This window comes from Notamacropus eugenii, chromosome 3, assembly GCF_028372415.1.
Source record: "Notamacropus eugenii isolate mMacEug1 chromosome 3, mMacEug1.pri_v2, whole genome shotgun sequence".
In the NCBI taxonomy this organism is placed as follows: domain Eukaryota; kingdom Metazoa; phylum Chordata; class Mammalia; order Diprotodontia; family Macropodidae; genus Notamacropus; species Notamacropus eugenii.
Window position 1 is genome coordinate 245,963,902 of NC_092874.1, and position 72,089 is coordinate 246,035,990.

The following is a 72,089-nucleotide window of genomic DNA, read 5'->3' on the forward strand; positions in this document are numbered from 1 at the left end:
ACCTCTTTGCCCTTCTTTTCCTCTTCTAATCCAGGCCTTTCCTTTCTTATTCTTACCAATAAGCAGAGAGGTGCTATACAAATGTACCAGCTGCACACCTAATAAATCAGGTGCCAATTATATTTTTAATATAGGAAATCATCTTCAAGGCACCAGGGGATATTTGGAGAGCCCTGGGTAGGGTAAGCAGTTTGTAATAATAGTCGTCATGTGCACAGTGCTTTAAAGTTTACACCCCCACATATACAGATATAGACAGATAGATAGACAGACAGACAGACAGACAGATAGGAAGGTCCAAGCTTTTTAAAAGTAGAAGAATTAGGGTCTGATGATTGCCTGAGAAGAGTCAGGGAGACCCGGGTTGGAATCCTGCCTCTGCCACTCTCCCTGTGGGGGGTCCTGGGCAAGTCACTTCCCCGCTCTCAGACTCACTGTACTTGCTCTTAGGAGGCCTGAGCGAGAGGAGGCACGTGCGCGTCTACAGTCAGGCTCTGTACGTGGCACCTCGATGGAGACCACACACTTCTAAGGGGTCCCCGGGAACGCAATAAATGACAATAGATTATAAACGAGCTAGCATTACACATACATCGCACACATGTATGTTACACACATGTAACACACAGTACATCATATTATATGTACGTCACACATATATGTAATAACAATAAATCCTCATAAGGGCCCTGTGAGGTTGGGTTGGTGCTAATATCCCTGTTTTCCGTGTGAGTTAAAATGGCTCGGAGTTAGGTGACTTATCCAGGGTCACACAGCAGGACGTGTGTCTGAAGCAGAATTCAAACCCGGATCTCCTGGCCTCCTTTTTCAGGGCATAATCACAGTCTCATTAAAAAAGACGTGGACCTTCATACAAACAACACCCACACCCATAATTAAATTAAATTACCACCCGGGTGGATGGGGAGCGTTAGCACACAGTTGGGTTCTCTCCGCAAATACTCTGCCCTCCGCGGGGGAAGCGGAACTCTTTTTTCCCTGGCAAAAGCCCGGTCATCCCGTGCAGTAACACCAGCTCCGACCAATCGCTGCCGGGCGCTTGTTGCAGAGCGTCACCCTCATCCGCGATTCCTCCGCCTCACTCGCGTTGCTGCTCGGCCTCGTTGCGCAAGCGCAGCTTGAAATCCCAGTAATCCTCCTAGTAGCTGCGCGTGATGAAGTTGGAGAGAAGAGAAAGACGGCCTGAGCGTTTGCGCGTGCGTGCTCATTCCACCCTTTAAAGTTCCCCGTTGCCGTCGTTTCTGGCCCTGGCGGCGAAACAGTTCCGGGTCAGAGGATAGACTTCCGGAAGGCGGGAGGCTTGGAACGCGGCTCGCGGATCCACCTACCCCCCAACCTACCGATAGCCTTGCGGGGTGTGCGCCAATTATGGAAAATGGGTGAGTGCGAATGTTGGGGAAGGGGAGGGATGGGATCTCCCCCTCCTGGGTCGGTGATTCCTCGGTGGGGGAGGGGCTGGTGTAGAGTCTGGGCACCCTGGGACCAAAGGCTCATAGAGACAGCGCTAGTCCTGCGCGCTCTTTTACAGAGAGGGAAACTGAGGCTCGGAGAATTTCTGACCTATGAACGGTTACTATTCAGCCCGCCATGGAAACCGCCTCCTTTGTGTCCGGGCCCAGCGTTTCCTCTCCCCAGCACCGTCGGGCGGGCCTAAATTAAACCCTTGTTTAAATGAATCAGACACTTACCAGGCACTTGCTTTACGAATGAAACCGGCGTAGCCAACGCTGGAAGGAAGGCAGAACACTGAAAAGCACTTCGAACCTTCCCTCAGATAAAGGCCCTATTTCAGATATACGGAGAACTGGGTGACGTTTCTAAGAAAAAGAGTCATCCTCCGATTGGTAAATGATCAAAGGATAGGAAGAGGCCGTTCGGGGATGAAGAAAACAAAGCTGTATTATCATTATACGTAAAGAAGTGATCTCAATTATCACTGATTAGAGAAATGCAAACGAAAACCACGTGGAGATAGCTCACTCCTGTCAGATTTGCTAAAGTGATTGTAGAAGGGGATGGGAAAAAATTAGGATTTTAATAACACACTTTTGGTGGAACTGCTAACTGTGGATCCAGCCCTTTGGGAAAGCAGTTTGGAATTATGCCCAAAGAGGTAGAAAACTGTGGGTACCTTATGACCCAGCAATACCATAGGTCCATGTTTCAAGGTGATTGGGGGAAAGGAGAAGGACCTACATGGGCGCAGATATTTATAGCTGCTCTCTTTATAGTAGCAGAGAACTGAAAATTGAGGGGATGCCCGTCAGTTGGGGAATGACCAAACCGTACCAGGGTGACCAAAAACTAATGTGAAAAAAAAATTCAGAAAGAAGAAAAAACTACAGTGCTGTAAGAAATGATAAGATGGTTGATTTTAGAAAAAAAATAGGGAAAGACATGAGAAAATCAAGAGTGAATGGAGTGGAATCAAGAGAAAGTTGGATACAGTAACAGAAAAGTAACTAACCCGCTCACGTCAACCACAAAGGACTGCTGCTATCCACTTCCAGGGAAAGAACTGATGAATAGGTGCAGTATGCAGAGTATTTATATAACTCTGTCAAATGGTGGTCTTCTCTAGTCCCTTCCTGAAAGAGTAAGCAGTTTGATAAAGGTTATTTACACATGTGCAGTCATGCAAAACATATTACCATACTAGTCATATTATGAAAGAAAACACAGATTCTCCCCCCCCGAAAAAAAACCAACAACCCATAAATAAAATAATTGAAATAAAATAAGAAAGCTAAAAATAGTATGCTTTGATTTTTATTCAGACCCCATCAGGTTCTTTCCCCAGATGTAGATAGCATTTTTCATCTTGAGTCTTTTGGAGTTGTCTTGGATCATGCTAAATTGTTCGTGGTTGATCATCACAGAATGTTGCTGTTACTATGCACAAGGTTCAGCGCATCTTAAATTGTGACCCCATATGGCTTCACAACCCACAGCTTTTAAGAAGTGCTGAAGGGTTCACGAGTGGAAAAAGTTTAAGAAGCCTTGGACTTTAGAGAAGGCTTTTTGATGGGAGTTTTGCTGGAGATGGGTAAGATTTCAGTGGTTCAACAACTGGTATTCCTAAGGCATAGTTGGGATTGTCATTTTTTACTCAGTGAATGAATCAATAAGTTATTAAGCACTTACACATATGGAAGGTTTCAGTTGTAAGTTGATTGGAAAAGTCCCATGCTCTTGAGGGTGCAGCTTTAACGTCCTTTCTACTGCTAAAGTCACATAAGTTTCTGGTGTTGAACAATTTGACAATACCAGTGGTAGTTGTGGCTTGTAGTACCTGCAGAAACAGTTTCCCAGCAACACCTCTCTGGTCAAGGAGAAAAAACAAATGAATTTCACCTTATTTCTTTAATCTTCCATCCTTTTGGAGCTGCTACTTATATCTCCCAGTTGAGATGAGGTGAGTCTTTTCCTCTCACCTCCTATGTGCTAAGCTCCATAGGGAAAAAGACATGGTACGGTGGTATCTAGATGGCGTCATAGAGGCCTAGTTCCAAGCCCGATGGGGTGAAGAAAGACTTATTAGAGCCTAGGATCTCAGAAACAGTCCATGGTTCCTGTGGAGGTGAGATGGAGATAATGAAGTAATTTGGGAGAAGGAAGATGACTGGTGCTATGTGGATAAATCAGGAAAGGCCTTTTCTAGGACTTATTGCTGGAGGTGAAACTTGAAGGTGATTCGGGATTCCAAGACAACAGGAGAGTGTCAGACACAAGTGCTAAGTGCTGAATTTTCTGTGCAGCAGGAATTCCTATGACTTGAGAGGGAGATCCATGAATATTGAGGTTGTCAAAGAAGGTTCCATGGACAGATGAGTTTGAAGTTGGGCTTTTTAGATTCTGGAGGGGGAAAGCTTTCAAGGGAACCATGATGAGTTCCTTTTGAATATTGGGAAATGAGTCCACATTCCTTGGCCAGTGAAAAAGATTACTCCAAGCAGTTTGGAACTATACCCAAAGGGCTACAAAAATGTGCATACCCTTTGACCTAGCAATATCGCTTCTGGGACTCTATCCCAAAGAGATCATAGAAATGGAAAAGGGCCCCACATGTACAAAAATATTTATAGCAGCTCTCTTTGTGATGGCCAAAAACTGGAAATCAAGGGGATGCCCATCAATCAGGGAATGGCTGAACAAGTTGTGGTATATGTAATGGAATATTATTGTGCCAAAAGAAATGATGAACAGGAAGACTTCAGAGAGGCCTGGAAAGACTTATATGATCTGATGCTGAGTGAGGGGAGCAGAACCAGGAGAACTTTGTACACAGCAACAACCACAGTGTGTGAGGAATTTTTCTGGTAGACTTAGTACTTCATTGCAATGCAAGGACTTAAAAAATTAACAATGGACTCTTGAGGCAAAATGCCTTTCACATCCAGAGAAAGAACTATGGAATTGGATCACAGAATGAAGCAGACCATTTTCTCTTGTGTTATGTTTTGTTTTGTTTTTTATGGTTTCTCCCATTCATTTTAATTCTTCTATGCAGCATGACTAAGGTGAAAATGTATTTAATAGGAATGGATGTGTAGAACCTATATAAAATTGTATTCTGTCTCAGGGAGGGAGTGGGGGGGGAAGAAAGGGGAGGAAAGGGAAAAAAAATCTAAGATATATGTAAGTGATTGTAGAACACTGAAAACAAACAAAATAATTTAATAAAAAAAAGAAAAAAAAAGATTACTCCAGTCCAAATACTCCCCTGAAACAAAGTTTGATGAGCACTTTATTGTCTTGATATTCACATTCTCTTATTTGTACTGTTTCAGAAATGACTTTGGGGAGTTGCCTTCTCCTGTTGTCCGAGATGTGGAGGTGACACGGACAGCTCGAAGACAAAGTGCACACAAAAGAGTGTCTAGTATCCTTTCAACTTTAGATGTTGTTACACAAGTCATAATTTGTATTTTTACTAATTTACTATAATTAACTGTTTTCTCTAAGGTCCCCATTTATTTCCTAATCTCCAGTTCTAGTGATCTTATTTTCACCCTCTTAGTTCTCATCTTTGGTTGCTCTGAAGGTCTTAGTACTGTTGACCATCTCCTTCTTCTTTGTATTCTCTCCTTGTTTTCCTACCTCCTGTCTCCTTTTGGCTGTTCATCTTCTTCCTGCCTCTGTAACATGAGGCTTCCCAAAGGTTCTACCATCTTTCTTTGCAATCTTCAGTCTTAAGACTTCAACTAAAACCTTTGTGTAGCATAGTGTTCATCAGTTTTTTTTAACATCTTGATAACTATTTAATATAATGTTTCCTTTGTAATCCTTTTATATACATTATATAATGTAAAAAATGTAATCCTCTGTATTTTTATTATTCATTATATAATGAAAGGGACCATAGACTTCACTAGAGTACCAAAGGGATCTATGACACAAAATTTAAGACCCCCTGATGTAAGGGATTCTCACATCTGTATTTTTAACCGTGACTTTTCTCCTTTGTTCAAGACTCATATCTCTAAGGTCCTTCAGGAGAACTCTTAACTGATGTCCCACCAAGACCTCAAACTCAATTTGTCCAAAATTAACTTACTGCCCGAATTTGATCTAGAAGCTATGGATTTAGGCTCTGATATTTCTGGGAGTTTTCACTGTAGAGTTTCTTTTAGGAGGGGACTGGTGGATTCTTTCTGTTTTCACTTTGCTCTCTGGTTCTAAGAGATCTGGGCAATTTTCATTTACGATTTCTTAAAATATAGAGTATCCAAGCTTTTTTTTTTTTTTTTTTTTTTTTGATGGGAGGATATAGATTATGATTTTCAGGTAGTCCTGACTCTTGTATTATCTTTTTGACTTATTTTCCAGTTAGTTGTTTCTGATATTTTAGTCCTGTTTTTTTCAGTCGTTTGATTATATTTTAATATTTTTTAATCTCATTGAGTAATTTCCTTCTGTTTGGTCCCTTCTTATTTCTAGGGCATTCAGTTCTTGGGTAAGGTATTAACTTTTTTTGGCATTCTTTCTTCTGTAGCTTTTCCATTTTATCTCTCTTGTTTTATTTCTTAAAAGCACTCATTTAGTCCTTGTGACCTGAATGTTTTATCCTCTAATATTGTACTTGAGTGTGTGAAATTATTCTCTTCTGCTAGGTTAACCCCTTTGATTTCTCTTGGTCCAAGAGTATTCATTGTGTTCAGCATTTTCTTCTGTTCACTCTGTCTCCAGCTTCAGTTTCTCAGTTGGAGGCATGTGTTGGGTCAGACTCAATTCTATTGATCTAGATGGTATGAGCAAGTGTGCTTGGTCCTGAGTGAGGTGTCTGAGAGGAGACTCTCCCTTTCTGACCTTGGCTCCCTTTCTGGTTCATGCCCAGGCTTCTTCAGTGTTTGTTGCAGCTACCTATGTGCTGAGGCAAGCCTGTGTTTCCTGGATGTTGCTCCAGACCTGTCTTCTCTGGAGTTAACTTAGATTGGGCATTGCTCGGGATCTTTTTCTGCCCTGTACTCTAGGACCAGCCCAGTTTCTTATCTTAGCCAGTATACATTTTCAGACCTGTTCTTCCTCCTGACTTTCAGTGCCCCTATTCAGTCCGTTGCCCATGTCGGAAACTTTGAGGTCCTCCTTGACTGTTGTTTCTTCCTTCCCTCTCATGTGTAAATCCTACCAGTTCTGTTTCTGCACATCTCTTCCCACCCCCTTCTACTGCTGCCATCTCAGTGCAGTCCCTGATTTTCTCCTGGCTAGTGCACTACTACTCTTCATGTCTTCCTGGTTGCTTTGTATCACTGCCAGAATCATCTTCATATCTGGAGCCAGTCCTGTTATGTGACTACTCAAAACATTTTAGTGGGTTTCTATTACCTGTTGAATAAAGCTTATATTTCTTTGTGTGACTTTGTAAGCTCGTTACAGTGCTGAACCACTTTATTTTCCCACTCTTACCTATTATTAGTCTCTAATCACTTAACCATCTTGGGCCTCATTTTCCATATTTGTAAAAAATGAGGGGATTGAATTAAATGGCCTCTGAGCTTCCTTCCAGCTCTGAATCTATGATCTGTGCTTCACCTAAACTGAACTACTCCCTGCCTCCTGACCTCAAGGTACACTTTTAAGCTTCCCTACCTGTGTGCACCCCTGAAATGTCCTTTCTTTCCCACTGCATCTGTTGAAGTGCCATCTTTCCAAATGCCAGTTAAATGTCATCTCCTTCATGAGGCCTTTCCTAATTGACTTGCTGTCAATAATAATGGCCTTCGTTCTGAGACATTCAGTTGTAGAATGTCGTTGTTACATTCTGTTGTATGGTATGGTTATTTGCACTTGTGTCCTTTACCCCTGTTGGACTGTAAACTCAGTAAGTATGCAGACCAGCTCTTATTTTCCTTTGGCTCTCTCAGGGTCTAGGAGACTACTCTGTACATGATAGGTGCTTTAAATTTTTGTTCTTGTTTATTTCTTGACATAGAAGAATCACTTGTTCTTTTCTTTAAAAAAATATATTTTTATATAGTGTAAACATACTTAACTATGACTTGCATGACTTTTTCCATCCAAATGAATGGCTTTTCTTAACTCACCTACCTATCAGTCTTGACTCCCCATGATGATACTTTGGCTAATATCACACCAAGAAGCCAAATAATTCCTCGAACTCCTAGCTCAATTCGCCAAAGCTGTAAGACTTTTGCTTTTTAAAAATAATTTTCTAATTATATAGGTGCTAAGTAAGAACACACTGGCTCTTGCATCATTTTTTACTTTTTTTATTCTATAATCAAGCTTCTCTATTTAATAGGCCTCTTCCTGGTGGATTAATTAATATAGGAAACCCTTTAGCTCTTAGGCATATAAATCTGCTTGGTCCTGTTGTGATTAAGTTTAGCGAAAGGGTAAACTGAGGCAGATCTCTGTAAGATAACAGAGGGTATATACTACCTGTCAATAATTAGGTCAGTGACTTTTCTTCTGTTTATGTCAAACTGAGCAAAAGAACAGTTTCCCTTTTATGTGTTTTGGGGAGTATAGGCACAGAACAGGGTAAATGACATCCATCATAGGATTGAGGGCAACATAATTGTGTTACAAAGTTGGGGCTCAGGGAACAATGTGATTGATTGGAAGCTTGATAATGGGGGCTATCAACAACTCCCTGCTTCTTCTGTCATGAGACTGAGAAGTGCTCATTGTCTGAGTACAGGTGTGAGATAGTGACCTAGACTTTAGGACAGCAAACCAGACATCCTTGAAGGATAGCATAGTGGAGTAAAGATATCAGGAATTGAGATTCCTTTTCTGTTCACACACATTCCCAAAGTTAGGAAAATACTTTGAAGACAGGATAGAGCAGTGATTAGTAGGAGAGCTGGATTTCTAAAATTAGCCCAGTATAGGCCAGCTGAATTCTGGATTAAGTTCATAGACAAAGAACCATGACATAAGCAGTTGCAGAAAGAAAAAACCAATTATAAGATCAATAAGAAAATGATAGAGGATCAATCCTAATTTCCCCAGTCCTCAAATAGTTGGAAAAAAAAATCAAACTTTATATTCTAACCACAAAAAAATGTAAAGAACAGAAACCTTAAATTTTCTTTTCACATTTCTTTTCAGTTACATCACTGAATAGAAGTTTATTAAGGCAGCCAGATGTTTCTTCCATTCTTGCTTCAGGAATAAAGTCTCCTCGGATTGCTCATTCGTCAGTCCTCGGAAATCTGTCCATGGTATGTAGAAGGCTAAGGTTGGTTAATATTGACATCTTCACCTATGAGAGTAATGTCATTTCTGTGTAACTCGGTGGTGTGTGTATTAGAACACCTCATTTGTCCAGAATCAGGCGTTGAATACTTTGGAAAACTCAGAAATCACAGATAAAAAGTTGGGTCAAGGCCTCAGTAGTCTGACACTAAGTCAAATAATCATTATAACCTATTATTTTGTTGACCAGAAGAAAAAAAATTGATGGTGGCATTAAAATCTGACCTCTCCCCTGCAGAGCATGGAAGCCAAGAGTAGAACTGGAATATCATTGAAAAGGAATGAGAAGAGGAAAGGGGGGACACCAGAGAGAGAACCTAAGTTAGGAAGGAGCTAGACTTGAGAAACTGTTATACTACTGTACATACAGACAAAAGGGAGAGCACGGTGCTTTGTCCACTCACCTTGGTACAAAATAGAACAAGCCCATGCTGTATTTCTTAAACTTCTAAATTTCACAGAATAAAAGAAAAACTTTTGAGGCTTTTACTTTTTTTATTTGTATATAGTCTTCAACATTAACTTTTATAAGATTTTGAGTTCTAAATTTTCCCCCTTCCCCAAGATGACATGCACTCTGATATAGGCCATACATGATCGTATTAAACATATTTTTACATTAGTCATGTTGTAAAGAAGAATCAGAACTGAAGGAAAAAGCATGAGAAAGAAAACAGCAAAAAAAGAGAAAATAGTCTGCTTCTGTCTGCATTCAGACTCCATGGTTCTTTCTCTGGATGTGGACAGCATCTTCCATCAGGAGTCTTTTGGAATTGTCTTGGGTCGTTGTGTTGCTCAGAAGAGTTAAGTCTAACATGGCTGATCATCACACCATGTTGCTGTTACTGTGTACAGCGTTCTCCTGGTTCTCCTCACTTCACTCAGCATCAGATCATACATGTCTTTCCAGGTTTTTTGAAGTCCGTCTACTCACTATTTCTTACAGCACAATAATATTCCTTTACATTTATATACCACAACTTGTTCAGCCATTCCCCAGTTGATGAACATCCCCTCAATTTCCAATTTGTGGCCACCACGGAAAGAACTGCTGTAAATACTTTTGCCTTTTTGATGTTCTCTTTGGGATGTAGACCTAGTAGTGGTATTGCTGGATCAGAGGGTGTGCACAGTTTTATCATTTGTTTTGTCGTGTTAGCCAGTCTGGTAGGTGTGATGTGTACGTGAGTCGGTTTTGTTTTTTACTGCTTTGGAAGAAGTGTAAGAATATTGAGCAGAAAAAGGCCTCGTAGGCACCTGAAAGTTTGCAGAGAATTGTAAACAAATTAAATACCCGTAGATTGGGAAACAACTAAACAAATTAAGGAGCATTAATGTAATGTCATATTGCTGTATTGTAAGAAATGACAAACAAAACTTCAGTGAACTGATACAAAGGGAAGTAAGCAGAGTCAGAAAAACGTACTTTACTATAGCAGTGTAAATGAAAATATCCACCACAAAACAACTGGAAATGGGCGTTGCAAAATTACAAAGAACAGCTCAATCCTAATTAAGAGATGTAGGAAGATATCTCCCCTTTCTCTTGAGAAAGGGGCATGGTCCATTGGGGTGAAACATTGAATATATTGTCAGATTTTTTGGATATATTCATTGGTTTTGCTGGGTTTTTTTCTTTTACCTCTTTTTTTTCTTAAAAAAATTATATGGGGTTGTTTTTGGTTGAGGAAGGAAAGGAATACTGGGAGAAATCTAGGCAATGAAAAAAACGAGATCAACAAAATTTTATTTTAAAGAAAAGAGAAAGACAAAACAAGAAAGTTTTGACATATAGTTCAATATGTCACATCCCAACCAGTAAAGGACAGTTGCTAAGATTTTTTAATAGTTCTAAGTCCAATACAGTTATTGAACATGTTTATCCTAGATAAATTAGAGAACCTAGACTATGTTGTATGCAAATGATTCTCAAAGGAAGAGATCAGAGGATGCCTCTGTTTCTGGTCCTTTATTTGTGGGAAAGACAAAGACTTTTTTTGAACAAATTCAACTGGCAGAGGCTTTTGTATTTCCTAAAGGATGGTTTTGATGTTTTTTAAGCTTATGAAAAATAAAGTTAACTATAAAACTACAGAACAAATTTATGGTGTGTTTCTTTTTTTAAACCTAATATCTGAGCATATTCCAGAAGCCACATAGTGACAAGAGGCCTGGGTGCAAATCCTTCCTCCGATACTGAACTGCGTGGCCTTGGCCAGTCACTTACTTGCCCTTTCTGAGCCTCTATTCCGAGTCAGTAAAATGGAGATAATAATACTTGGAATAACTTGCTTGCAGGGCTCTTTTGTAGATCAAAGGAAATACTGTATACAAAGTGATTTGCAAACCTAAAATACCATATAAATGTCAGCCATTGTTGTTTTTTTCTGTCTTCTGAATCTTATAGAATTTGTGAAATTGTTCCATTTTGGCAAGATCTGTCAGTTACACTCTAAGAAGTGTGAGACAGCTGCTCTTTTGTTTTGCTCTCTTGATTGAGTGTGAAAAATTCATTCATGACATATACTAGGTACTTATTCTTATGATCATTCATAAATGGGCAAAACATTTTTCTTATTGGTTACATTATGCTTTTGAACTTTGAAAAATTATATTATGTATGATATATTATGTTTAGAAGTGTATTCTTAAAATAGAAAAATGATTGTTACCAGACCACTGTAGAGCCTAACATTCGTTAGTAGACCAGTAGTTGTCCAGTTTGTTTCATAGCTTGCCGTATAGACTCAACTCCTTGTAGCCAAACATTGATGAGCCTCTTCAGACATGGCTAAACTGGTCCTTAGCAGACTGGAGTATGTGGGAATATCTTTATCATTTTCATGCCTCATATAACGTGAAATAACAATGTTGCTTCATTGATTTAAAATAGATTTATGGCACTGTTCAGATGATAAAATGTTATTCTAAAATTTCAGAGATTCTGATGTAGCTAATCACTGTTTAATATTTTGAATCTTATTGTAATGTTGAATATGGAGTTTTTAATATTGCTTGTGCCTGTTCTATTAAAACTAAGGCATTAAGGAAAATTTGGAAGAAAAGTACTCCCTTACTTGGCTGAATATCAAATAGTGATTTTTTAAAAAAATTATTTTCAATTCACAGAACAAAACAAGCATTTTCATAATGCAATACATTAAAAAAGTGATTGCACATGAAACTGCCATTCTGCATGTACAACTTGTTGTTCTCTCAAAATATACAACAAAGTTATCATGTAATTTTTTTTCCTTTTTTTCTTTCCTTCTCTCCCTAGAGATGGCTACCATTAGATACAAATATGTATATGGATATAAAATTATTCTATACGCACTTCTATTTATCAGTTCTTTCTCTGGATGTAAATGGCATCTTTTTTTATACCATTGAGCTCATTCCTTATAGCACAGTAGTATTCCATTACAACTTTTTCAGACATTTCCCAATTGATGGGGATGCCTGCAATTTCTAGTTCTTTGTGACCACAAAGAAATGTGCTATAAACATCCCATTCACATTCAAAGGTATAATTCCTATTTGTGAATATTCCTCCATCTTATTTTTACTCATTTTTTGCCTCAGCCTCTTTTTGCCCTGTCCCTATTACCTTCTACTCTCACTCTCCCAATCGCCACTTCGCACACCCCCAAGAGTCCCTCCATCCTTTTTACTCCCCCATCTCAATCCACACACCCCTTTAAAAGTCCCTCCCCAACCCTTTCCCCTAGTTTCCTCACCTCTCTACATGTTGAGCAGACTTCTGTACCCTTCCAATTATACACATTTCCTCCTCAACCCAGATGAGAATAAGGTTCTAATATTACCAGCCTTCCACCTTCACCTGCTTCCTCTCTTAGTTCTTCCTTTCATGCCCCATTTTTATAATACAGTTGCTCCCTTTTCCCTTGTCCTATCCAGTTTTGTGTTTTAGAATCACCCCATCATGCATAACTCAGCCCCAACCTTTCTTTCAAACTACCTTAGGTAATGGTGGCAATTTTAAGAATACTGATAACATTTATTTTATATGTCTATAAGTAAAGAGCTTGACTTTAATGAGTGCCTTATAATTAGTCTTTAATGTTTTTCTTATATTTCTTCTGGATCTTTTATATTGAATTTTCCATTAAATTCTGGTCTTTTTGTTACAAATACCTGAAAGTCTTTCAGTTCATCAAGTGTCCATTTTTTTCATTCAGAATTATACTCAACTTTTCTGGGTAAGCTATTCTTGGACACAATCCCATGTCTTTTGCACTTTGAAATATGATGTGTCAAGACCTGCAATCTTTTAGAGTAGGAGCTGGTAGATCTTTTGAAATCCTGAGTGTATTTATGCAGTATTTAAATTGAGTTTTTTTGTTGTTGTAGTTGCTTGCAATATTTTCTCCTTAACCTGGGAATTTTGAAACTTGGCTATGACATTCCTGTAAGTTTTCCTTTTTGGATCTCTGTCAGATGGTGAACTGTAGATTTTATTCTATTTCTGCTTTCCCTTGTTCTATAACTTCAGGGTAGTTTTCCTTAGTGTCTTATAATAATATATTTAGATTCTTTTTTGATCATAATTTTCGGGTAGTCCAACGGTTCTTATATTATCTCTTCTCTGTTTTCCAGATCAGTTGTTTTTCTAATGTAATGTATCAGATTCTCTTCAATTTTTTTCTAGTTTTATTATTTTTTGCTATCTTTTGAGGCCCACCCCCCCCCCCAAAAAAATTCATTCCACATTGAATGTCCTTCCACTTCTTGGAGTCTTTCATTATTTCAGCCATTATAATTCTATAGCTGTACATGCACAGGTCATTTGAATTTTCAACCAGATTCATTATCAAATATTTTATAGTTTTAAAGTAATTTTTATTAGTTATTTTTATCTCTTTTGTCAGAAAATGAGAATGCAGTAGATTTTTCTGAATTAATCTCCAATCAGGCATTTTTTTTGGTTGTCAAAGATACAGTCTTCATTTTCAATATTAATTCCTCTAATATTTTCCCCCTGTCTTTTCATTTCTAATTTGTGTTTCCCATTGTATGTCAAATGAAAGTTTTGAAAATAAGAAATAAAATCCCAAAGTTCATTGTGAGTAATTTGTAGGTCTCAGTTTGTAATTCTCTAGTCACTCAACTAAATTGTTTTCTCATTTTTTTTAAAGGTATCTAATCTAGATGAGAGTAACTGGACAACAGCATTCTCCCCACAGCGCTCAGCACTCTTCACGAACATAGATCCCTCTAATGTGGCAGAAGATGTCACTTTTAGTGCTGTTATGTTACGTGAGGATGATCCTGGAGAAGCTGGTAAAATGGCTTTGACTTTGATTTGTGGTGTTGATTTGGTTTTTTTAGAGTAACTAACGAAGCGCCCATTTCACGTTCCCCAAATTTTAGTCCTTCAACAAACTGTATTGTCATGGAGCTTAAGGGAGGTGTGTGAGTATGATAAACAAAGCTTCATGGTAAGGTTTCATTAATCAGTGATGAGGGTTTTGATCCTGGAACTTATTCCTGCTGTCTGCCTTGATGGATGATGGCTATACAAGCTTCATGTTGTGATGGATCTGTGATCCCATCCTGATGGCTATTGCTTCTAAAAATGAAGACTGTAAACCATCCACAGCTGCCAGTCATGTGCAGCTACTATTGTATTCCCTTAAATTCTCCAAAAGGAGCTCACTCAACATGCTGGAAGGTTGCTGCAGATCTTCTGATGTTGTGTGGAGCCCATGGAGCACAAAGTCTGACCATCAGATCTTTCTCCTTGCTGCATGTCCAGCACATCCTGAGCAGTTATTTGTAGTATTTTCTACCTGCTTATCTGTAGCATGTTCCTCTTGATTGTTTTTGGATGTCCATGCAGTTTATGTGTGTGATACGTGTACTCATGGACTACATGTCCAGGTCTGGCCAACAGATCTTGTGCATCCATTTTGTTTACCTTCCATGACTACTTAGGCCCCATAACTTCTGAGAGGTCCAACTCTTATTTAGGAAGTTCTGCAGTGTCTTAAGAGTTTGAAGCAACCAGCACAGTGTCATCCACAGACAGGACCACCTAGAAGGCCACAGCACTTAGAACAAGTCTGTCTTCTGTTGGAGCTCTGCCCTGGGTTTTCTCTTCTGTAGAGGAAGAGGATGAAACACTCTGAACGTCATATCCTTGTAAGACGTTAAGCAGCAATAGAGAGAAAAACAAGGAAATAGAAAGTGAGAGACTCACTGAATTAAGGTCAGCCTAGGGGCATTAAGTGAAGGAGGGAGGACAGGAAGCAGAGAACATGGAGATGGGTCTTTGAAGGTTTTTACTGTCAGTGTCATTGGGGTCCCCACTTTTGGACTCCTACTATTGCAATCCCAAGCATACTGTATGAGGAAATAAAAAACCACTAAAGTAAACTAAAAAGAGAAACGTCAAGAATTATGCTTTATACAAGCTTAATGCAGGCAGCACGTTTCTATTTCTTTTGGAATATCTATTCATATATTCCTTAGCAGATTTTTGTTTTGATGTAAATAGAAGATGTCATTTGTATTCATTTTTTTAGAAAATTGGTATCCCCACTAGAATAGTAGAAGATATAAGCAAGCAGTTTTCAAGGGAATTGCGAATTACTAACAATCATAGGAAATCATTATTCCTGTCATAACCCACTTAATAACCAAAACAAATGCAAATCAGAACAACTCTGAGGTTTGCTCATAGCTAGCAGATTTCAAAGACAGTAATGCAGGAGGTGTGGTAGAAAGACACATCAGTGCATTATTGATAGAGCCATGAATTGCTCCAATCAGTAGAAAGGAATTTGGAATTATGTGGAGAGGGATTTAGACATCCATACCCCCTGATTTTAAGGTTTCATTGCTGAGAGTATATAGCCCAAGGGTCAGTGACAAAAAAGCCCTCATGTACATTAAGATATTTATAACAGTATTTTGTATTAGCGAAGAAGTGGAAATAAAGTAGATGCCCATTGATTAGGCTGCAGGGGTGGGGAATAGTTAAACACATTGCAATACATGGATGTAATGTAATATTATTGTGCTGTAAGAAATTAATATAGCAAAGCATGGAAATGCTCTTGTATGAACCAACACGAAGTGAAGCTAAGCAGAACCAGGAAAACAGTATTGATAATGACTGCAAAGACAATGTAAATGAAAAGGACAACAAGAAAACAATAAAAATGAATACGTCAAAATTATGAGTCTGTTTAGACCAAAAGAGACACAAAAGACACCTTCCCCCATTTCTTTTTAGAGGTGGCAGATGATGGATGTAGAACACTGCATATAATGTCATATTTTTCCTGTACTTTGACTAATTTTGCTGAACTTTTTTTTTATTCTTCCCTTTCATTTTTTATTATAAAAGATGGCTCTCTGGGAGAGGGATAGAAAAGGAAAATTCTTAGAAACTTTTGTTCGTTCACGTCCAATTCTTTGTAACCCCATTTGGGGTTTTCTTGGCAACATTACTAGAATGATTTACCATTGCCTTCTCCAGTTGGTTTTACAGAAGAAGAAACTGAGGCAAAGTAAAATGACTTACCCAAGGTCAGTGTGTGAGGCCACATTTATCTCAGGAAGATAAGTCTTCCTGTCTCCAGGCCCAGTACTCTATCTAGTGTGTCACCTAGTTGCCCATTTTTAGAAACTAACTTCTATTAATTTTGAAAGTTACTCAGTGTCCCAGTTTATATTCAGTCATGTTATAAATATTTTCTTTGCATGATAGGTTTTCCTAGTAGTGACTTGTCCTTTTTTAGTTTATATTCTGTGTTATAAATTAATTTAGAATCCCAGACCTTAGAGCAAGAAGAGATTTTGGAGATCATTTAGGCCTCATTTTATGGCTGAAGAAGTTGAAATCACAACAGAACCAGGGCTAGAATGTCTTCCTTCTGAGTCCATACTAGTCATTTGTGGTCTGTATCGTGCTGCCTCTCTGCCATCCTGCTGATCTAAATTAACTGAAATTTTCCTTGGGAGGAAGTAAACTTACCTTTGCTATTTATGTTTTAATGAATTTTGGTTTTCCTCTTCACATACTTATTAACAACAATCTTAATTAGGTCTCATTTTATCATGAACTGGTGACAGATATGTAAATACTCTCTGGGTTTTCATATTGTCCATTTTCCCTGAAAACAGCCTAATTTAGCTATTCTATCTATTCACATGATATTGCACTATGCCTGTGTATTCTAAAAAGGCATAGAGTTTTCTCAAATATTTTAAGTATTTCTGATTTGAAAAGGTTGAAATAGAGCATAATTCAGATTTTTGAAATTTAGCTCCAGGTTTTCTTGATGGTCAGTGTCAGAAAGAGAAGAAAACTATCAGGTTATTGAATGTTATGCTAGGATAGATAATTAACGTTAAAATAAAGCTTTCTTGTTATTAAATTACCTGGATACATGCTATTTTCTTCCTTTTCTTTTTGATATATTTTAGCAACAATGAGTATGTATTCTGACTTCCTGCACACTTTTCTGAAGCATGCGTCAACCACAGTTTTTGAACTTGTAGAAGAGTATGAGAATATTTGTGATAGCCAGGTAAGTTGTTTTACCCCTATATTGCCTAAGCCTGGTGCTTTTGTGATTAAAACATTTGAGAAATATTTCACTTCATCCTGGAAGTCCCTTATGAAGAAAATCATGCAATCACCTTTTCATTAGATAAGGAAGGGAAATCTCCCTCTCTCCCCAGTCATCTGTGGATAAGTCATTTAAAGAGTTAGAGGGGCAGCTAGGTGGTACAGTCAGTAGAGCACCAGTGCAGGTGTCAGGAGGACCTGAGTTCAAATGTCACCTCAGACACTTGACACTCACTAGCTATATGACCTTGGGCAAGTCCCTTAACCCCAATTGCCTCATCCTGGGTCATCTCTAGTCATCCTGATGAATATCTGGTCACTGGATTCAGATGGTTCTGGAGGAGAAGTGAAGCTGGTGACATGCACAGCCCTCCCTCTTTCAAAATAAAGTCAAGTGCAAGTCATGTCATTATTTCTCTGATGGCATGGTCTTTGGCAATGAAGGACGAACATATAAAGAGTTAGACGTGAAATTTAGGAAAGCCTTAAAAATTGAAGTAAGGTTACTTATTGGATATTGACTTCTAAATAGAGACTAATTTATGATTTATGAATTATAATTGCCTGTTAGTTTTTTTAAAGCAAATTTTTAAAGTAGCTACTTTGAAGATTGACTTAGAGTGATATCTGAAATAGCTAACACTTTGACCTTACAACCTTTTTTGCAGGTAAGTATGAATGGAACAGATAAAATTTTTATCAATTTGCAAAATTAAGAATGTTACCAAAGGAAAATTTGCAGAAGGAAAATTGACCTTCACCAATTCAGTAAAACACATTCATTAAGCTCTTCTGTGTGAGAGGCATTGTTTCCCCTGTAAAAGTTTCAAAAATTAATAAAACATAGTCTTTGTCCTTAAGGACTTTACACTTTATACTGACATGACTATTTCTGTTAGAAAAAAAGCACTGATTGGGTAGGATGACACTGTTTTTCATAATGTATTAAAAGAAGGAGTTTTGATTGGTGAAAGTGGTTGTTTTGGATGAGAGAATTTTTCAGAGCTAACTTTTGAGAATGTGTAGAGAGAGGCAGTGTGGTAGGATGGATAGAAGGTCAGCCTCAGGGTCAAGGTGGGTTTAGGACCTGCTGCCAGCACACACTAGCCATGTGACAATCAGCAAATCGTTTAGCCCAAATCCCACTTCCAATGCTTTGTTCTTGTGCAGTGTTAGGCCAGTCACTTAATCTCTTCTGCCTTTCAGTTTCCTAATCTTTTAAATTAAAAGATTAAACTGTATGGCTTGTGAGTTCCCTTCCAGCTCTAGGTTTTTGATCATTTGACTTCCCAGTGCCTCAGGGATCTTTGTAAAATTAAGCTGAAGAACAATTTCTTTCTGCACTTGGTTGAAGGGAGTTTCCTCAACTGATGAAGTCACAGGTCTAAAAAACCTCCTTCCCCCCCCCCCCCAAAAAAAAAGGGGATAGGAAGGGGTAGTATTCATCTTTTTTTGTTTTAAATGAATCATAAAACCTCCATTTATTAAATTTGGTTTATATTCTTAAATATGTCCAGTCTGTACTCTTTGTAGGAAAGGCCACTATTGCCGCATTTTCCCCTACCCCAGATCTTTTGAAATATACAATTCTGTTCTACTTCTCTTAATTATTAAGTAACTAAAATCATATTTCTTCTTTTAAAAACATGATTAGAAATGATCTAAATTTTCTATTTCCTCTCAGTTGCTCAATAATGTACATTCTTACAGTGATAGTTGCCTATCCTAAGAGAACCTTAAAAAGATCTTATGAGTGTGTATTGATATTAGATAAAATATGACATTTATTAAGCACTTACTGTGTGCCAAGTATCATGCTAAGATATTAGATTTCAAATTAAATTAGCTTTCAGGCCTCGTTTAGGTAGGATCTTTATGGAAGTGGGGCCAAGACATCAGAGAAGCAAGAAAAATCCATTACCTTCCCCCTGCCCCCAAAGAAAAACAACCCAACACTCCTCCCAACAGATCTAGAGAACACACTATGCCAAATTCTGATGGAGAAATCTAAGACAGATTTTAAAGGAGTTATTTGTCTGGCTCAAGTAGACACAGGAAGATAGATCTATAAAAACAGAACAGCGTTTGACCATGAGTACTCCATGTGCAGCACCCCAGTGCTCAGGGAGAGGCAGTGCACCAGTGCAAGAGGAGGTCTCAGATCCTTATCAGGGCACTGAAGGTTCAAGGCTATAATGAAAGGATGCCAAATGGCAGTTTCTTCACAGTTGCAGGTCCGAGATCCATGGTAGACTTAGGAAAGGGATCTGTATTCAGTAATAGGAGTGGTTATAGGCCCTGGATTGTGTACTAAGGGAGGAGTAAGTTTAGAAACAAGTAGCAGTATAACTCAGACCCCAAGAACAAGGAGGATCTCAATTCCAACTTGTAGCCCAGCGTAAAGCCCTCAGAGGAATAACTCTGGTAGGAATCCCAGACCAAAGGGGAGCCTGCAGTTCTTTCACTCTGAATCAGCAGATCTTGCTGTGTAGTTGATAGTAGATGAGTTTAGCAGCTGTCATTCACATCTCAACCCAGGTCAGGAATTTAGAGAACTAAAGCTAGGGAAGGCCATCAATCAGAACTTGCCCTGGATCAGGCTGCTTTGGGGCTACGGAAAGATTACAGATCCCCAGTCAAAGGCATCCCTGAGATGCTGGAATAACTCAACACTCAATACCTCTAAAAAGCAGCAGCAGAAGCAGCTCAGACCTTCCCTTCAGACACGTGCAGAGCCTGACTGGACATCAAATTTGAAGTCAGGAAGTTGGTTGGAAGACTGAACAAACAAAAAAAGAATCCCACTGTGGTAATGACAGGGGCACTCAAGACTCAAATGCAGAAGAGAAACTCCAAAAGATCCATCAGCAGAATCTCAAAGAAATGCAAAACTTGGGCACAAATTCAACTAGAATTCCTAACTGCAGATGAAGCAAGAGTTTTGTTGTTGTTACTTTAATAATTAATGAAATGAGGTCACTTGAGGAAAAAGGGAAGAAAAGAAGTGAAAACAACAGAAGACCGAATTGGAGATGTAATTAACCGCTCAGCCCAAGAGGTACAAACCTGGCCAAAGCAGTAAGCTCCAATAATTATAATGGACCAAAATAAAGACTTCATGCAACAGAAAGAAATATTAAAACAAAGTCAAAAGACTGAAAAAAAAATCAAAGCAAATATAAGGTATCTCATAGCAAAAACAACTTAACTTGGAAAACATGGCAAAGAGAAAAATTTAAGAATCAGGGACTACCTAGATACCATGATCAAAAAGCCTTCACATCATATTTCAAAAAAAAATCCTAAAAGAAAACTTCCCGAATCTCTTAGAACCAGAGAGCAAAGTAGAAATAGAAAGAATGCCCTGTCAACTTCTGAAAGAAACCCCAAAATGAAAATTTCCAGGAATGTTAGAGCCAAAGTCTAGAAAGAAAAAGTACTGTAAGCATCCAGAAAGAAGGAATTCAGGTATTGAGGAGTCATAGTTAGAATCACACATGATTTAGAAGCCGGCACGTTAAAGGAATAGAGAGCTTGAAATATAATATTTCAGAAGGCAAAGGACATGGACTTATAGCCAAGAATAACTTAACAGCACAACTAAGCATAATTATACAAGGGGAAAAAAAATAGACCATTAATGAAATAGAGGACTTGAAAAGACTAGAGCTTTGTAGGAACTAAATTGTTCAAACAGAAGAGTTAAGAGAAACTTAAAAGGTAAGCACAAAGGAGCAATCATAAGGGACAAGAAAAAAACTGCGTTCAGATAAGGAGAGGTGATACATGTGTCCTCTCTAACGTCATCAGGAGTTACAGGGAGTCTAATTTAGACAAAAAGCCTGGAAATGTCGTTGTTAGATATTGATCCTCTTTTAACAAAAGTAGGGAAAGAAAGAGAAAGAAGAATATACTGATGGAAGAGAAAAGAAAGGCTAAGGAAAATTATCTCACATAATCAGGATGTGAAAGTTGACATCTCTGCAAAAAGAGGGTGGGGGGAGCAGCTGATCCTTGAACGTCAGTCTCATCTGACTGGTTAAAGGAGGGAAACAGAGTAATTGGAATCTGAGATGGTACTCATCTGTTGGGGAGTGGCTGAACAGACTGTAGTGTACAGATATCTGGTGTGCAGTAAGAAATGAAGAAGGAGGTGGTTTCTGAGAAATCTGGGGAGACTTGTATGAATAGCTGTAGAGTGAGTAGAACCAGGGGAACAGTGTATACAATGACAACAGTATCATAAAGAGAAACATGAAAGACTAGGAACTCTGATCAGAGTAATGATCAGCCATGATTCCAAGGGACTGAGAATGAAACATGCTACTTGTCTTCTCATTGAGAGGTGACACAGGTGCAGAATGAGACATACACTTAGGTGCACACACGCATATGTGTAAAATATATATTAGATGTATGCATGCATACACCCGCATGCATTTGTCTTTTGGACGTAGACCATGCAGGAAGTTGTTTGCTTGGCTATACATTTGTAACAAGAGTTTTATTTTTCTTTCGTTCTTAGTTGGGATAGAGGTACATTTTTACTCATTAAAAACAATATGCAGTTTTTTAAAATAAAAAATATATAGGACTTTGGTGTATGTTGAACATATATTGTAGTTGTGCATCAGGAAAGCAAGTGTATATCCCAGATCAATACTTAAGTGTCAGCCCAGTTTTAATTTATTTAAAGTATATTTAAATACAGCACAGATTAAGCTTGAGGTAAATGTTTGTGAAACCTATGCTTTGTGTAATTAGAACAATTAGTAATCTAATAATATGTGTGGGCTCATGAATTAATAGAAAATTCTTAGAGGTCATGATGGCAGAAGGTGGTGTAATCTGGTATGCAACTTACTTCTTCTCTCAGGTAAATATATTAGGTAAAATAGTGAGCAGAGCTACACCTGGACTCCAGAAGTTTTCAAAAACAGCCAGTGTACTGTGGCTTCTTCAGCAGGAGATGGTGACGTGGAGACTGCTGTCCTCTCTTTACAGGTAAAGCTCTGGAAATCATAGGCGAGATCAGCATAAATGACATTTAGGGTTACATTCACATGCCACAGTTACACCATTACTTGCCTGTTGTAGCTTGTGAATCTTGAAAGATTTGCATACGCAAGTGTATGCACATACACATAAGTGTATTTTTTAATCTGAAAGCATACATTCGAGTATTATTTCTCGACTTCTGAATTTCTTTTGCTCGTGGCACAATACTTGCCATGAAAAATCACAGTACATTAAATGTTTAAGTTGGCAACAAAGAAGGGTTCCTGATCTGTTGAGACTCCAGATATATTACTTAGGCCTTATGGTCCCTCTATGTGTTCCCCTGCCAAGCAAAAGCTCAGGACTATGGAAGGCTCAGCTGTGGCTATGAGTTTTTTGTAGCACATGAGTAAGCACTCCCTTTTAGAACATTATAGGGTAGAATAATATCTAATCAAGTCATCTTGTTAGTAGTTAAAACATTCTCATTTATATCCTTAATCAAATGTCAGTTGTCTTGCTCTTAGGTACCAGTGTGTATTAGGTCAGATCAGATATTCACTCTTTAACTCTCTGATGTATTTAACATATATGTGTATATTGTTTGAACTTCTGTTTTCTAAATAAGCATAACAGAGTTTCCATGCCATGTGTTATAATAATTAGGTGAGTAATTATGAATTATAAACTTTTTTCTTTTTGTACTTTTTGTGTAGGGACAGAATACAATCTGTACTAGAAGAAGAAAATGCATTTGAAATTGCTGTAAGTCTTAAGTGAAAGTGTTATGATTGGTGTTAACTGAGTAATGAATGGTGGTAATTTTTTTGATGAAGATTTCCTCAGAATGAGGGAAAGTGTTTCTCAGTGATAATGGCATTTAAAATGCTTTTTTCCATATGGTTGAAAGAGCCATCACTGGCTCCGGAGTTCAAGAACATGGGTTCCAATCCTACCTCTGATCATAACAACTTATGTGGCTTTGGGCTCATCATTTATCCACCTTGGGCTTTAGTTCTCTCATTTGTAAAATGAGGGAATTGGACTCTGAGGTCCTGTCTGGCTCTATGATCTTAAAAAATTCAGTAAACTTAAGTCAGTTAAGAAAATTTGGTCTTTTGTTCTGTCTTAAAATGTCCTTTATTGTAAAGGATAACATTTGGGAAGGGGAATGACAAAAGATCTTTAATATAAGGTATTTGTTTTTCATTTTTCTTATATGTAATAGAGCTGCATCCAGTTCTGTTAGATTTTTTTCCTTCAAACAAAAATTAAAAGTCTGAGGAAAATTAAATTTTAAAAATATGAATATAATTCAAGGAAAATTCAGCATGTCCCTGATAACTTGCATTGGTTTAATTATCATCTCCATAGATGAGACTCATTTATGTTTTTCATATCTATTAATATCTTTTCTAGTCTGTGTCTTTCTATTCGTACCTCTGAGAGAAGCCTAGGTTCTCTTCCTGAGCTCTAGTTGGACATTTCAAATTGGGTTGTCCCATCAGAATCTCATTTAGCATGTCCAAAACAGTACATCTGTCTTCCCAAACTCATTCAGTTTCTGAACTGTTTTTGTCAAAAGCTTTATCATTTTTCTCATGATTTACTTTCACAACTGTGTTTTGTTTTCGGCTCCTTCTCCCTTATCCCGTGTATTTTATCAGTTGTGAAATCTTACTGTTTCTACCTCCGCATCTCCCACTTATCCTCTTTCTGCTCACATAACCATTATCCTAGTTCAGGTCACAGTCACCCCTCTCCTGGACTATTGCAATAGCTTCCTATTTGTTTCCTTCTCAAGTCTCTCCATTTCTTAATAAAACTGCTAAAATAATTTTCCAGAAGAGCAGGTCTGACCATATCACTCCTCTATGTGGTGACTCCCTATGGCTTTTAGAGTCAAATGAACTCCCCCATGTGGCTTTTAAAGCCCTTCACTGCTTGGGCCCAACCTATCTAAACATCATTGCTCCTTCCATTCTCTGCGTTTCAGCCAGATTGGCTACACAGTGTTTTTCTTCAAACACAATATTCCATCTCTTATCTTCATTTTTTTGTACTGGCAGACCTCTGTGCTTGTAATGTATTCCCTCCTTACTGCTGCTTGTGACCTTCTACATGAAGCATCTCCTGATCCCTGTCCTGTTCCTCCAGCTGCTAGTACCCCCTTTCCCATTACCTTGTATTTTAGATATTTTGTATATACGTATTTGGCATAGGTTATTTCCTTTGTAAGCTCCTTGAGGTCAGGATCTTCTTTTTTACTTTTTTATATCCAGTGCCTAGCAGCACATAGTAAGCATTTAATAAATCCTTATTGAATAGGTACAAATGGATTTAATAGTGAAATGTATTCCTAACATTTTTATAAGAAAGAAACTTTTATAAGAAGGAATTTTTCCAAGAGAGAAATACAAACAAGGATTTGTCATTTTATAAAATGTCTAGGTCCCCCTATAGAGTAACTTATTGAAGTTACTTCCTCCCTACTGTCAGATTTTCTTATACTGTTTTGTTGTAATAATATTATAATGGCAGAGTTTTTTATTATAATGGAAATGTTTGTTCTTAAACAGTCTCTAAATGCCAGTGAAAAAACAGTTGTGGATACACTATTTCAACGAGATTCACTTATTCGACAAAGTCAGGTAGGAGATGGGACTTTAATTTTTTTTAAATATAGGAAAAAATTATTTTAAAAATTATGTGCACGTATCTTATAGAAATATAAATAACATGCCTAAGATTAAAGTTCTTACACTGTATTTTTCCTCTGGACAAATTTACTTGATTCTGTTGAAGTTAAGAAAAATAACATGGCTTGCTCCTTGTTTGTAATTTGATCTCCCAAGTTTCTTAATGTAGTAGGGATGAAAAGTATTGTCTTTTCCAGAAGTCCCTGTAGAAGTGAACTTTGAGAAGCTGGCCTATTACAGCATTTACTGCTGAAGAGGATTTGCCTTTCTACTGCCGCAGTACTCATTAACCCAAGGACAAATCCTTGGAAAAAATCACCCATGGTCATTTGTCATGCCTAGATAAATTAGAAGGAAATTAAAATGATTTTATCTAGTTTTTTGTTAGAAAGCCTACTTCAGAGAAGTATAGATCTTAAAATTGTGGTTAATAGAATTATTTACTTTTCCAGCTCGTGGTAGATTGGTTAGAGAGTATTGCCAAGGATGACATTGGAGATTTCTCGGATAACATTGAATTTTATGCAAAATCAGTTTATTGGTAAGTCACTGAACATTCAACTAAACACTTTTACTAAGTACTTACTGTGGATGTACTAGTAGGCAGAGTGATGAAGGAAATAAAAAATTTTGTTAGAGCCTTCATGGAGCATTACAATCCAGTAGGGTGATAGCTATTGATGTTCAGTCATTTCATTCATGTCTGACCCTTCATGACCCCTTTTTGAGATTTCTCTCGTCAGAGATTCTAGAGTGATTTGCCATTTCCTTGTCCAGCTCATTTTACAGAGGAGGAACTAAGGCAAACTAGGTCAGATGACTTACCCAGGGTCACACAGCTTAAGGCCAGATTTGAACTTAGGAAGTTGAGTCTTCTTGATTCTAGTGCTGGTTATTCTATCCACTGTGCCATTTAGCTGCCCCATGGTGAGAGCATATAGACATAAATATTTATAATTCCAAATCATAAGGAAACCATAAGAATCTAAGGAAGGTGCTGGGTGAGATGGAAGGGGCTTATAGTTATTGATTGAATTATTGGTTAGGACGATTAAGAAAACAAGAGCATTTGATTTGACTTTTAAAGAATGTGGAGAATTGTCAGTCTTAGGGCTAGGGAAAATGGTAAGCATTGGTATAGAGGCAGGAAATCTCAAGAAGTGTACAGGAGATGGCAAACAGTCCTGTTTAATTGGAGTTTAGAGGACATGGTGGTGATAAAAATGGAAAAGTAGGGTCGACTTCTGATCTGGAGGGCCACAAATGCCTGGCTAAGGAGTTTGAATTTTATTTGATAGAGGGGAGCAAATGCAATAGTGTTTTGAGTCGGTGGATGGCATGACATGAATGTAGAAGATACCTTCAACTCTTCAGAGGTCCGTAATTTCTTTAGTGTGGGTGCTGCTTCCACCACTGTGACTCACTACTACTCCATATCTTAGTATGTGGTATGTGTTCATCTCCTGTGGAGGAGTCAGCCTACTCAACCAGTTACCACCCTCAGGAGCTCACAGCAGGGAGGTAGCATGTTCCAGGCAAGTCAAACCACCCCCACCACCTTGACTACCATCTCCCCTCAGATTCCAATAGTTATAGTCTAGGATTCCAAACTGAAGAGCCTTAGGAATGTGCTCCCAGTCTAGTGCCCTTGGCTGGCATCCTAGAGAGCAGCCCTTGTGGAGGGGTAGCCTGGCAGCTGCCCCTACAGTCACAGCTACTGAAGCCCCAGAGAGGGACACTTTTGGCACCAAAGTCCTTGGCATTGTCAAATGGATCAAAATCAGAAATTGATGTGATTCTGTCAGTGGAAAAGAAATTAAAGAAGAGGCATCCCAGTGTGCTTTGCTGCTGCACTCTAAGGACCATAGGTCCTTTCTATCTGACTTGCAGTTGAAATGTGTTGTCTGCCCTGTTAGAACTGTGAGCTACTTGAGAGCAGAGGCTGTCTGACTTCTCTGTTTGTATCCCCAGAGCTTAGCATAGTGCTTTGTACGTAGGGAAATGCTTAAGGAATGTTGTATTCATTTATTCATCCTTCGAGACAAGCTGTAAAATTATGTGAAAACTCTTCATAGGATGTCTGATTAAAAAAAAAATAATGCATCAGGATCGTCAGCCTGCAGCTCCACAGGAAAACTATAGCAAGTTAGCTTAAGGCAGTCATTAAAATCAGGGTTAGCCCAGCTGAGCTTAGACGAGCTCCCAGCACTTTTGCTGCAGAGTAATTGGTTTTTCATCAAGAACAGTGCTTGAAAGACCTCCTGCTGAGAAGTTAGGGTCTGCTCTAGTGGATGGAGCACCCAGGCGGAAGAAACCAGAAATCCCTGAATCATTGAAGGAGGGTGCAGAGCTGCTTTGCTTAGCAAATTACTTTCATATGTGGTCCCTTTTTTCCAGAGGGGAATAAAATTCAAAATAAAACTAATTCTCTTTAAAAAGAGAGTAAAAGAGAAGGAAAGAGACATTCTGGCCAACATTTTTTGATGAGCCTCTTCAGATTTAGCCGGCTTGTCCTCCAGAGCAAATCTGTCATCGGGCCCATGCTTGAAGCCTTACTAGCTTTTATAGGACGTGCCAGAGCTTACAGTCTGCTCATATGATCTTTCAAGGACCCTGTGTCTTGGTGAGGCATTAGAATAATGCTGTTGTGGAAAAAGGAAGATACTTAGCATTATTGTTACTAAGAACTGAGTAATTTCTAATTTAAGATGTTATTTAGCATGGTCATTGCCCAGGAGTCTAGAAACATGATATTTGTTATACACTTTTGAAAAGACTGTTAATGTACCATAAATATCTGAAAATCTTAAGCTCTCTGTTGGACTCCATGAAAGTCCAGTTAATAAAAACTACTAGTTTTTTCTGGCTATTTTTTACCCTTATAAACTTTGTAACTGAAATATCCTTAGAATGAAGGCCACTTTTTTAAATTAAGTTTTTTTTTTCAATTAAACATTTTCTCCTTTTTTGGGTTAGCAGGGTTGGGGTGAATTTGCAACAAATATGCTTCGTCAAGCAAGACAAATTCCTACGTTGCTTGTGTCCCAAAATGTCTCCTTGTGCCTACTTAGTCCATCACCTTTCTGTCAAGAGGTGGGGGTCGGTCATCATCCTACTATTTTTAATATAATAGGAATAACCATTTTGCTGGGAACAGCAAATACAATATGCTATCAAATGTTCTTCCTTTGCTCTTCTTTTTTAATATAAATTTATTTTTAGTTTTCAGCATTCACTTCTATAAGATTTTGAGTTCTGAATTTTCTCTCCCTGTTCTCTCTCTCTCTTCAAGACAGTGTGCAATCTGATATAGGCTATTCACGTACAGTCATATTAAACACATTTCCACATTAGTCATGTTGTAAAGACTTAGAACCAAAGAGGAAAACTACAAGAAAGTAGAAACAGAGAGAGAGAGAGAGAGAAAACAGTATGCTTTGATCTGCATTCAGACTCCATAGTTCTTTCTCTGGAAATGGACAGCTGCTCTTCTTTCTCAACAGGCTGTATTTTACCCTTCCGGTAAACACATTCCCAGTGCCTTGTCACTTTTGACAACTTCTGCTCACATTGCTATGGCTTACCACTTGCCAGTAACCATAAGCCAAGGAGCACTGTTGGACAAAAGATGGCATGATTTTAAAAAAAAGTTTGAAGCTCAGATTGCCTTGGATTTTTATAGAACTCAGAGGTTTGTTTAGTAGTGGCTATTTTTTTTTTAAGAGTTCATTCACCAAAAATTAAAGTTTGCAGCTTGGCTGTCATGTCTGATCTATTCCAAATTAGACTATTACTTCTATAAATCTGCATTCTTTACATGACTTATAAATGAGGTTAGACTAGACCACATTTAATGAGCATTTCTTTAATAAATACTTGCCTGTGCACTTTGATTTTAGTGAAATGGTCAAATTTCTTACTACCAGAAAGCAGCTTTATTGGCTGGAGATACTTTGTGTCAAGGGAACCAGCTTGTAGTCTGAGTTGTTCTGCCTCAGATTGTATTGGGCTTTTAGGCTCTCTGTTTTCAAAATGAGAAAAATAATTCCATTGGAAAACAAAAATCAATAAAATTCTCTTTAGAATGTTAATGTTCGGCTATTGTATTACTTCCTGTATTCTGGGTTAATTGAATCTATCAGGATTTTACTGTTGAAGGTGCTATGTGAGTTGAGACATAAGTACTCTTTAATAACGAACTATAATGAAAAAGAAGAGGAGTTCTAATGTGCTTTGCAGTGTTAGAGAAAAGGTTCTAATAAATGTAAAATATCCCTAGAAGTATGAGGGAAACATCTATTTTAATTATAATTCCAGCCTAAGGAACACATGGCATTTATTTGCCTATGCAGGGAAAAAACCTACCATGTAAATGTCAGTTTGGTAGTAGCATTAACTTTATAGTAGTAGATATCAGCTGCTGCGACAGATAAGAGCAGCATTGCTCTTCTGGAGTTTAGCCTCAGTATTGGAGGAGAAGTTGTTTTCTTACACAGCATAACTCTTTGCAAAAAAAAGTTTTGACAAATGTTCTTATTGGCCACATCACATCCTTAGTACTAAACACTTGGGTGAATCTGTCATTCTCTTGATGCAGCCCACATCACAACCCATCTTCCCTTTGTACCCAGTCTGATTCTTCCTCATGAAGGGTGTGCTCTTTGCAGTGAAGGTCTTCCTCCAGGATACATGGATACCAGTGAAGTACTAGCCTGTCCATTGTTCTCCTCGCTTTTACTGCATCTTCTGGATTAGATCTCTGTGCCACATCGGAGATGTGCAGTGCCCTATTGATGCCAACCATACATTTTTCTGGTTGTTTATGGTCACCTATATCAGGCTTTTGTTAGGGCCTACCATGTGTCTTTCCTTTTCCCCTGGAGTTATTTATAATTTTAATTTTGTCCAATTGCTTCACCCATGCCTTTCCCTCCACCATTCTTTCTTCTACAGAATTCTTGAACTATGAATCATAATGACATCAGTTTTGCTATTGTTCCTGGATGTATTATGTCATCTCTTCTCCTGTGGAACCCTGCTAACCATACCTGTAACTTTCCCACCACAGTACCCCTTTCCGATCACCACTTATCTTTGTGAATTATCTCTCTAGAAAGTAAACTTCTTGAGCGTTGAAATTGTGTATTTGTGTCCTCAGAACTTAACACAATGTGAGGCACATATTAAGTACTTAATAAATATTTTTTTCATTCATTCATTCCAAGATTAAAATGTTCCCTGATTCACAGTCCTTCAGTGTCACTGGCAGAATTTTGGTGTTAACAAGATGATTGTTTTCGGGAGTAGCTTGGAATCAGCACTGCACATTTTTCCAAATTGTATTCTTCCTGTTGAATTTTGCCCTGGCTCATTGTAGGGAATCTCTTTTCCAAACAGACTGTGCACTGAGCATCCTCTACAACAGAGGTATCAAATATATGACACAGAATACTCCTGAGTGCAGCATAAACCAGATTAAAATTTAATGGAGAAAATTTAACAAAATTAATTAAAATATGGTAAAACATAGGTAACATTACATTTAAAAACTACTGAGTCAGTATGTGTCTTGCAGGAATCTGTGGTGGCTCCCGTTTCTTTGAGTTTGACTCCACTAGTCTGTAACACAGCCAGGTATCCTCGTCAAGCATACATCTCTCTTTTATGCCTCATTTGATACGGATAATCAGAGGATTATTAAATGAAGTTGTATTCTCTGTTGTATTTATCAAGAAATCTTAGATAATTTTAACTTGTATATGGGAAACATCTTTTTTGGCAGCAAGCTTTTAAGGCTACATTTATTCTTCCAAGTTAGATGTGACTTTATAAAAATTATCATTTTGTTTTGATGCAACAGACCATTCCAAACAACCCCCTTATAAAGTATATTTCCTCATCAGTTACTTTATTTTACTTTTTACAGAAAGGAAGAAAATGTCCTTTAATTTTGACATTGAGGTGCCACCATCAGCCATTGTATTTGACTATTGCTTTGTTGCCTTTTTATTTTTTACTTAGTTCTTTTTAGTGTAATCAATATTAACAACAAAGGATTATAATATTATTTGTACCTTTCAAAACATATATGGCTAAAGATGTGGATTGCAGTAGACTGCTATTTGTAAAAGCCTGGTTTTTTTCCTTTTCATCACAGTCTTAGTTGTTATAGAGATGAGAAATTTGGCATATAGAACAATAGTGTTATGTCTTCTTAATCATATTCCTTCGGGAGCAGAGGTTCCCAGACTTATTTGGCCTACTACCCCCTTTTCAGAAAAAAACTACTCAGTGCCTCCCTGGAAATCTACTTTCTTTAAACCTTTAACAGTATTTTTGAAATTTACATCATTTCAAAAAACTATGAATTTTTTAAAATGACATCTTAAAGTTAGTAATTTATTGTAAACTTGTGGATTTTTTCCTTGATTGAAATGTTGATGATGCAGTATTGTAAACAAGTCATTACACACACATATTCCTGCCAACACATGCTGGACTTCCCAGCAATGCACCACACCCTCACCTACCAACACATGCATGTTGAGACCTGTCAGCAGACTTGACCACTGATTGGTTATAACTTGCATTTTGTGTGTCTGGAAAATACTGTAATCACTATGGCTTTAATTCTGTTACACAACAGATTAAATATGTACAAATGTCTTTTCAAAATGTTCTTCCTTTCCTTATGCTTCCACTACGCCATTATTTTTATTCCACTTCCCCCAGTTGCACCCAAGGCTACTGCTGTCACCCCATATCGTTCCAGCACCCCCCAAGAGGCAGTATCGTCCACTTTGGGAACCTTTGACTAGAGCATATTTTGTGCAGGCCTGTATTTACATCCTTTATGTTTTTCACAAGCCACCCGAAATCCTTTGGTGAAGGCTGTATGTTGTGCAGGCCTCGTCTAGAGCAATGATGTTTTTGACTTTTTTCAATTTATTGAGTATCTTTTCCTCTTTCAGATAGTTTGAGAATAAATTCCTCTACAACCTCAAATTTTGTAATCTTCAACATAAAACCTCCTCTGTATCTGCTTAGTTCAGTATCCAATTGCTTTTCCTACCTTTACTTACTTTGCTGTTTCTGCTTCCTTGTACAGCCCAATGGGGATTAATTTATAGTTCATAAGGGATGGCTCCACTGTAATTAATAGAGAAGATTTTTTTTTTAATAGAAATCTTGGCAACCCTTTTTCTTTTTTCTGTTTGTTTTTCTTCCAGTGTCATTTTTAATACTTTTGGGATAAATTTAGGGTTAGAAGTCTGAGGGTTAGGGTGAAAATTGCAGGCAGAGAGGGAGGGTTAGGATTAGAGTTGGAGGATTAGGGTAAGAATCAGAGATGAATTTAGAGTTAGGCTTAGGTGATCTGACTCAGTTAGATCTTACACTTACTTTTCTGCAAATTCATTTTCTCTTCACCTGTTTTTTGTTTTTGTTTTTGCCTTTTTATGGGATGATTTTGCTTGTAATCTTTGTTCATCCTACTCCATAAGGCTTTACAGATGAGTTTATACCCTAAGCCCATCATGCTATTAGCTAACATTTTTCTGCTTAGCAAAGAGATCAAAGTTTGGGAGTTTTGGTGATGACCAAGGCCAGATGACCAAGGCCAGTTTTGGAGCTTTTTTGACCTCTTTGTTTTGGGTGTTGCTTGGCACTGGATAAGTTTCTGTAGAAGTGGACCATGTTGGTGAAGTTCATTTGAATAGTTTGGGTTAGAACTGTTAAAATTGAAGTTCATTTGAATAGTTTGGGTTAGAACTGTTAAAATTGCATGTGACATCTTTTCCGTTCTGATTTAGTATTTTTGATTTAGTAAGTGGTGGCATGAATATACATAGCTGGTTTGGAAATATCTCTTGCATCAATAGCTAGCCATTTTCTGTCAACATAGTTTAATTTTTTGTGTGTGATAACGTTCAGCACTCAACATGCCTATCACCTCTGTACTCATTACTTGAAGAAAATATTCATGATCATCATGTGGCTCATGTGTAGTCTGCAAGCTTTGATCTCTTGTTTCTTATTTATTCCTTTCCCTTTTTCCTTAGGCCCACCTTGACAGTGATGCCTCTGAGTATTCAATTTTATGTTGATTCTGACTAGAGGATTTTTTCAAGTTTTTTATAGAATTTCTCTCCCTCTTCATTCTCTGCAGTAGATGTTGACACACAGAAGCTGTAGTTTGTGTTGGTCTTTTTGCTTTATGCTTAGCGTGCAAGGAAACATAGCTGAGTGTTCTGTGAAATATTTCTTATTGTTTTGGGGGTACATGATGAAACAAATTTTGCTAACTATTTGCTATTCAGGGGGAGAGTCTGTGAGCTATCCTTTTATTTAGCTGATTTAATTTATAGTAAGAATTTCAAGATTGGCATGATTCACTTATCCTGATAGTATGACCATCGGTTAGTAATTGCAAAGAGATCTTCTACATATATACCAACAGCTTTTAGATTGCCTGAAATCTGTGACTCTTAACACTCCTGCGCTCCTTTTTCTACCGTCTGCCACCATCTCTACAGGAAGGGTGCAGCACAGTATGGAAACCCATTTTGTATTTTTCTTTGGATCATGGTTTTCTGTGGCCAAAAAACTGATAAATTGGTGGCTGTCCTGTTGGTGGTCAACTTCTCCATACTAGGCTGGTTCTCTAGCATGGGTTAAAAGCAGCATAGCCTTTGAAAACCCAAGGCCATCTCCAAAATGTTGAAGTAGAACTTTTATGGAGCTCTTTTGTGTTACCACATAATTCTACATTATTTTTATGTAGAGAATTAACATGAAGTAGTTGTGAAAGGTAAAGATCATGTTGTACAGATATTAAGAATATTCATTTTCAGCAAAATAATTTATAAAAAAAAAGGTAAAATAACCTTTGGAGTTCAGGGTTTTTGAAAGTTTTTAGTGTCTTTGTATTCCCAATATGATTGGTTAAAATTTTTAACATTACAAAAAATTAGATATCGAAAAAAATATTTAAAGTATGACATTTTTATTTTCAGGGAAAACACTCTGCATACCTTGAAACAGCGGCAACTAATATCACACGTTGGAAGTGTTCGTCCTCTAGTTACAGAATTGGTAAGTGTTGCCTGAAGGAAAGACTGCTATAAAAAAAAAAATTTAATAGATGTTTTTAGGATTGAGAGTGTTTATCATTTGTAGGTTCTTGAGCATAATAAAAAAAAATACTTTCAAAGTATTTAAGCTTCAGTATTTGACCTTCCAGTCATGAAATAGAAATAGCAGTTCTTTCATGATCTACCTCATAGGGTTGTTGTGAGAAAAGTTATTTGTGAAGGACTTGGTAACTGTGGGCTATTGATACACTCCTTCCCTTCCCTCACCCCTCTTTTCAAACAACATTTTGCAAGGTCTTGTTATTATGTAGATGCTTCTAGAATAGTTTTGGGCACCATTGTGATAAAGGTGAATTGACTGTGATGAATTTTCAACAGCTGAGTCTTTGTTACAGGACCCTGATGCACCTATAAGACAGAAAATGCCACTTGATGATTTGGATCGAGAAGACGATAACAGATTACTCAAATACCTTTTTACACTTATCCGTTCTGGGATGACAGAAGAGGTGAACCAAAAAAACCCCTCACTTTTCCACTGTTGCACCCCTTTTCTTAGGCTCTTCTTTGTGTTATTTAAAATCATTCATATAGGATATTGATATATTTGATGATTTAAATCTTGCCCTGAGCCTCTGGTGACTGGTTATGCTGGTGGCTCTTTGGGTGAGTGGAGGCAGATGTTTAGGAGCCTCGGCTCTTGTCATAGCCCCTATTTTGCACAGTTTCCCTTCAGTTATGCTCTTGGAATAGCTACATGGAATTGTGATATGTTATGTAACATATTGTATACTGTTTTATTGCTAACTTTTTTTATTCTTTTTTTAAACGCTTAAAGAAAATGAATTCTTTTTATTGACTGACCGTCCTTCCTTGTTTTCATAGGCACAGCGTCTCTGTAAACGTTGTGGTCAAGCCTGGAGAGCTGCAACACTTGAAGGGTGGAAATTATATCATGATCCTAACCTTGATGGAGGTACTGTAGGGAATTTCACAGTTGTCTGTATCTAAGAGACATAGCTTTTGTTTAAGCCTCTGGCAGTGTCTGAGGGAAGGGTTTAGTATTCTAAATTATGTTCCGATTGTTTTCCCTTACTGTTTTTATTCTAGGAACAGAAATAGAACCAGTGGAAGGGAATCCATACAGGTGCATTTGGAAAATAAGCTGTTGGAGAATGGCAGAAGATGTAAGATAATCAAACAACCAGTAGTGATGGAGACTTTTTAAATGCAGAGCGCTGCTTCTACTGACACGTTGTTGATTAAGTAGTTCTTTTTGAAGGTGTTAAAAATTTAATCATCAGATGTTTATTGAATACATAGTCTGTACAAGATTGCTTTCACTCTTTCTGTCATCACTATTTGTCTAGTCTCCCATGTTTTAGAACTTTAAGTATGTCTGATTCTTCATTTCTCATATTCGGTTGGTTTCCAAGTTCTAGTAGTATCTTTTCTACAACATTTTTCATATTTGTCCCTCCTCTGGTCCCATTGCCACCCAACACTGTAGAACAGGCCTCATCACTTACCTCGACATTGCAACAACCTCATCATAAAACTTTTTTGCCTCCAATCTTCCTCCAAATATTCCATCATGCCATTGCTAGAAGAGTGTTTTTACTATGAGTACTAAATATTAATAATAAATTCAAATAGCATTTTTACTATATAGATCTACTCTTGTCATTCCTCTACTCAGAAATCTTGAGTGTTTCCTTATTGCCTACAATTGCCCGGAATTCAGGGCCCTCAACAATTTTCCAACCTTATTCCATGTTATTCCCTTCGATGTACTCAGTGTATTAGCCATGCTAGAAAACTACCCCGTTTGCACCTCACTCTTTGTTTTCGTTCGTGTTATTCCCTGCACTGCTCATGTCCTCTCTTCTCTTTCTCCATCTGTTGGTTTCCTGTTCTTTTTGTAAAATCCAGCTGAAATACCACCTTCTCCATGAAGTTTTCCATAATTTCTAGCAGGTAGAGGGTTGAAAATATCTGGAAAGTGAAAACTTAATACAAAATTACCATACAAAAGATTGGTTTCATCTCAAAGATGATTTTGGTAATTTTAGTACTGTGGGAAATAATAAAAAATAAAACATATTTCTTGCCCTAATAGAGTTCATAATCTAGCAGATGTCATACAGTAGTATACAATGAATTCCTAAATGAATGGGATAAAAAATCTGCCATGAGTTTGGAGGAAGGAGAGAATATTGTTAGCTCAAGTGTGCTGGGCAGGCCAAGGAACCGAGGAAAGCATTCCAGACAGGAAGAGCACAGAAACATCCAGGGAAACAGGAAAGTGCAAAGCACCAGTTGGCTGAAGAAGAACCTTCTGTGTGTCAGGGAAGGAGGCTATAAAGGTCAGGGGGCCTGGAAATGGTCTGCATATACCATGTTGCGAGTGTGGGTTTCATTGAGGAGGGGGACTGCAACTTGAGTATTTTAAGATTAATCTGAGAACAGTATAACAAATACATTGAGGGGACAAGATGAGAAGTAATTAAGAGGGGACTGAAAGGACAAGTAAGAGACTTTGGTAAGGAAGGATTGATAGGACCTTAGTGATTGATTAAGGAGCTGAGTATGACAGATTTCAAGTCTGGCTGACTAGGAGAATGATGCTTCCTCTCTTAGGAATGGGCAAGTTGGGACAAAAAATAATGGATGGGTGTTGGGAGAAAGAATGTATTAGCTTTATGGCACATAAAATTAGGGGCAGAGTAGGAGGTCTTTAATATGGTATCCTCAAAAATACAGCTCAGTATTGAGGTTATGTTTAATGTTTCTACAGAAATTTACACTTTATATTTGAATGTTAATAGCCTTGTGTAGAGATGTCTGAGTGGTCATCCGAATAGACAGTCATATCATTCACTATTCACAAATCACTACCTCACTTTAAAATTTAGATGTTATGTTTACTCGAATTTCCAGTGTTGGTTTTCCACCAGACAATTACTCTGGTAGATATGCTATTTGGAAACTATTAAATGAATAAAGATCAGTATAGGAAAATATATAAAGTTCTGGTTTGGTCTTAAGGGAACAAATTAGGAGAAATTGAATCATTTGAATTTGTTTTTGCCCATGGTGTTTTAGGAGCTGTTTAATAGATATGAGAGAGCAATCTATGCTGCCTTAAGTGGGAATCTCAAACAAGTAAGTAAGCCTTTTTGTATATTAATTTGCAATGTATTTCTGTTGATCAGAAGTTGGAAACATAAGATTCTACAGTAATCCATACATAATTCATCTTACAAACTTAAGCCATTTTATCAGTGAATGGAAAAATAAGGGATATTAAGGAATAGACTCATAAGGAAAGTGAGACGCCCCAGTGCCTTCCTGGTTACCTTATTAAAGACATGTAATAAGCAATTCCCCTCTTTGAATTTATACCTGGAGATTAATACCAGATTTTACTGTTATTACTAATAAACGTTTTTAACTATACATACTATCCCAGTTTATATTCAGAAAAAATAAATGCATGGTGCCTGTTTAAAGTAGACTTTGATGGGATTTTCTCCTGTCTTGGGGGGTGTTAAAATAGCTATTTGAAATGATATGTAAAGGTTATTCTGTTGTGAAATCAGTATGGAAGATTTCTTAGCATTGCAAACCCTTTAGAAGATATTTATAATACAAAAAACTAGATTTTCCATGACATTTGGATAAAAATCATATTTTTGGTGTCAGTTTTACTTTTAGGCAAATTATATTCCAGATGACTTTTTTTGTGTATTTGTAATTGTTTTCTTTTTATTGGGGGGAAAAGCTTCTCCCAGTCTGTGAAACCTGGGAAGATACAGTGTGGGCCTACTTTAGAGTGATGGTGGACAGTTTGGTGGAACAGGAAGTTCGGACCTCAGTTGTGTCATTAGATGAAACTGAAGAACTGCCTCGAGAATATCTGGAAGCAAAGTGAGTCAGTGGCAGCAGTAAATTTTGTTCGCTAAAGTGTGTCTTATGGTCTTCCTCAAGATTATTAACATTTTCTCCCTGTCCCTGTTTTTCTTTCTTTCAAAGTTGGACTTTAGAAAAAGTTTTTGAAGAGCTCCAAGCCACAGATAAAAAGGTAAATATTTAAATTGGATGTTCTTAGACTATACCTTGAGATAAAAAAATAGGTAAAAGCTAATGCTGATAGATGCTTTGGTGAAGGGAAGAAATTAGAAGCTCAGTTTTTGTCCCATCCTCCTTTTCATGTCATTACTTTGAAAAACAAAGGCATTTCACAGCTCTCCAGTCTAGATTTAGTGGAGATGTAATTAATCTTTATCCTGTGCCTTTACTAAATATAGTTCACATCCAAATAGATGTTCTGAATATAACAAACCAGCTGTTCCCATTGAACTCTCAGGATAAATAATGGGAAGTACTTGAAAAGAGTCTTTGTCCTAAAGATTAATCGTAGGTCCTAAAATAATAATCACTAGCATTTATACTGTACTTGAAAGTATGCAGAAATGCTTTATAGAAATACAATTTCATTTGATTTCCTATTTTACAAATAAGGAAACTGAGGCTGAAAGGTCAGGTGATTTGTGCAAGGGTCATACATTTAGGGTCTGAGGCATGATTTGAACTCTGATCTTGACTCTCAAGTTAAATTAGTGCTCCGTCCACTCTGCCACCACCACAGAGAAAGTTATATAGTTTAATCCAAATGTCAGTTCTAGAAATTTGCTTTAAAATTTGTGGTGGGTCCATTGTGTGGGGTTTTTTTTAACTGAATTTATGAACTTTGTGTATTCCATGTTTAAACAATCCTCTGATTTTCAGTTTTTTAGTCCTCTGATGAACCTTGTCATTCAACTTTCTTTTAAGCTAAGTTCTTTCAGAAGTCAATGAATATTACACTGCTGCATAGACATTCTAGAAGAGTGAATGGTTTATGGAAAATGTCAATTATTTTTCAGAGAGTTTTAGAAGAGAATCAAGAACACTACCATATAATTCAAAAATTCCTTATCTTGGGCGACATTGATGGTAAGCTTTTCTTTGTCTTATTTTGTTTGAGTGATTTTCTCATGGTATTTTTCATGATATTCTTTATTAAGAGTGAGTGGGAAAATGTATGAAGGACTCTTCAACAAATTATTTAAATTTTGTAAAATCAACCAGTTGAATTCCCAGTATTTGATTCTTCAACACTTCTGTATCCCAAAGGGTACAGAAAAACATACAGCTCTATGAAATCTGATGTTAAAGAGTTAAAACATATATTTAGTAACATTTCAAAAGATTAACAAAGTATTAATTGTACAGGCAAATTATTGAAGCAGTCAGGAGACAGCACCAAATATTTCTTGGTGGCGACTATCCTTTCACTTGGTTTTATCACTAATGTTGAATATTTGGTTAATTTGTTATAGGTTTGATGGATGAATTTAATAAATGGCTTTCCAAAGGAAGGAACGTTCTACCAGGACACCTTCTCCGCTTCATGACCCATCTCATTTTGTTTTTCCGCACTCTGGGAATACAGACCAAAGTAAACAAAAATGGCTAGTCTTTCATATTCATTCAAGAAAAGTGTGTTGTGTTTACTGAGTATAGAACAGTGTGTTGGGCACTAGAAAAGGTACAAAGTTAGGTAAGAAATAGTCACTGCCTTCATGGAGGCATGGACCTCCATGATAATTGCATAATAAGCTCCTTTACAGAAGTGAAAAAGCACAGTTCTGTATGTGTCAAGGGGGAATGCTAATATAATAGTGATGGGCAGTAGTCCAAAGTACTTTACATATAAAGTCACAAGAAAGAAACCTCATTTGAGGTGGCATCTAAAAGATGGATCAGAATTGACTAGTCAAAGTGTAGAAGAGAGATGACATTTCAGGCATCAAGACCAGCCTAAGCAAGGGCACTGAACTGGGAAAATAGAAGGCATGATCACAGAGTAGATAATCCTGTTTAACAAGAGCTGGAAAAGTAACAGAAGAGGCTGGAAAGATAGGAGGGCACCAGATCAGTGAGATCCATACATGCCAGGCAGAGGAGTGGGCACTGTACTCGGGCAGAAGCTCTTGGTGACTTTTTGAGCAGAGGAGTCACATGACCATGTCTGTGAGTAAAACATCTTGGCAGCTATGATGTGAGGACAGATTAGGGTGGGAAGACCTAGCCAAAGGGGAGCCTGTTCAAAGGTGGAAATAGAGAACAAGGGATGAGAGCTGGAGAGCCTGCAGAGATAGACGTTGCCAGGTGAGGTTTGGAGGAAAGTCAAACATGAAACCAAGGAAGAGTGCGGCCACAGACAGAAATAAATAAGAAGAAGTGGTTTTAGGAGGGTGAAGTCACAGGATTGTAAATTTGTAGCTGGACCTTAAAGGTCACCTAGGCTAAACCTCTCATTTTACAGATGAGGAAACTGAGGCCCAGAGTGTGCCAGTGGTTTGCCCATTTGTAAGTGGCAGAGGTTGGTACCTAATTCAGGTCCTGTGACTAGCGCCTAGGTTCAGTGCTCTTTCTGCCATACCTGGTGAATTGAGTTTTGTACATGTTGATTGTGAGGGGTCAGTGGGACATGCAGGCCTCCAGGAAAGTGTAATGGTGCTTTGAAGTGAAGTAGAGTGGTCAGCGGTATCAGATGCTGATCATGGTTCAAGGAGGCCGAACCCTGAGTTAGTAGCTAGAATGTCATTGGCCTTTAAGCAGCAGGGGCTAGAGTACAGACTGTTTTGCAGTGGGTGTAGAGGAAAGAGTGGGTAATCAGAAAGTTCAGGCATGAAGCTGGCAGGGAGTAGCAGGCATGCCAGGTAGCTGACAGTGGCTGAATAAAGTTGAAGTGTTGAAAACTTGTTTAGAATTGGTGAGGCCTGAGCTTATTTGTAGTTTGGTAGCAAAAAGCCATTGGAATGGCAGACACCTGATCATTAGGGTCCTGTAGGAAATGAGAGGGAATAAGATACTGGAGAGAAGTTGAGGGATTAGACCTGAGTTTGGAGGTAAGCCACGAGAGTGATTTGGGGAAGTTTAGAGAAATGGAGGAGGGGACTTGAGGGAGATCACACCTGACAGACACGGCTGAATCATTTCAGTGAAGTCAGAAGGCTCTGGTATCTGCTCTTAGGAGTGCTTGGAAGCAAGGGGAGAGAAACAGTTGTCATAGTTCTTGCAGTAGGTCATCAGGAGGATGTGCTTAGAGGTTTATCCGTCAGTAATGTCACGTTTGCAAAGGACGTCTGCATGTGTCACGACAGAGAAGAGTTAGCTTCCAAATCCTGACCTCAATTCTGACCAAAGTAAATTTGAGTTCAACTGCAGTGATTAGATCAGTAAAGCTAGTGATTTAAATAGCTAATGGTATGGTACTTCAATTATATTTCATATTTGTTTTAATTTATATATTAGCATCCATGTAAGAATCTCAGGATCTTTGTTCTCTAATAGAATTTCTACTATATTGCTGGGGTATATGAGCTGATCTCTGTGTTTATCACTGAAAATGTGTTTATTTTTTTCTCTATAAAGGAAGAAGTGTCTGTGGAAGTTTTAAAGGCCTACATTCAGGTAAATGGCGAGAATCTCACATTTGAAACTTGATTCAGTGAAAATCAAATTAGCTTATTTTAGATAAAAAAGTCACCAAAGTAATGCCCATGGACCGGGGGAGATAATTTAATTATCATTAAATACATTTTAAAGTTCAAAGTCAATGACTGTTTAGCATTTTAATGTCAGTTTGGTTTACTCTTTTTATTTCTATGGTATGAGTATTTTTCTTTTTTGCAGATGTTAACATATGAGAAACATATCAGCCTCATAGCATTTTATACTTGCCATTTACCTCAAGATCTAGCCGTTGCTCAATATGCAGCATTTTTGGAAGGTGTTACAGAATTTGAACAGCGTCATCACTGTTTGGAGCTGGCTAAAGAAGCAGGTGAGGAAGGTTGCCCATCTTTCTTAGAAGTAGCCGATAGATCATTTAATGCCCTGCTTGATTTGTAACATCTGTCTCACTAGTGACAAAACTTAGAAAATGTTCCTTTTGTGAGGAATTCTTATCTGCTCTTCAGGCGTATGTTTTGAGACTACTATGAAAGTATTTAGCATTGTTAGAGTCTATCATTTACTTTCATCGCCTCTGAACCAGAGTTGCTAAGTAGTGCTGTGACAGATGATCCTGGAGTCTGCCAGTGATTAGTGTTGGTGGGAATTGGTATTCACCTTATTCTGCTTAATTTTACAAGACAGCAGTATGCAGATTCTACAAAATCTTTTTCTGATCCTGACTTGGCCATAAACATTTTTTTTATTCTCTAGGTCTGGATGTTGCAACAATAACAAAAACTGTAGTTGAGAACATTCGAAAGAAAGATACTGGTGATTTTAGTCATCATGATATGGCACCTTCCCTAGATACTGTCACTACAGAGGTAACTATAGGTATAAAAACCAGAGAAATACTATAGTTTTCTCTAGCTTTTTCAAGTATGTGAACCCCTTTTTTAACATTGAAAGCTTTTGTAAATTTTCGAATCTTTTCTCCAGTGTGATTAATTGTTCTAATTCTAGTATCCACTGATTGAAGAAATATATAATATAACCAAAGGGTATTTTGAATTCTGTAGCACTTATAAGTGATTTTTTATTATTTATATCAGTAGCAGCATTTGAAAAAAAAAACATTATTCACACTGCACATTTTATTGTGCAGCTATATAAAGAGAAGAGGACAGTACTTGGTGCACATATGGATTTGTAGAAACCTTGCAGTAACTTATGTGACCCACAGGTCAGAACCTTTCTGGCACATAAGTCTTTTGTGGTATTACTTTGTGGATCTAGTTTCAGTGAATTAGCCAGAATCCTTTATACAGCAGATGGAGTTCAACTAATAGGTGATAGTCTGGAATAGACAGTGTATGGGAATAACATTAATAAGGCTAGCATGGTACTTGGATTGATCGTCAAGGACCTTAAATGCCAAACCAAGGACTTTATGCTTTCTCCTGTAGGCAGTTAAAAGCCATTGAAGACTGTCCCAAATCCAGACTTCTTTAGTTGGTGTTTCACCTCCCAGCTAAAACCAACCTTTCCAGCCTCATACGTTACTCCCTTTCATCTACTAGTCAGTCTAACCAAAGTGGTCTTGCTGTTCCTTCCACATAACACTCCTCCTGTGTCTGCTTTTGTATCAGCTGCCCCCATGCCCACAATGAACACCCTTCACCTCCTGGAATGTCCTGGTTTCCTCTGAAGCTCAGCTCAAGTTTAATTGATCATATGTGTTAGGAAATTTGCTTTGACAGCTGTGTGAAGGATAGACTAGAGAAAGGGAAATTGAGCAACCATCAAAGTTCCACAAAGTAATGGGAACCTGGACTCAAATAGCTTGTTGTATGAGTAGAGACAAAGGAGTCTGTATGCAGTATTGTAGAGGTAGATTGAACAAGAATTGGCAACTGATTTGATAGGTAGTGAACAGTCAAGGTTTTGGAATGCTAATGCTGTCAGTAGGGAAGTTGTGGGGAGGAAGAGGCTTGGGAGGAAGGTGATGAGTTGTTTTGCATGTGTTGAATGGTAATGCCAGTAGACCATCCCATTGGGAAAAGTAATTTACAAATATCTGTTGACTAAACAAATAGAGTTTTGGTCTTCAACCACCCTTGGCCATGGAAGTGGCAGAGGTGCCAAAGCTTGTCTTAAAGATGTAGAGCATTGTCCTGATGGATTGATTCTTAAATACAAGTGATACTTCTTCCCCAGGTCGTTACAGTCACTAAAAATAATTAATTCTTATTCTTCATACTCTGTTTTTATGATGAAACTAGAAAATATCATTTTTATATTGAGAAAACAATCAGCAAAGCCATGGTAGTGCCACCAAACTGACTTAGAAAGGAGGGGCCACATAAACGCCAGGGGACAAAACTGTAAAAAGAATCTGTGTTTCCAGATTTCTAGTTTAATAGATAGCTGTCAAATCTCAAAGGAGGATGGGACCCTGGCCACCTTTTAGAATCTGGGGGGAAATCGGAGGGGCAGTTATTGAGGCCATAAAATAAATATAACTGGAGGCTAATTTCCAGACTTTGAAAATATACTTTGAGTGTATGACCCAAAACATGGAATGCATTACCTTTTTGAACTTTAGACTGAATCGCTGCCTTTTTCTTTCTCATTAAGGAGGACCGGTTAAAGATTGATGTGATTGACTGGTTGGTATTTGATCCTGCACAAAGGGCTGAGGCACTAAAGCAAGGCAATGCTATCATGAGAAAGTTCTTGGGTAGGTTTTGTGGTTTTTTGTACTTCATACTGATGGATCATCTGTCTCTAAGCTTCTTTTCAAGATAGTGTTCTCTGAACTAAAAAGGAAATTAAATTAAGTATATCTCTTTATATACTAAACTTATATACTAATCGCCATCTAAACCAAGAATTTTGGAAGTGTTTCCTTGATAATTTATAATTTTATATTGAGTGCAATCTGAAAATTATTAGACTCTCACAAACTACTTTTGAAAACACTGTTTAGTTGATTGTTCCCATCAGTAACTTATATATAATTGCTTTTGACAACATAGGATTTTCTATGCAGGCAACTAGGCAGATCTGTTGCTCAGTGTTTAATGTTAACTACATTTAATGACTTTATTGAAATTAATACTTTATCTCTTAAGAAGAATAAAAATCATCAGTAGTGATTTCAGCTGGTCAGTAGCCTCCCCCCCTCAGCAGCAAGGTAGTAAACATTTGTTTTCAGACAGGGCAATTGTGATTTTTTTGCTTGTTTGCTTATTCATTACAGGGATGCATGACAGTCATGTTTTTAAAAAAAATTTTAAAAAGCATTAAGAGTTCACCAGGGACTTTAATGTACGTTTTCTGGAACCTAAAACAAAAGTAGGTTTCGTTTTTTCCCATCAGAAAAAGAAATTGCCTACTAATGAACTGATTCTTGCAGGCTTAACTATTAGTAAACTTTTGTACTGAAAAGACTGAATAAATATTGAAATGCTCTGCACCTTTGTTCTGTATGTAGCATCTAAAAAGCATGAAGCTGCCAAGGAAGTGTTTGTGAAAATTCCCCAGGATTCAATAGCAGAAATTTACAATCAATGGGAAGAACAAGGGATGGAAAGTCCACTTCCAGCGGAAGATGACAATGCTATCAGAGAACATTTATGTATTAGAGCTTATTTGGTGAGAATTTGAAGGAAACCCTCCCCCACCCCCAAATCCTGTTCTTCCCTAGGCATGACACTGCTGACTCCCTCTCAGCAGTGTTCCAGGGGTGATGGGAGTGACAGTAGATTCATGTTTTCTTGCCCATTTTCCCTTGTGACCAACCCAGTGTTTTTGTAACTAGAATGAGGAAGTGCAGCCTTTGGCCATGGATCCAGCCCATCTGGGGATTGACCTCATGACCATGACCTAATCAACATGATACCATCTTAGGTGGTCTGGTGAAAAACCAGAACTTGGTATCCAGTGAAACTCAGAAAACATTTGTTATGCTCCAGGTTCTGGGAGACTAAAAGGTTAAAAGGAACACAGTCTTCATTGGGGGATATGACATGCAGATAATTCGTACAGCATAGGCTGTAATGAGTGTATAAAAGATACAAGGGACCAAATGATGACCAAGGAAGGCATAATCATTCTAGTCTTTACTTCAAGTTCATTTCTCTGAAATAGAAACAAAGTCCCCTACTTGGGTTAAAAAGGAGCCGAGAGTGTTAAGAAGGCTGCATGATTTTCTATTAATCTTAGCTTGCTGTTTGTGTTTTGGCCAGGTAAGTTGATCAGCAATAGATTTCAGGTTTTCAGTGTTTAGTATTCCTAGAAAAATAATAGCATCCAGAAAACACTACCTAAATATCTTGGGTGATAATCATTGCCAAGACATTTGTCAAAGCAAGTCTTTAGTATTACAACTAAGGAGCCATTTTTTAACTGGAGCCTTGCAGGAATATGCCAAAATTGCTAACGCTCAAAACCAATGACAATTAAAGCTTCTGAAAGCCTTTTCTTTACTTTCAGGAAGCTCATGAGACCTTTAATGAGTGGTTCAAGCACATGAATTCAGCTCCACATAAACCTACTTTGATACCTCAAGCTTCCTTCACAGAGAAAGTAGCTCATGAGCACAAAGAAAAGAAATATGAAGTAAGTTCAGTGTGGGTGTGAGCTTGAGTTTTTGTGATGAATTACAATTTTCTGATTAAATTTAACTGCGTCCTTTTTTAAAATGTTATGTTTTCGACAGGTGTGCACCCATTGGAACAGGCTAATAGGAATACTCTGATCGTTTTGTTAATTGTCCTGCTATCTCCTTAATTTTTTTCCCAATTTAATTATTGGGGTTCTAATTACAAAATGGAAAAAATTCTTCAGCTGATAGTCAGCATTTTTTAATAAAGTTAGAATTCAAAGAATTCATTTAATCCTCAAGTTGTTGATATTGACTGTTATCACGGTCGATGACTGAGTTACATGTTTTTTAGAATTATTGTCTAGAAATCACATCTTGCTCTGGATTCTAGAAATAATTCATGCCTTGATTTTAAGCATGCACTATATTTCTTCTGCAGATGGACTATGGCATATGGAAAGGTCATTTGGATGCCCTAACTGCTGAAGTAAAAGAGAAAATGTACAATGTCTTACTGTTTGTTGATGGAGGGTGGATGGTAGACGTCAGAGAGGTAAGTTGTGTAGATTGTCCATGAACAAAACTACAGACATTTCTGTCTTTTGGTGGGAAGATTAATCTTTCACAACCTGTTTATTCTTTTTTTTTTTAATTTATTTATTTAACTTTTAACATTCATTTTCACAAAATTTTGGGTTCCACATTTTCTCCCCTTTTGTCCCCTCCCCCCACCCCAAAACACCAAGCGTTCTAATTGCCCCTGTCTGCCAATCTGCCCTCCCTCCCTCCCCACCCCTTCCCTTTGGAAGGCAAGCAATTCAATATAGGCCAGATCTGTGTAGTTTTGCAAATGACTTCCATAATAGTAGTGTTGTGTAAGAACTAATTATATTTCCCTCCATCCTATCCTGTCCCCCATTACTTCTGTTCTCTCTTTTGATCCTGACCCTCCCCGTGAGTGTTGACCTCAAATTGCTCCCTCCTCCCCGTGCCATCCCTTCCATCATCCCCCCCACCCTGCTTATCCCCTTATCCCCCACTTTCCTGTATTGTAAGATAGACAACCTGTTTATTCTTAAGTGAGTAAATCCCATTGTTTGGCCTTAAACTGAAAATATGAATTACTTAACTGACAGGGTTAGAGTTCTTATCACTATAGACTTATAGAAAGGCAGATTTTGGGCTCAGTTTGAGGAAAAACTCTGACATAGTAATAGCTGCCTTAATAGACATAGTTAGCACCCCATCCCTAGAAGTGTTCCAGCAGAGGCCAGATGACCCCGTGACTGAGCTGGGAGGCAAGTGTCCTGCCTGGGGAGGATGTTGGAACAGGAGCCTCAGGTACAGAGCTGCACATTGCTAAGGCTTTTTGAATACATTAGAGTATTATCTGAAGAGTTGGAGTTGTGTTCTCAGCCCAGAGGGATCTTTGTCCATATAGTACCCTCTATGAGTCTCATTTCTTTAATACATAAAATGATGTATGTCTATCTAACATCAATTCCAACTCTAAAATTTTATCATTGTTGTGTTTGTCCTTCATTCTCGAAGAAGACGATGACATCAGGGAAATGATGACAGGACTTGCACTTGACTTTGTTTTGGGTGAGGGAGGGCTGTGCAGGTCACCAGCCTCACTTCTCCTCCTGGGCCATCTGCATCCAGTGACCAGATATTCATCAGGATGACTAGGGATGGCACAGGATGCAGTGGGAGACCCTGGCCCTTTCAGGCTAAGGCCTTTTCAGATTATCACTTTGAATTAGGTAATAATGCCCATTCAGTGAGTAGGCCTCTAAGAAGTGAGTCAAGTGAGTCTTTAAAAAAAAAAAAAATCAAACTGGGATGGGGAAGAACCTCAAGGTTGCTGGGGAAAAGAGAAACAGTTACTACTGACATTCACTCTGAGCCTGGAGGGCCCAAAATATAGCCGTTAAATGGAGCTTGGGCAGGGACCTATTGTGGTCCAGTTTAGGAGCTCCAGAGTGAGATGGGTTTAAGGTTTGATCTTTGAGGAGGGAAAAAGAAAAAGAGAGAGATAAGAAGGAAAGAAGGATGGAGGGAATCTTGCTAGTATACCCAAAGTTAACCGTATAGCTTCTGGCCATCTCTAGTCATCCTGATGAATATCTGGCCATTGTACCCAGGTGGCTCTGGAGGAGGTGAGGCTGGTGACCTTGCACAGTTCTTCCTCACTCAAATCAAAGTCAACTGCGAGTCATGTCATCATTTCCCTGATGTCATGGTCCTCTTCAGAAACAAAGGACAAACACAACCTGTGAGTTGTCAGAGTTGACTGAATGGGGACCCAGCCAGTTGGGTAACTCAACTCATCCTCTCCCTTTCCTTCTCCTCTCCAAAGGAAGGTAAATTTTGATGGCCAGAAGCTAAAATTTTATAATCCTATGAAAAAGCACTAATGAGTTAACGGAGACAGGTTTTTGGCTTAATGTAAAGAGGAATTCACTAATTAAAGCTCTCCCAAGGTGGGACAGTAGCTTCTCCTAAGGTAGTGAGAACCAGGGGAGATGCTCAAGGAGAAGCTGGTGGTTCCTTGTTGCTGGTGTTGCTTCAGGGAGTTCAAGTAAATGGCCTCTGAGTTCCTTCTATCTCCAAGGTTCTGTGAACTAGAAACTATCACGTAAACTGTACTTTAAGACACATTGCCTGTGCTTATTCGGGGAACTAAACAAAAGATGACTAGACCTAAGCATTAATGCATTGCATACAGAGACAGGCTTTTCCAAAGGGCCTTGGTCATCCAAGGGAACTGATTGGGAGTCATGGTAGCAACTCAGTTCAGTCCAACAAACATTTATCAAGCACCTACCATATGCAGCATCCTTTGGTATTCCTGTGAGTTACAAAGATGAAAAATAACGTAATCTTTGCTTCGTGGAGTTTAAATTTTATTGGGAGTGATAAAATATATACACATCAATTAAAAAAAAACAAACGTGATGAGGTTAAGGAGAGATTCTAAACAGAGTGCTACAGGAAAATGTGAGGAAGAAGAGAACTTTTTAAGCTGTCAGAGAGGCTTTGTGAAAGAGCCGGCCCCTGAGCTGAGGCTTAAACAACTTTGATAAGTGGGAAAGAGAAGAGGAGTGTACTCCAGGCCCAGGACATACCCAGCACAATAGAGACAGGCAGGAGGTAGCAGATTGAGTTCAGGTAAGAGGTGGCAGTCTCTGCAGTGTAGAGTCTTTGGAAAATAGTAGGAAATAAGGATAGGAAAGTAGGTTGAAGTCAGATTATCAGGAACCTTAAATTCCGAGTACAAGGAAGTTATACTTTATAAGCTATTAAGACCTACCGAAGATTTTTGAGCAAGGGCATAACATGTACAGTAAGAAATTTATTTTTAAAGTTCTGTAAAAAATGGACCAAGACAAAGAGAAACCAGTAATTACAGTTGTCAAGAGAAAGACCTGAATCAGGCTCATGGCTATATGGGTGAAGAAAACGGGGTGCATGAAAAGAATGTTGTAGATGTAAAATCAATAGGATTTGCCAATTGCTTGAATTCATGAGAGGAAATGGTGAAAGTTGATTCTAAAGTTTTGAGCCTGGCTACTTGGTTGGATGCTAATGCTGTCACAACGGTAGAGAAGTTGGAAGGAAGGATCAGATTAGGGGAAGGGGGGATAATGAATTCCATGTTGGACATATTGAGTCTGAGGTTCCAGAAGGATGTCCAAGTGGAACAATTAGAGATTCGTGGGCAGTTGGAGATGCTGACTGGAGAGAACAGTTTATGAGTCATCTGCCTTGAGATGATAATGGAGCCTGTGGTTGGCTCAGATCACAACAGGACTTGGAAGGATATCCATGCTTAATGGGTAGGACTTGATGGGAAATCCAGCAGAGAAACCTGAGAGAGCAGTCAGGCAGGTAGGAGAACCAGGAAAAAAACTCAAAAAAGTGCAGAGAGAGACACAAATGTCCAGAAGGAAGGGGTGGGCGGCAATGTCAGAAGCTATCAAAAAGTCAAGGGAGGAGAAAGACTGAAAAAAATCATTGGATTGAGCCATTCAGAGCTCATTGGTAACAGTGGGGAGAGAAATTTCAGTAGGGTGATGGGAGTAGGAACCTACATTGAAAGAAGCAGGCAAAGAAATGTAGGCGACAACCTAGAAGACTTTTCCAGTGAGTGTATAACAGAGCTTGACCCTGTCCAAGACATGGGTCTCAAGTGCCTCCTGCTTTGTGCTTGGGGATTAATTCTGTGAGGAATACAAAGGTGATCACACAATCCCTCACCTCATGGAGATTATAGAATACAAGGTACTTTGGTCGTGGAAGAGAAGGACCTTTTTTTAATTCTCATGAATTCCCTCACCTTCCTCTTCACTGTCCTAATCACTGAACCCATCCTAGTATTAAACACATTTAAACAAACCAGCCTATACAGCAACCATATCCAACAGCTACTACAAGATTCCTCCCCATTTATAGTGTCCTCTCTCCCCATGCACACACCACAGAGAAGGCAGAAGGTAGATTTCCTTATCAAGAGATAACAGTTGAGTCACATCTTAACAGAGGGGTGGGAGTAGAGCAAAGTGGAAGATGGGGAAGGCAGGAGAGGACAGACAGAATTGAGAAGATGCAAGGAGCCCCCCAGGTACAGGCTCTGTGCAGAGAAAGCCATAGGAGATAAGGCTAGAAAGGACAGAATCAGATTGTGAAGGATCTTGATTTTCACACCAGAGTATGGACTATGTTTCTGAAGAACTGAGCTGAAGAATTCTCATTATTCAAAAGGAATAGCGAGCTATTTATGTTTTCTGTGCCAAAGGGTGACATGATCAAAGTAACAGCAGTGTATAGGGTATAAAGCAAAGGAGCAAGGGACTAAAGCCAGGAAGACCTGTTTATAGTGATCTAGACAAGGACGATAGAAGAGGGAATGGGAAGATGGAGTAGAATTTAGGAAACGACAGGACCTGGTGGCTGCTTAGATAGTGGTGTCAAAGAGAAAATATCAAAGATGACCAGGCTTGAAGCCTTCCTAGTTTCATTCCCAGAAAGTTCTTTGAATATGAGAGGTGGTCCAACTATTGGGAACCATTGGGTTTTTCTCACACATTATAGACCTGTAAAAAAAACTTTGGAAATCAGATCTGACTCATTTTACAAATGAGGAAATGGAGCTGTCCAAAGACTGAGTGGTTTCCTGAGATCACCCAGGATAGCGGAGGCAGGGCCCCAAGCTGAGCCCTGCCCATCCCAAGTGGGTGCTGCACCAGTCATCTCCATTTCACTCATGGAGCACACTAAGCCCATCCGAGTAGCGCCCAGTCTAAGTTGATCCCTGCTTTCATTTTGTGGGTGGAGGATGCTGAAGAAGACCACGAAAGGGCCCATCAGATGGTTTTGCTGAGGAGGCTTTGCCTGCCAATGATGTGCTTCCTGCTTCACACAATTTTGCACAGCACAGGCCAGTACCAGGAGTGCCTGCAGCTTGCTGATATGGTTTCTTCAGAGCGCCACAAGCTTTACACGGTGAGTTGCGGGGGAAATACTCAAGGAGGGAAATTGAACAAGGTCATTGAATATTTTTCCACTTTATCAGGAGCTAATATAAAATGTCATATCACTTTGTGATTGTTAAAAACAAGTTTCTTAAAAAAAATTTTCTGTTTCATGATGAACTTGTAGATTTTTACAAAGTAGTTTTTGCTTTCCCCAAATTTAGAATCTCTGCTAAAGCAGTGCTCTGGTTACATGTTTGTAGAAAGAACTATCTTAAATTCTGTAAAATAAGAACTCCAAAATAGCTTTTTTTCCTTTAAAGTTTAAATCCATGAAAATATATGCCAGTGAGATTCATTCGTTAACTATGAGTTTGTGAATTGTGGTGGGCTTTTGTTTTAAGGCCAGTTTTCTAATTTATATCTGTTTCTCATCAGGTATTTTCTAAAGAAGAACTAAGGAAGTTGTTACAGAAGCTGAGAGAATCATCATTAATGCTTTTAGATCAGGGACTTGATCCATTGGGATATGAGAGTCAGTCTTAATTTTCTGTTGTGTATAATTCCATTAATTTTTTAATGGCACCATAATGCAGATTTCACTAAATATGTACATCTGTGGTTATTTTTTGTTGTTATTATTTTTAGAAAAAGATGTTGTAAAATTTAACATTTGAATTTTTTTGTACTTTTACTAAAAATTATGGCAGGAGTCCTTTGCAAGTTATTATAGAAAAGTATTTCTTGAATCATGTTTATTAATAAAGTTGTTCTGAGTTTAAATTTTTTTCTTCAGATTGAAAATTGGGGCAGCTAAGTATATAGTGGATAGAGGGCCAGGCCTAGAGTCAGGAAGACTCATCTTCCTGAGGTCAAATTTGACCTCAGACATTTAATAGCTGTGTGACCCTAGGCAAGTCACTTAACTCTGTTTGCCTCAGTTCTTTATATGTAAAATGAGCCAGAGAAGGAAATGACATACCACTCCAGTAGCTTTAACAAGAAAAACCCAAAATGGGGTCACAAAGAGACAGAAACAACTTGAAAGTAAATTTGAAAGACCTTTGTTGTTTATTGAAGACATGAGCTTCATGTTAATTGGGTCTCTCCTTCCCTCCTGTTTTATAGCTATAAAAATGTTAGCATTTTGAAGTTACTTCAAAGGGACTAGAAAAGCACATCACTAAAAATTATCATGTTTTCACTCTTGTTGTAAATGCTTAGTACAATTTTTGTAAAATAAAGTGGATGCTTTCTCTTTTTTCTCTTTACTTTTACTTTCTCAAGCAATACTTTAATTTTCTCATCCTAAATGTGTTTTAGGATCAGACCTAAAGCTGGAAAGCTCTGATAAGAGAGGAATTCAGGTATTGCCCTCCCAATAGACTGAGGCTACTTCAAAGGACCAGCCTAGTCAAGTACTCAAGGCTCATCACTAATAGATCATTTGGTTAAAAAAACATTTAGCCATGGCAACCCATGAAACAAAAAATGCAAAATGGTGCTCACTCCTGTCTACCCTCTTCTACTTCTTCAGTGACAGTGTGGGGAATATAAGAAAAGGAAACAGTAAATGCTTAGAAGCCCACGATTAGATAATCTACAAGCTTGGATGTTTATTCCCTACATGTCACCAATTACCAATATCCTGCTGGAGGAGCAAAATTATATCAATCGTGATTTTTTCACTGTAAATAAAACCAAAAGAAAGGAAGTTGTGGCTAAACAGAAGGATGACTTCCTGTTCCTTAGAAAACCAAACAGGTGTTGACAAGGGTTGATTTTTATCATATGCTCAAAGGCAACGAATATTTCAAAGAATTTTTGGTTTATTTTATTTGTATCGCCAAGGTGATACTCACAGTACTGGTGGTGACTATGAATATGCCGGTGTAGTTCTCAGTCGCAAAGTATAACAGACTCTCCATATAGAAGGCAGAAGAAAAGCATTTATTTAGACACCAGAAAGCCAAATCCCAACCCCAGAAAACGAGATCTGTCATGGTGACCAAGAAGTTAATAAACATTATCACTGTAGGGGACAAAGCCATTCCTAAGCACCCTACCCTCAGCCAAGGCCTTCTCACAAGCAAACATGAATCTGATCCTTGCCGTGTTGATTGGCCAGAGCCCTTTTCCCTCTGACCTGACCTGCTCACTCACTTCCTCCTGGTTCTGCTCCACCCTTCCTATTACTCCTGTTCAGGAAGCTTCTCCCACCGCCTGTGACTTAGGCTTCCAGGTGATTTAAGCAACTCATAGGGGCCTATGAATGAATGAGAAAGATCTTTCCATTTAAATTACTATTACAGTATTGCATGCATTTTCAGATGGGCCACTGTGGAAGTAATTGTAGTGTATGCATCAACATCAGTGAAAGAGTTGGAAAATCCTATGACGAATTTAACAAAACTCTCCAAAGAAGCTGTTAACAGGGTTTTACCGAGCCAGTTTCTAACTTGATGACAAAACAGTAGGCCAGTAATCAGGTAGCCATTTAATTAATGAGTTTCATTGTGAGGAGCAAATTTGATTTGCAAATCAGGAATTCTCCTGATCCGGATTCCACCTCACCTTGCTAAAGTGAAGGCAGAGATTATATACATAAATCAGAATGGGGAAGGGAAGGAGGAAGGTGGGTGACAAGCAATCATTTCCAGGGCTTGAGTGGTTTCCTGTGACAGGCCCACAAAATGGTACAACAGTTCTGGAGTCCTGTGGGAGCAATATTGCTCTGATCTTTGGGAGACATTATTTGGTGGGTCACAGGACCAGATGGGAAAGGTTCTACAGTCTTTAATTCATTTTACGGGCACAAGAATGCAGTGAATGGAAGCATTGCCAAGAGTTTGATCATTTCAAGCTGCACTGTTAATTCTGACTCACAAGCTAGAAAATTCTTGAGAATTCTAAATTATTAGTATATTCGTTACACATCATATTGACTGATATGAAAATCAGGATTCCCTTCACAAAGCCAACATTTGCTTTGATACTTGATGACTTCAGTGCAAAGGTGGGAATAGGTGAGGAGAAATAAATGTTGCAAAGCAAGGGTCAGAAAAAGGAATAAGGCAAAGAACTTACAGACCGCATGTGTGTCATAGTTTTATGTCATACTTATTTGAGAAATTGATAATCTCACATATGGTGAATGCTGTAACATCTCTTCTCCCTCCACTCAATTCTATTTTAACAGACAGGAAGAGATTGATTATTGATATGAGAGTCATCACTCCATCAAATCTGTTGGAATAGTGAAGCCATCGGTTTGTTAAAGCAAAGGTCAGAATTTGTTGTTCAGTCATTTCAGTCGTGGTTGACTCTTGATGGTCTCGTTTGGGCATTTCTTGGCAAAGATTGGAGTGGCTGTACCTTGACTCTGACGTGGTAGTGTCATTTTGGTCCTCTTCATGCATGAATAACAATAAATTTATATATAAATATCTATATTTGTAAATAGAAATAGATTTATTCACTTGAATAAATAGAAACAACAGTAGGCATTATTGAAAGGCAGTCTAGTATAGAGACTAGTATAGCAAAGTGATGTCATTTAAATAGAAGTAGATCCTTGATAGTTGCATGTGGACTTAGAAAACTACAAATTAGGGCTACAAAAATGTGCATACCCTTTGACCCAGCAATATTGCTTCTAGGACTGTTATCCCCAAGAAATCATAAAAATGGGAAAGGGTTCCACATGTACAAAAATATTTGTAGCAGCTCTCTTTGTGGTGGCCAAGAACTGGGAAGCAAGGGGATGCCCATCAATTGGGGAATGGCTGAATAAATTGTGGTATATGAATGTAATGGAATGCTATTGTGCTATGAGAAACGATGAAGAGGAAGACTTCAGAGAGGCCTGGAAAGACTTATATGAACTGATGCTGAATGAAAGGAGCAGAACCAGGAGAACTTTGTGCACAGCAATGACCACAGTGTGAGAAAGTTTCTTCTGGTAGACGTGGAACTTCATTGCAATGCAAGGACTTTAAAAAATTCCCAATGGTCTTTTAAGGCAAAATGCCTTCCACATCCAGAGAAAGAACTATGGAATTCAATCGCAGAATGTAGCAGATGTGTGTGTGTGTGTGTGTGTGTGTGTATGTGTGTGTGTGTGTGTGTGTGTGTGTGTGTGTGTGTGTGTGTTTGGTTTGTTATATGATTTCTCCCATTCATTTTAATTCTTCTGCACAGCATGACTATAGTGAAAATGTATTTAACAGGAATGTATATGTAGAACCTATATAAAATTCTATGCCATCTTGGGGAAGAAGGAAGGAGCTGGGGGGAGGGAGGGGAAAAAAATCTAAGTTATATGGTAGTGATTGTAGAACACTGAAAATAAAATTAATATAATAAAAAAAGAAAACTACAAATTAACAGTGTCTATGTTGTATCTTAATTTGTTAAACATTTTTGAATGAACATTTTTATATTTTATTGTTTTCAGTTGCATGCAATAGCAATTTGTAACATTTTTTAAAAAATTTTTTGGGCTCTAGTTCCCTTCCTCCTTCCTACCTTGAGTTGATGTGGGTTGTACATGTGCAGTCATGCAAAACATATTGGCCATATTGCAAATGAAAACACAGACCAAAAATAGAAAACCCCAAGAAAAATAAAATTTTTTAAAAGGAAAAAAAAGATATTTGAGTGGTTTTCCATTTCCTTTTTTCCAGCTTATTTTACAGATGAAGAACTAAAGTAAATAGGGTGAAGTGACTTGCCCAAGTCACCTAGCTAGTAAGTATCTTAGGATCAGATTTGAACTGAGGGAGATGAGTCTTCCTGACTCTAGCCCAACACCCTATCCACTTTGCCACCTAGCTGCCTCCCCACCCCCTCTCCAAAGATCAGAATTAGAAAAAAGCTAAAAATTATGAGAAAAAGATATGTCCTGCTATTGAAATAATGACTCAATCCTGAACTATTAAAACAAGTAATTGATTTTGAGAATAGCTTATAGCAAAAATGGCAGCACTGATTAAATTAGTTTTATACACAAGTTCAACCAATATAAATTAATTACCAAAATAAGGAAACCAAATGGAGCCAAAAAGCACCTTTAGTCAGGGAACATTCAGCTTACTTCCCAAACTGAGAGAGATAAAAGCCAAAGGGAACACTAAGCCAGTGTATATATAAACTCTTGTAAATCTTGTGAGGAAAGATAATGGTTGATTAGAATCAGTGGAGGGTGAAAACAATTTTCGGAAAGCTTTCAAAGAAATCCAGCTAAACAAAGTCATCACTATATTCTGTGTAGAAATGATAAATCCAACATCTCAGTTGAGGTCACTGAGAGTACATAGAAGAGAGGCCAGCATAACCTTGGGGAACACCCACAGAAGGTAAAATGCAGACAGTGGGCCAGCAAAAAAGAGACCTGGGAAGGTGCCCACACACACATATAGAGATATATACATCTTCAAGGGGAAAGGGTGGTCAACTGTGTCAAATGAAACCAAAAGATCAGTAGATGGGGACTGAAATAAAAGCGGACTTGGCAGTTAATAGAGCCACTGGTCACCCTGGAAAAAGCATTTATGGTTGAGTAACGAGGCTAGAAGCCAGATTGCAAAAGGATGAAGAGAGGTTCAGAAATGGAAGTGATAAGCATCAACCATTCTTTCTAGGAGTTTGACTGAGAAAGGGAGGAGAGGGACAGTGAGGATTAGTGCAGATTTTTCAGAGACATATTTGAAGACAGTAGAGAAGGAATCAGTAAAAAGGAAGAGACTGAATATTGGAGCAAGAGAGTGATTGAGGGAACAATCTGCTGGAGAAGGCAAGAGGGGGTGATCAGGAACATATGTGGGAGGTGAAAGACAAAAACCCCCGTAACAGAGACTGGAGGAAAGGAGGCTAGAGTGAGACATAAGGGTCAAAGAGTCTTGAGAAGGAAGAAGGAGCTCATAGTAATTGCCTCAATTTTCTCCATAAAAGTAGGAGGAGGTGAGGTCCTCAGCTGGGAGAGTCAAGGAAGGAGGTGGTGGTGTGGGAGATTTGAAGACAGAAGAGTTGAAAAAGCTTCTGTGTGCAATGAGAGGGAATCCATTAGGAAGTAGTAGAAGGATTCCCTATTACATGAGAAACTGGTGGTGGGTTAATAGCTTCAATTGGTAATGGAACCCAAGGACAGAGTTGTAACTTCCACCATATCTATACATCAATACCTAAGTAGGAGCAGAGGAAACAGATTGTAGGAATTCCTGGGGGGGTGGGGCAAGGGGTAGTTGGCAAGGGATGAACAGAGGTAGACTAAGACTAGGTGACCTCTCTGGGCTCTCTCAAATCTCTACGTTACATAGAAGATGCCAAACTGCATTGAAAGAGATTCCCCATTAAAAGGGAGTCACCTCATCCCAGACTTACTTATCCTAATGAAACTACAAATCTAACCCCTTCCATATCCTGTGTGGCAAAGATGACTGCAAGTCATGTCATCATCTTGATGACAAGCAAGCCAAGCACTGCTGCTGATACTTTAGGCTGGACCAGACTCAGACCACTCTGCTGCAGTGGATTTAGGATTAGAATGAAAAGAGACATCCAGAAATTATCTAATAATAAAAGGAAGTTTGCTTAGCCATAGCAGGGAAAGGATATTCAGTGAGAATAGAGAGTCTACCATTTAGAGGGAGGAGCTCCTGACTCTTATGGGTTGATGGATTGATTTAAGCCACTGGGGAAATTACTGCCCCCACTAATGCCAATCTAATTTTTCCTTCGGATGTATTGAAACCAGTTTTAAGATTTAATTGGCATAGGGGACTAAAGACTCAAACTAATTTCCTTTGAAAGAAAAACTAGCCTCATGTGTGTGCGTAGCCTTAGATAGTGCTCCTACAACAGCTTGCAATACAAATTAAAAGGTGGGAGTCCCTGCCCTCAGACCTCACATTCTAACTGGGGAAACCACACAAATAAGAGATTTCAGCTTCAGGGTGGATGGAAAGGTCCTGTAGTCTTTACTGTAAATGGGTAGGATAGATAAGCAAAGCCAAGTGATCTTTGAGGTGAAGTAGTATATGGCAATGCCCAATCATCCTTACATCCTAGGGGCAAGACAGGAGGGTAACGTGCAGGAAAAGCTTGAAAATGTGAATCTGAAGAAAGCAAGAAGCTAAAGATACAGTATTAGAATAATCTAGTTCATGTGAGGGCATTGAGTAGACAAATGTTTGTCAAATTGAAGAATAAGGAAGAATGAGATGGCTTTACTCCCTGGAGCACAGGGATTATTTTGCAAAAGTATCAGCACATGTTTAGTGATCTTCTCTTACTTGCACACCACTGCAGTGAGGTATCCAAAAAAGTACATCATTCCTACAGCAGTTCACAATTGAGAAACAGACTCGTTGTTCAGTTGTGTCCAACTCTTCAGGACCTCATTTGGAGTTTTCTTGGAAGAGTTACTGGAATGGTTTGCCATTTCCTTCTCCCGCTCATTTTATAGATGAGGAAACTGATGCAAAGAGGGTGAAGTGATTTGCCCAGGGTCACACAGCTAGTAAGTGTCTGAGGTCAGAAATGAACTTAGATCTGACTGACTTCAGACCTTGCACACTATCCAGTGCTCTATGTAGCATATATGTGTGTGTGTGTATATGTATATATATGTATATATACGTATATATATATACATATATATTTACAATATACCATATTAGAATGTGGTATAATGGAAAGAGTACTAGAACAAAAGTCAGCCCTAGGTTGAGCTCTAATATGACTATTACTATGATAGGGTTGCCAGAGCTTTGCCTGGGGTGCCAACTTTTAAGGGGGTAGAAAATGATCTATATAGAAATTTGAAGTTCTTTCTACATACTCTTGTTGGAGATACAAAAACTACACAGGAAACAATTAAAGGGCAATAAAAACACTAGAGAAGCATGAGTTATTATTCATAGGCTGAAATGTGCCACACATGTCATGATATGGGGAAGGGGACAGAGATAAGTGTTAGCCAGATTAATTGAATTCATAGGCCCCACCTCCCCCCTCTAACAGGCTACAGGGAAATCATGTGTCTAGACCACTTGCAGTGGACGGAGGCAGTGACTACATGCTATGACATTTCTGAGCCAAGCTGGGAGTTGACAACATAGAAGTGGCTGTAGAGAAGCAATGAAGAATTCTTGGATCAAGTGAGTTCCAGAACCAAGAGTGTGTCATTTGGTCAGGGTCATGGGGAAATGGACCGCTACCCTTCACTAAGAGTGGCTGTTAGGTTGACTGTACAGGTTCTGGGAAGGAAATCTATTCTCTAGCAACATCACATGCTTTTTCCTTGCAGGGGAGTCTTATCCCCTCCAACAACTTGGGGGATCCTGTAGGTGCCTTAGCAGAGAGAGAGGAGCGATATCTGTTCATGGGTCCAGGTGTGAGTCTCCCCATTTTTTACTTAGTTAAATAAAGACAAAGGAGTTTGGGAAAGGGGAAGACCAATATCAAACAGGAAAAGACTGGAAAGGGGACAAACCAGTTAGGCGAGAGTTGTGAGCATGATGTAGTCAAGGGGCAGTAATGGGGGTGGTTAGATGGAGCAGAAGAATGTGTTTTGGAAGGTAATGCAAGAATACAATTGAAGAAGGAAAGTAGATCCACCATCTGGCAAAGTACTGGCATGTAAGAGAAGCGTAACCAGTGTCCTTGTGTTGTGCTGAGTTTATTTGAATTTAAGAAGTCCTTAACTGCTAGCATGAGCTTGGGCTTGATCCAATGATAATCATCATAGCTAGCATTTATATAGGGCTTACCATGTGCCAGGCACTGTGCTGAGTGCTTTACCATTATCACATTTGATCCTCCCAACAACCCTGGGAGGTAGGTGTTATTATTAACCCCACTTTACAGATGAGGAAACTGAGGCAAATAGAGATGAAGCAATTTGCCCAGAGTCACACAGCTAGTTAAGTGCTATGGCTGGATTTGAATTCAGGTCTTCCTGACTCCAGGTCCATACCACCTAGCTACTGTTCATAGATAATAATAATTAAAAGTGCTGGTATGGTGAAGGGTGCTAGATTTGGAGTCAAAGGTCCTTGGTTAAAACACCAACTTTGTCATTTACTAGCTGTGTTACCACGGGCAAGTCATGTAACCTTTCTGAGTCTGTTTCTTCATCTGTACAATGTAGATAAATACCTGTATTACTTCATAGTACACAGCTACACACTGAGTTTGTGTGCAGACTCACAGGGCCACTGTGAGAATCAAATTGGATTATGTCTATAAAATGCTTTGCAAACTTTGTGGCAATCTGTAGATATCTGTAAAATGAGCTGTAGAAAGAAATGTCAAATCACTCCAGTATTTTTGCCAAGAAAATCCCAAAAGGGGTCATGAGGAGTTGTGCACGGCTGAAATGACTGAATAGCAACAACATTATTGGATGGGGGACTATGGGTATGGAGTGGCTTATATTCACAGCTGATATGTACCTACAGAAGGATACCATTCTTCCCCATTGTCAGAGCTCTTCCTTCAGGCTGTTCTGACCTGTTGTTGCCACTGCTACTAGCCTTGTCCAGCTCCCTCTAGATCATCTCCAGAATTGCCAAATCCAGAGTTTCTGCCTGATTCTCCTTTCCCAGACCCTGGAAACTTCTTGCCACAATTATGTGACTTCGGGCAAATCCCTTCACATCTCAGGGCCTCACTTTCTTCATCAGGATAATGGGGTTGGATTAGATGAATTTTAAGATCCCTTCTAGCTCTAAATCTATGACCCATAACTCCTACCACCTCTCATTCCCACTCCTCAACAGCCTCTGTCCAGCTGAATGTTTTCTTGCCTCTCTCCAGAGCTCAGTGGAATTTAGGACTCAAGAGATTCAGGATTTAGGGGGGCTTGAGGTTCAGAATTAGTATTTAAATTTCAGTTATGTTAAGAGCTAAATGGGCTTTTGTGGACAACCAAATTTTACATTTGTTTCAGTGAGAAAATGAATCCTAAATTCCACTCAGTTAGAAATACATTCAAGGGGTAATTTCTAGGTCCTATCCAATTCTCTTCTAAAACATATTTTAGAAACTTTTGGAGTGGAACATAACCTATTTTAAGTCAGTCACTTGTATTTAGTTTTATATACTTCTTTTACTGTTTTCTCATTTGTTCATTCAACAATACTTTATTATTTTAAAGGTTTGTGATTTCACTGATGTCAGTATTCCACCAATTCAGATCCTAATCCATCTACCGTTTATTAAGACTGCCTTTGAGGGTTGCTTTGGCAATGATTTTCTCTAAGTGTATCTAGGCCAGTCTTTGAATGATAGACCATAGAGTCCATCATCTTACTTCCTGTTTGATGTAACTAGACACATTTTTCAGAACTCAGTTACCTCCATGCCATGATGAAGCATCAAAGTAGGAGTTAGTCAGAAGATGCAAAGTCTGCATCTGTCGTACTGTATTGTATGCTGAGAGATTCAGTATAAAAGATATGCTACCTCCCTTCTTTGCAGAGGTGGGGAATGATGGATGACATTGTCAGACATTATTGATTTGTTGGTGAGTTTTGCTGAATTGTTCTTTTGCTCTTTGTTATAACCTTTACTCTCTGGGTGGGGCCATCACCAGTCATCTTGACTTACAGCTTGCTACTGAACTCCAATGACTGGAGGAGAGAGTGAGGCTACTATGACTTTGCACAGCTCTGCCTCACTTAAATCCAGTTCACTGGAAAGTTGGCATCACTCTCATGATACATTATTGGTCCTCTTCAAGAATGAAGGATGAACAACAAGTCTCTGGATAGGAATGCAATATTTGGAAATTGAGGTCAAAAAAGAAAAATATATGTCCATCAATAAAAATGTGTTAAGACTTTTCTTTAAAAAAAAAAAAAGATGCTTATTCTAAGGGACTGTTTAGCCCTTAGGAAAAAAGAAAATTTAAGGAGGATATGATAGATGTCTTCAAATATATTGAAGAGCTGGCATTTGGAGGAGAAATTAGATTTGTTCTGTTTGATCTCAGAGGACAAAACCAGAAACAGTGGATGGACATTTCAAAATGACAAATCTAGGCTTGAGGCCAGGTAGACTTCTGCATAACTGGAGCTGTTAAAAAACTGCCTGGAGGTGATGGGTCCCTCTTCCTCAGAGTAGGGGTTGGAAGATCACTTGCTGGTTATTAGCAGGAATTCTTTTTTTTTTTAGTATGAGTTCTATGATATGCATAGACCTTGACCTTCAGGTATTTATAATTCTCTAATCTTTAAAATGATGGGGTTGACGACTGAGTCTGTATCCGAAAGAGATCATAAAGAAGCGAAAAGGACCTCCATGTACAAAAATATTTATAGCAGTTAATTTTGTGGTGGCAAAGAATTAGAAACTGAGGGAACACCCATCAATCAGGGAATGGCTGAACAAGTTGTGGTATATGAATGTAATGGAATACTGTTGTGCTATAAGAAATGAGAAGCAGGTGGATTTCAGAAAAATCTAGAGAAGATTACATGCAAAGTGAAATGAGCAGAACCAGGAGAACACTGTACACAGTAACTGCAACAGTGTATGATGACCAGTTAGGATAGACTTAGCTCTTCTCAGCAATACAGTGATCCAAGACAAGTCCAAAAGACTCATGACGGAAAATGCTAGCCACATCCAGAGAAAGAACTGATAGAGTCTGAATGCAGATCAAAGCAGACTATTTTTCACATTCTATGGTTTTTTTCCCTTTTGTTCTGCTTCTTCTTTCACAACAGGACTAATATGGAAATCTGCTTTACTTGATTGCACATATATAACCTGCATCAAATTGCATATCATCTTAGGGAGATGGAAGGGAGGAAGAAAGGGAGAAAATATGGAACTCAAAATTTTATATAAAAATAAATGTTGAAAATGGTCTTGATATGTAATTGGAAAAAATTACTATTTAAAAGAAAAAAATAAAATGATGAGGTTGGGCTAGATAGATGATCCTGGAGGTTCCTTCTAGCTCTAATAACATATGAAAAATTCTCTATATGGGGATGATAGAAAATATAGACATGAAACTGCTAAATAGCAATACAAAGCAGTATGTGACAGTGCCAAGGAAAAGGCTATAGGAGATCAGATGTGAGCTAATACCAGTTGCAAAATGTTTGGTGTATTTACACCACAGAAACTGGCAAGTGCTACAGATCTGGGCTCAGTTTTATTGTTTTACTAATTGCCTAGGTTTAAGAAAATGACAGAGAAAATGCTAACGAAGATTAAACTTTTAAATGTGTTGCACCTATGGTCTTTTCTTTCCAGAGAGATGATTTGCCAGCACATTCCTGATTGAGGCAGTTGGAGAAAGACCCTTGGAGAAGATGCTACTTGTGCTCAACCTTGAAGGAGAAGAAGATTTGGATAGGTAGATGAAATAGGGAAGGAAATTCTAGATCCAGGAACATTTTTGGAGGCAGTAATAAGCCTGACATTTGCTGATACTTTAAGCAAACTAGGAGAGCAAGGAATAGTTTACCTGTTAGATTTATAGAAAAGGAAATAATCTATGACCAAACAAGAAAGAGAACATTATGAAATGCAAAATGGATGATTTTGATTACATTAAATTGAAAAATTTTTGCACAAACAAAGCCAATACAACCAAGATTAGAAGGGAAACAGAAAGCTGGGAGACATTTTTTACAGCCAGTGACTGATAAAGGCCTTATTTCTAAAATATAGAGAGAACTAAGTCAAATTTATAAGAATACAAGTCATTCCCCAGTTTGATAAATGGTTAAAGGATATGAACAGGCAGTTTTCAGAGGAAGAAATTAAAGCTATCTATAGTCATATGAAAAAATGCTCTAAATCAGTATTGATTAGAGAGATGCAAATCAAAACAGCTCTGAGGTACCACTTTGTACCTATCAGATTGGCTAGCATGACAGAACAGAAAAATCATAAATACTGGAGATATGGGAAAATTGGAATATTTTTATTTGCTCTTTTTTGTTGTTCTATTCTGTTCCTTCTTTCTCATCATTCCTCTCATTAGTTCTAATTCTTTTTGATTGAATTAAGTCAGCATGAGTAAAGTGAAAATGTTTAATATGAATGTATATGTAAAGCCTATATTAGACTGCACACTCTCTTGGGAAAGGGGGAAAGGAGAGAGGGGGAGAACATTAAAAACTCAAAATCTTATGGAAGCAAATGTTGAAAACTAAAAATAAATTAATTAATTTAAATAAAGAAAATATACCTGGCATTTTAAGTGGAAGGTGGCCTTATTGGCTAAAAGCAGATGGTTAACACAGCAGATTAATGGGAATAGATGTATTAACCAATCAGCAAATATTGAAAAAAATGAGTTAGAGGTTATGTAGTCTAACATCCCTCCCCACCTGAATGGAAAAGACAGACATTCCATTCAACAAACACTGAATGCTTTGTACAGCCTTCTGAACTGGCTGGCATATGAAACACAGACTTAAGGTTAGGTAACATGATGAAAAGCCTTATACAAGACTGAGAATGAATTTTCTTGTTTTATATATGTAGCAGGCAAAATGGTTTAAAGAGCCCTGGACTGCCGCTGGGAAGAGATTGTGGGTGAAGTAGACTGAGTGATGTCCTGGCCTCAGTTTCCTCATCTGGAAAATGACTAGATGATCTCTTCCATTTCTTCTAGCTCCTTTATTCCAGTTTTTCCTATTGCCTGGCAAGAAAGCACACCCATTGAGAAGCAGGGTGAGGAAGTGGAAAATGTGTTGTATTCAGAGGCGGAGAAAATGAGTCAAATTGTGACTCTTGTTTTATGTTGACTCCAAGAAATCCCTTCCCATCTTTGGGCTACGGTGTCCCCATCTGTAAAACGAGAGGCCGCCTGGCCAGGCTCCAAGGTCCTGCCAGCTCTCACCCATGTGGGGCTGTCCCTGGACATCATCCTCGCTTGGCACGTGGTTCTAGCCGGCTCTTGGACCTGCTCCTGGAGGGCAGGGACTCTCGGCCGGCCCGGCCCTGTGTCAGAGCTGCTCACTGGGCCTGGCCCTGGGTCACCCCAGACTCTGCTTGAGGAGGTGGAGGCAGAGGATGAAAGCCCAGCACGGACCACATGCCCGTGTCCCGTGTCCAATCCAGCACTCTTGTCTTTCCTCCACACAGCTGCCAAAATGATATTCCTGCAGTGCGCATCCGACCGTGGCGTCTCCCTACTCAATAAACTCCTTATTACCTTGGGGATCAAACATAAACCCCCTGTTTGGCATGTGCCACTTTTTACCCCCAGGCTCCATCTGAGCTGTCCTGTCTTCTTCACCTGATGTTGCATCGCCCAGATTTTCGTGCCCTGACTACCGTACCCACAATGCCCCTGACTTGAGCCTGGGAATTCCTGGTTTCCTTCAACATGGTAGGGAAGCAATGTACTCGAAGTCCTGCCTGACCTCCCATCGCTGGAGGCTCTGAGGGCAGGGACAGCTCTGATTGTGTGTTTGCATCATCACCAAGCCCCTGTCCGTCATCCAGTGCTTAATAAATGCTCGTTTGGTTAACGAATGGACCTTTGAAAGCTGAAACATAAAGTATAAGTCATCGGCACACAGTAGGTGCCTAATAAGTGCTTATTTTGTCTTGACTTTTCAGTGTGGTAGTCCCCTGGGACAGTCTGGTGAAATTAACTCATAAGTGACACGCACAGGGAATGGTTACAAGGGAACCCAATCACCCTGAGAACTTGCGCCCCAACAAGTCCGAGGGACCCCCCCCATAGAGCCGGGGCGCCCCGGGCGGATCCGAGCGCGCTAGCTCATACCCTTGGGGGTTTTCCTCGTGATTTCCCCTCTTGTCGTGACTGTTTTCACCACACGCCTGACTGTCATGTGCGGCCTCTGAGACTAAGAGGGAGACAAATCTGGGAGTCTAAACCTTACTAAAAAGGAATGACGAAAGTCACCTTTACGTGGGATTGGAAAAAAATAGCATGCCATTAACTGGGGGGGAAAAGGGCCTGGGCAGTGAACAAGCGCGGAGTACGCCCCGCCCAGGACACGCCCCCGCGGATGAGGCCCCGCCCAGGACGCGGGCCCCACAGGACACGCCCCCCAGGAGGCGGCCCCCCAGCACACGCCCCTCCCCCCCTCCCGCAGCGCCCCCGCCCCGGCCCTCCCCGCCCCGCCCTGGCAGGAGGAGCGGCCTCCGCCCGGAGAGCGGAAGCGCCGGCGCCCGGGTCACGTGGCGGCGGGAGCAGGAACGTGGCAGGGGGCGGGCCGCGGGCCGAGCGTGCGGCGCGTCGGGCTCCGCTGAATGGGCGGCCTCGGCCGGGGGCCGGAGCGCGCCGCTGGGGTCGTCCCCGGGAGCCCGCGCAGCGGCGGGGCGGGGAGGGCGGCGGCTGCAGCCGGTCCCGGGCCGGCCCGTGCTGAGCCGGCAGTCATGGCCTCGCTGGTGCACGCGGTGCAGGAGAACGGGCGCATCGCCGCCGGGCTCCTGCTCAACCTGCTGGTGTCCATCTGCATCGTCTTCCTGAACAAGTGGATCTACGTGCACCACGGCTTCCCCAACCTGAGCCTGACCCTGGTGCACTTCGTGATCACCGGGCTGGGCTTGTGCGTCTGCCAGAAGCTCAACCTCTTCGCCCCCAAGAGCCTGCCGCCCTCCCGGCTGCTGCTGCTGGCGCTCAGCTTCTGCGGCTTCGTGGTCTTCACCAACCTGTCCCTGCAGAGCAACACCATCGGCACCTACCAGCTGGCCAAGGCCATGACCACCCCGGTCATCATCGCCATCCAGAGCCTGTTCTACAAGAAGACCTTCTCGGCCAAGATCCAGCTCACCCTGGTGAGTGCCCGCCCCGTCGCCGTGCCAGGGGCCGGGGGAGCCGGGCAGCGCCCCCCACTAGGCGAACCGTGCGGTTGTGCGCCCCGGTGGCATGGCCCGGACCGTTCGGGGCCGGACCTCGGGGTCCCAGGGTATTCCTCCTGCACTTCTGAGAACCTCCTGCACGGTACTTATACCTTGTAGTGGCCACCCTCCCCGTGACCATCATGAAAACAGCGCTTTCAGCAGTGCCCTGGCTTTCTAATTTATGCACATAAATGTGGGTAGCGTATTTTAAGCTGAAGAAATGGGATGATCAATATGACCATTTGTGAAAAACTGAATTATTGGAAGAGGTTACTAAATTTTCCGTGTATGAGCATTAAAAATCTCATAAGACTGTTAGAGAAACTAAATGTGAACCTCTTTGATTTTGTCTAATTAATATTTACGTCTTTTTCTTTGCAGATACCCATAACTTTAGGCGTCATCCTCAATTCTTACTACGACGTGAAGTTTAATTTCCTTGGAATGGTGTTTGCTGCCCTCGGGGTGGTGGTTACGTCCCTGTATCAAGTGGTTGGTCACTTTGCTCTTTTGTGCCTTTTTAGCAGACTCTAATTTTTGAAGCTGTACGTGTAGGATGAGATACAGACGAGACTATTGGAAAGAAAACCAATTTTAGATTTCGTTAGATGCAAAGTGAAAAACAGAAAAGAGGCAGAGGAACGTGGCTGGAAAGCTTCCGTAGCTAGAAATGCCAGTTCAACTCCAACATTATTATGAAGGAGTATGCTTGTGCATGTATCTTGAAGTGCAAAGAAATGTCACATTAGTAACCACACTCCCAAATCATGTTACTGTTACGACCTATAGACTGACTTCACTTTCTATCTAGGTAACATGTTAACAAAAGCTCTGTAAGTAAAAAATTAACTTTGTATCCACATGGCATATTGCATGGTGATGGTAGCACTGAGTAAATATTGTCACTTGATACATTTTGGGCAGGGGAGTGTCCTGTGAAATAGAAGTCTCTCTGTACTAAAACTCTGGCAGTAGAATTTCTGAGTGTGTCAGTCTGAAGGGTCAGATTCAAAATCTGTAACATTTAAATTAATGTTTCAAGCCTTACTTCTGACAAAGAGCTACAAATTTAAAAGAAATGCACTATCAATTTTGGGAGAGGCAGAAAGCATGTTGTAGTAGATAGAATAACTGAGACTCAAGTTCCTTCTCTGACATTTTTTTGCTGTGATCTTGGGTGAGTCACTTAACTTCTCAGTGCTCTGGGTAACTCTAAAATCCCATGGCAGAGAAATTGGAGACCAGCATGGTATATAGTGAGTTTCTTTACTAGTGAGATCATATGTCAACCATTTTGTATGGTTAAGACTTCATTGATAATGACCTGAAATAATGCATTTTTAGGTGATCATAGTTTCTGATCACAGTTAATACTGTGTAACACCCATGTCACCAAAGGTCCAGTGCCTTTTAAAAATAGGGGATGAGCAGAGTGGACAGTACAATTCAGACTTCTTTGTATTAATCCACCTACTTATTTTTGCTAATTGGCTCCCATGTGCTTTACACATAATATCAATTATATCGCGGTATCAGTTACTAAAGAGAATGTCCAGAGATGTTTAGTTTTGTCATTTAGGAACAGTATATCTTAGAGATATTTGAGTGGTGCTAAGACATTGTCTTCTTTTAGAAAAGTGAAATGAATTAGGAATTTAACCCTCATATCTTTTTTAAAAATTAAATGTTTCCTAATGTTTGCTAAAAACGTTGAAATTTATTTATTACTGTATTCATTGTACTCTAATAGAAAATACAGGCCTGCTTCTAAGAATTGTCTTCCAACTCATTCTCATAATGATCATTTTGTTCATGTAACTCAAGAGTTGCCATGGGTCACAATTAAATTCTATAAAAGGTAATCTCTGTAGCTTGCTTGTCAAGGACCAGGAGCCAAAACACTGATTAGGAGATTTGAGATGGCACTGGGAAAGGGCTAATCCTTGGGCAGTTTACTGGGGAAAAGTTAACGCCTCACAGTGAAGTTGTTTTCTTTACAGAATAGTTGTGATCCTGCAAAGTTTACTCTAAATCAGGTCATACAGTCCTCTTGAATCCCATTGTGATTTCTGAGATGTGTCCCCACTCGTCCTGTTGATAACATGAAAGGAGAGTAGAATGGGAGATTTGGGTATCAGCGTGGAGCTGCAGTGAGAGACAGCTGGTGCAAGCTACAGACGTTGGTGTGGAGGCTGGGGGAAGGAGCAGGAGATTGATTACAACATACTTCTTTGTAGTAATTGGCAAACAGCTGGAGAATTAATCCTTTATATTGTACTGTTCATTAGTTAAGTTCTTTTGAGATCCTATTTCAGATTTGTTTCCTACCTTTCTATTTCTCATATTGTGTATTTCTGTAGATAAACAATTCCTATAATGGGGATACACTTCATAAAAAACATAACTGGGGGACTGCCAGCATCTGTCAGATTTTATTGTAGAGTCATTAAACATTAAACATGATGGTGATCTTTTATTTAAATAATTATAACAGATTTTCTTTCCTTCACTTAGGTTCTCTTTTGATGCTTTGTGACATAAAGGTGACTGGCTTCTCCAGAGTCAGTACCAGTGATGCATAAACTTGGACCAGGCTTACCTAGCTGAAAAAGTTTTGTGTATGAGGCAGCAAGGTGGCTCAGTGGATAGGGCTCTGGATTTAGAGCCAGGAAGACCTTACTTTAAATCCTGCCTCAGATATTTACTGACCATGTAACCTCCAGTGTCTAATTTATCATTATCTGATGTCTTAGGAAGTTGCATAGTGAAATGACAGGGGCAGTAGCAGTCAGTAGGAAAGGAAGTTGTTTCCATCATATACTGATTTCCTGCAACTAATCAAGGCATTGAGAAGTCCATCCTTGTCTCTACTGGGAGACCTAAGAGAAACAAATTTGTTGTCAGACACCCCATCCTTTGCCATTCATGGAAAGGAATGAAGGGAGTTGTGGCCTTGCCATTTGCTCAGTGTCTCTTTCCATGAACTCCAGTGATCATTTGTCCCAACATTGTCCCTTCTAAGCATATATTTTTTAAAAATATTCTTTAACTTTTACCATCTAAAAGCCATCAATTAGATAAGTCATGGGTTCCTTCCTTCAAAAGATTTACTGTGCTTTCATTAATTTTATGTTTCTTCATCATTTTATAAGGTCACAAGGCATAATGATATGTATAGGTAAAATAGTAGCCAGCTTCCATCTCGGTAGCCCATTTTGCAGCGCTGAGTAATAAGAGATGTCTTATTTCCATGTTAAATTCATTTTATCTGTTCATTTTTAGTGGGTAGGAGCCAAACAGCATGAGCTCCAGGTGAACTCCATGCAGTTGCTATACTACCAAGCACCAATGTCCTCTGCCATGTTACTAATGATTGTACCCTTCTTTGAACCTGTGTTTGGGAAAGGAGGAATCCTTGGACCATGGTCTTTTTCTGCCCTGGTAAGTTGTTTTGTCTATTTTTGAGTAGTATGAACATTTTAAAGCTTGTCCTTTTTTTTTTTTTTTTTTTTTTTTTTTTTTACTGAGGATACATCTTTAATTAGAAAATGTAGTTTAGCCCTACTCTTGTTGCTCATTTATGACAACCTTAACCCCTGAAATAGACTATGAGTAAAAGTATATAGAAGAGATCTCTGAGTAAACAGAATGGTCATCATGGAGGTTGTACACCCAGACTCCATGGGAGAAGCCCTCACAGCCTCATTCAGAGATCATGTTTAGCAGATGGTTCTAGTGGTACAGTAGTGCTAGATTTCCCAGTGTCCAGAGGAGTTAAAGCAGCAAATTACAGGGAAAGGGGTGGATTTGGGGCCAGGACTGTAGATGCACTTCAGTGGTGAAGTGAATAGCCTGCTGGGTTTGAAGTCAGGAGGACCTGAATTCAAGTCCCATCACAGACACTTAATAGTTGGGTGTCCCTTGGCGCATCACTTCACTGCTTTCTGCCTCAGTTTCTCATCTGTAAAATGCAAATCATAATATCACCTACCTCCCAGGGTGGTGTAAGGATCAAATGAGATAACATGTGTACAGTGCTTTGCAAACTAAAGTATTATGAAGCCCTATATATTATTGTAGGGACAAGCAGCCTTATACCCTTCAGTAGCCCCAGAAGGTATCCTTTTGTTATAGAAAACACCTCTTTCATTTTGGCATAATAAAATAATTGATGTTCACAATGATGGCCTTGAAGCATTAAGAAATTATTTTTAGTATACTACCTTTAATATAGTTGTAGCATATTTCAGAAAGCTTTCTATCAAAAAAAATGATTAAGGGGGAAAAAAGCTTAAATGGGGTAAACTTTAGTGACATAAAAATTTCATGATTTCCCCAATGATGCTGCATGAATGAGATGTCACCTATAGAAATGGAATAAACAGGACCGGGAGTAGATGAAATGAGAAACTGTTTCAGGTGTAATAAAATTGAGGGACCCCGTTAAAGTCAACAACTCTTAATTAAATGCTGTGTTCCATTCATTGTGCTAAGTACTGGGAATAGAAA

The 72,089-nt window shown here is 39.0% G+C and overlaps 2 protein-coding genes across 3 annotated transcripts in view; both read left to right on the top strand.

The window, feature by feature from the left end:
• Window positions 1-1,270: 1,270 nt before the first annotated feature.
• NUP107 (nucleoporin 107) lies at window positions 1,271-53,002 on the top strand. 2 transcript variants are annotated; one of them, XM_072655327.1, is made up of 28 exons: window positions 1,271-1,400; window positions 4,812-4,903; window positions 7,577-7,663; window positions 8,599-8,711; window positions 13,905-14,049; window positions 17,203-17,306; window positions 22,224-22,351; window positions 23,062-23,110; window positions 24,925-24,996; window positions 25,497-25,585; window positions 34,059-34,137; window positions 34,532-34,645; window positions 35,022-35,112; window positions 35,247-35,323; window positions 37,242-37,301; window positions 37,921-38,066; window positions 38,172-38,220; window positions 39,065-39,134; window positions 39,521-39,639; window positions 41,622-41,660; window positions 41,883-42,033; window positions 42,417-42,529; window positions 44,283-44,385; window positions 45,142-45,302; window positions 46,143-46,268; window positions 46,694-46,807; window positions 51,595-51,762; window positions 52,170-53,002. In XM_072655327.1, the coding sequence occupies exons 1-28, from the start codon at window positions 1,390-1,392 to the stop codon at window positions 52,275-52,277; spliced, it is 2,778 nt and encodes a 925-aa protein (XP_072511428.1). In that variant the 5' UTR covers window positions 1,271-1,389; the 3' UTR covers window positions 52,278-53,002. The 2 variants fall into 2 exon arrangements, with proteins under 2 accessions (XP_072511428.1, XP_072511427.1); XM_072655326.1 differs by having other exon boundaries at window positions 46,694-46,806; window positions 51,588-51,762.
• Window positions 53,003-66,998: 13,996 nt separating this feature from the next.
• The window catches only part of SLC35E3 (solute carrier family 35 member E3), a 13,448-nt gene continuing 8,357 nt past the window's right edge, over window positions 66,999-72,089 (top strand). The window contains exons 1-3 of the mRNA XM_072655328.1: window positions 66,999-67,514; window positions 67,962-68,072; window positions 70,863-71,021. Coding sequence (XP_072511429.1) covers window positions 67,113-67,514; window positions 67,962-68,072; window positions 70,863-71,021 — 672 coding nt within the window. The 5' untranslated portion in view covers window positions 66,999-67,112. The remainder of the gene's footprint in view (window positions 67,515-67,961; window positions 68,073-70,862; window positions 71,022-72,089) is intronic.

What these genes read in the sequence shown, in the direction of transcription:
- NUP107 (XM_072655326.1), top strand. An exon ending in CGAGAATATCTGGAAGCAAA is followed by an intron (nt 38,067 to 38,171) that starts GTGAGTCAGTGG and finishes TTTCTTTCAAAG; the next exon opens with TTGGACTTTAGAAAAAGTTT. An exon ending in TATCTTGGGCGACATTGATG is followed by an intron (nt 39,135 to 39,520) that starts GTAAGCTTTTCT and finishes AATTTGTTATAG; the next exon opens with GTTTGATGGATGAATTTAAT.